This window comes from Phascolarctos cinereus, unplaced genomic scaffold (assembly GCF_003287225.1).
Source record: "Phascolarctos cinereus isolate Bilbo 61053 unplaced genomic scaffold, phaCin_HiC Scaffold_7;HRSCAF=346, whole genome shotgun sequence".
NCBI lineage: Eukaryota > Metazoa > Chordata > Mammalia > Diprotodontia > Phascolarctidae > Phascolarctos > Phascolarctos cinereus.
The window spans coordinates 47,324,606-47,385,553 of NW_027556180.1; the positions used below are offsets into that span (position 1 = coordinate 47,324,606).

The following is a 60,948-nucleotide window of genomic DNA, read 5'->3' on the forward strand; positions in this document are numbered from 1 at the left end:
AACAGTGATGAAACAACCAAAACTCAATGCTGTTAAATTATAACAATCATTCTTGGTCTAAAAGAAGCGATATGAGATGATACCTCCCCTTGCTCCTTTGCCAAACTGAAAGACTATGGGTGTGAAAAAAAACAACATAGAAATGTGTTGTATATGTATACATGAATAAAATATACATTAATACATTTATGTATATAGGTATTCATAATTTATAAATATGTATATGTAGGCATATATATAAATATATATATAAATACAATAACACACACACACATATACACATAGAAAATGGGATATAACATTATTCAGGAGAGGTGTGTAATGCCAGGAAAGATGAAGTGCCAGTAACAAGTACATTGTGTTATGCCAGTAACAAATGTACTGCATTAAAACCATACCCTTCCCCGCCTGCCCCCTGTCCCATTTCAGTCCTAGGCTTGTCTCCTTAACTGTCTAGATTCAAAAGTGGTCTAATGAGTGTGTTTGGGGATATATTAAAGATTACCAAAAATGTCAACACACTCCCATTGTTTTGTCCTTCCTCTTTATCCCTCATCTCCTGGAGGAATCTATTCTGTCATGGGCTGGTTACCCCTCTTATAGGTTTAGACAAAATCATTGTCAATGGTCAAGGAATTTATACACAGTATCAGGTATGCAGATAATGCTCAAGCTGTAAATGAAAGAATGAATGTATGATACAGCATTTATAAATTCTTATTATGTGCCTGACACTATGCTAAGTTCTGAGTATGCAAACGAAAGAAAGCAAGATAGTCTTGACTTTAGTGAGCTGACATTCTAACTGAGGAAGACAATATATCCATGATTAGAATACAAGGCTGGGATAGGACTTACAGCTGGGATTGCCTCTTTCCTTCCATCTCCTTTCCCCTCCTGGCTAGTGTGAAGGATTGAAAGTAAGAATTGGGATTTAAACTCTGGGTGGAAATTTTCCCAGTGCTTGACTCTGGGAAAGAGGAAAGATGCCCACTATGGATTGGACTTCAGCTATTTCCACCCTTGACAGCCTATGGCTCAGTCAATCAGCTCTCTGACTTTCTGGCTGTTCCCAGTCCATGCCCATGCCCATACACACTCCTGGCTCTTGTGCTCTCTGCCTCCATCTGTGCTTTGCCATGAAGTTTCAGTTCTACTTGTTTTTCCTGTTTTTGTTTTCAGGGGGCGGTAACCCATCTGCTATTCCCTTCTGGGCTCAGCCAGAGGAGCACAGAGATTGTTGCAGTCCAGCACACTCCTCCATTTCATCACACGATCACTTGGTTAAAATTTCCCATCAAGGTAAAAAAATTCCAGAAACCTTAGAAAATTTGGATATTGTATGCAAGGCTATGCTTTAGTCCAAGTGTTTTTGACCTTTGGGTTTTCTAAAATTTAGAATTAGAAAATCTAGACTCTACTAGCATATGGGGAAATCCAGATAAGCTTCCTGTAGAAGGCAGCTTTTGAGCTTTGAGCAAAGTTTTGAAAGAATCTAGGGGTTTTATGAGACAGAATGGGTGAAATCAGGAAAAAGCTTGACTGTAAATTGAAGGAAATGAGAATATGTAGCTGGGAGAGGAGACTACTCAGGAGGGACATGATAGATGTCTTCAAATCTTTGAAAGGCTATGATGGTGGAAGACAGATTAAATTTGTTATTTTTGGCCCCAGAGGAAGAATTAGGAGCACGAAGTGGGGGTTGCAATAATAATAACTAGCATCTAGATAGTGCTTTAAGGTTTACGAAATGCTTTTCTAGGGCCATCTCACTTAATCCTTGCAATAGTTCTGGGAAGTAGGTACTAGTATTATTCCCATTACACAGATGAAGAAATTGGAATAGTCAGAAGTTAAGTAATTTATTCAGAGTCACATGGCTGTTAAATGTCTGGGATTGGATTTGAACTCAATTGTTACTGACTCCTGGTCCAAAGGTCTATGCACTGTGCCACTTAGCTGCCGTATAAATTTGTACAGGCAAATTCATACTTGATAATAATTAGAACTATTCAAACATGTTTGGGATGCTTTAGGAATTAACGAGTTCCTTTTCATTAAAGGTCTTCAAGCAAAGTCAGTTGTTGAGTGTGTTGGAGAGGAAATCTAAAAGTAGCACTTCCAAACGTCTGTGATGTCGAAGTGAGCACTTCCTCCATGTCATAGTTTCAGAAATCAATGTGGCCCCCAAATTGATCATTTTAAGGTGCTGAGACTTCCTGAACTTCACTAGACTAGTCCTTGGATGGCAGTACATCACCGGTCCTGAGTTTGACATCCTTACCGCTTGATGAGATCTGCCCATCCTGGACTGCCAGTGGCATGAACCTCCAGAATTCAAGGACATCTCAATATAGTGAAGAACAGAGCATGGCAAAGTGGGGTAGATGAAAGAGTTGGTTTGAATCCTGGCTCTTCTATCTACTCCTTCTGTGACAATGGGTAAGCCACTTCATCTCTGTGGGTCTCATTCTCCTCATATGTAAAGGACTAAATGATTTCTAAGGTCCCTTACAGCTCTAAATGAATGAGGAGTAGGGTTATGAGGAAACACTTCTCTAAGATGGTGCTAATTTACTAAGATTCTAAAGGACTTATAATCAAACGATACATCAGAAATACAAAATAAATACCATAGGAGATTCTTGGAATTGACTCCGGGACAGCCTCACGCCTCTTGACAATAGCACATGGCAGAAAAAGCATTGGATCGAGAATCAGGAGACTTGAGGCCATTCTCTGATCTGCCCATGACAGGCTGTGTAATTGTCAGTTAGTCATTCAACCTCTCTGGAGCTTTGTTCCCTTACCTTTAAAATGAAGGAACCAGACTAAGATGGTCTATAAGACCCAGTTAATTATATTATAATCTTGTGAGGAAATGTCTTCTCCTTCCCTCTAATCTTAGATGAAAAGGTGGCCCTTCTCCACTTTTCCATGCACCTTTGATCCCATTTCCTCCCTTCATCTCTATCAAGTTGCCCAAACTATCATCTTCACTCTTTCTCTAATCTTCAGTGTTTCGTTGTCTATTGATTCCTTCTCTGCTGGCTGCAATGTTCCTATCCATGTATATCCCCCATCCTTAAAACACCCTCATTTGATCCTACCATGCACACTAGCCATCAGCTGATATCTCCACTTCCTTTTATGCCTAAATTCCTTGAGAAAGCCAACTACTCAGGCACTGATGCACTTCTACTTCCTCTTCTTTCATTTTTTCCCCAAACCTTCTGCTAACTATTTCCAACTGAAATTGCTGTCCTAGTGACCATTGATTTCTTTAAAATTTTTTTATTGGTTAGATAGTACAGTGGATAAAACACAGGACCTGGAGTCAGGAAGATCTGAATTCAAATTCAGCCTCAGACACTTCCTAGTTGTGTAACTCTGGGCAAGATTCTTAACCTCCGTCTGCCTCGGTTTCCCTGACTATAAAATGAGTATAATAATAACATCCACTTCCCACAGTTGTATTAAATGAAGATTAAATGAAATATGTATAAAGTGTTTAGCACAGTGTCTGGCACATAGGAGGTTCTAAAGAAATGCTCGTTTCCTTCTTTCCTTCTCTTCTCCATCCTCAACTTTCTTGACTTCTCTGTAGGATTTGACACTATTGATTACTTCTCTTGGATGCTGCAATACCTTAATGGCACAAAGAAGCTGCATTGCACAGCAAGCATCTATTCCAGGCACTGGGAAACTATGCCTTTGCTATAAATGTATTAATCAGCATTTTAATTTACACGAGTTTCCTCTGAGTTTGGTTAGCATCTCCTTTAGGGAGCTGGCAATTTTTTAGAGTTTGAGTGAACAGACAAAATGAATATCGAAGCCTAAAAAGCTGAGGACCAGATCCTGGCAACCCCATTGAAGGGGACCTGTGTACCTGCTTCCACCTCTTCTCCCCCTTTCCCCAAAAAACTATGCATGTGAACTTTTGTTCACATTGTTTTGGCTAGAGACACCCTGGCAGACAGAATTCCAGGCCTGTCTTGGACTCATCTGTTGACTTCCATATGAATGTCTAAAATAGAACACACAGTCTTATGCTAGGTGTGGAGGAGAAGGGCACAGGTGAGTTGGGCTTACAAAGTCTAAGACATAGGCTCTACCCTCTAGGAACTTATGAGGTACCTTAGGGGGAGGGGACAATACTATAATCAAACAGTTGAGAAAGAACGTAAGGTACTATGTGAATATTACTATTATTATTATTAATAATAAAAGTTCACATTTCTATGGTGCTTTGAAGTCTGTAAAGTGCTTTACAAATATTATCTCATTCGATCCTCACAACAGGCCTTGGAGGTAAGTCTTATTGTTATCTCTATTATTATCCCTATTTTACAGATGAGGAATTTGAGGCCGATAGAGGTTAAATGACTTGCCCAGGTTAATGCTCCTGGTCAGCGTCCGAGGTTGGATTTAAACTCAGGTCCACTGCTCTAGCCATTGCACCTCCTCACCGCCTCATTAAACAAGGAGCACAAGGTGGGAAGGAGCAGTTCTGAGAATGGGAAAGCCCAGGTAGGCTGTAGGGGAAGATTTTTCGAAGAAAGTGGGATTTGAACCGAGCCTTGAGGAAAAAGGATTTGGTTGGCAGAGTTGGCAATTGGACAATTCTATCTGAGGGAGTTATATCATCAAAGGTGTAGAGTTCAGATTGGGTGGGTTGTCTTCAGAGGATAGTGGGGAGACCAGTTCTCTCATTTTATAAAAGTCATATCAAATTTTGTCCTTTATACCACTCTTATTTTCTGTCATGTGCCGTCTCCTCAATATCTCCCTTGTGACAAAGACAGGAGCAAGGCAAAACCAATGGACAGTAAGACCACGCACGACTGTGTGTAGAACTGTCACCCGCCTTGCCTCTCTATAGAGAAGAAGAAAGTACATCTCATCATTTCTTCTCCATGATTAAGGCTTGAAACCGGTTCTCCTGCAGGTCCCATTTCACTATATTCCCTGGAAGACTTTGGAAAGTCTTTCAAGACTTCCAACTCTTTGGAAAAATGTGCTGAGAACCTTTGCTGAGACTAGTAGTCAAGGATATGTGCCTTTCAAATTGCAACACCTGCAGTTATACTGTTTCTTTCCAATTCATACTAAGTGAGACCTTCTTTGTATGCATTGTGTTGAAAAGGAAGATTAAGGGTAGAATGTTGAGATTTGAACTGGCGGAATTTGAAGACAGAATCGACATCTTGTTTTCTGAATATCGTGTTTTCAGTCAATAATCTGATCATTTTCTGAAGAATAGATGTAAAAAAATGCCACATTGAGCACTTCCCCAAGTATAAAGGCATCTGATGAAAGGCATCTAATTAAACACATAATTTGGTACAGCTTGTGTATTCAACATATTTTGGCACATAAAATATTTACTCTGATAGACTGAAGCTGTTACTCTGTGCTGAGTATGAGTTGTTATTGAGACTAAGTGTTTTTAATCTAGAAGATGATAATGACTTCATCACTTCTAACTTCGTATTTCTAGTTCCAGCCTGGAATAAGTTTTTATTGCTGTATTTTCAGCATTCGCTGAGTGCTTTTGATAAGCTATCGGTGCTGAGATGCCGCTGTTGAGCACTACACTTTAATGCCTGTTGAATTACATTTAAAATACAAAATTCATGCTAACCACAAGGAAACCTCATCAAACCGTCTTTTTCTTGTTTATTTTTATTTCGTTTTTTACCCCCAGTTTAATGCCCAACCCAGGGACTAGAACCAGATGAAAATGAATTAGTCCAGTTTAGATTTAGTTTAGAAAATATTTTTGGTTTATCATTTGGTACTTATTTCAAGGATTTGTGATTTCATTAGTGTGAGGCCTGCCTCCTTGGATACATGCCTAAACAACTTTAAGCCTCAGGAGCGAAAGAAGGAAGGAAATAAGAATTCATTAGGCACCTACTGTGTGCCGGGAACTATTCTAAGCATTTTACAAATATTATCTCTTTTGATCCTTGCAACAATCCTAGGACGTTGATGTTATTTTACAGTTGAGGAAATGGCAACACACAGAAGTTTAAGTGACTTGCCCGGAGTCACACAGCTAGTAAGTGTCTGAAGACTCAGGTCTTTCTGACTCTAAGCCCAGTACTCCATCCAGCTGTCTTTGGTGGACCCACTGCATTTCTTGCTGAGGCTAAAAAGTCCATTTCTCTGTGTCTAACTTTCCATTTATGGAGGTTCTTTGAATTTGTCTAGGCTGTTTCTCAGATGACAAGGATATAGCCAATGACTAATGGATCTGTACTCAAAGTGTTTTCTATTTGGTCATGTGGTTGGCAAGTAGAAGGAGATTAGACATGTTTTGGTTTGGCTTCAGATGGTGGAGCTGAGAGTAATGGTTAGAAGATGCAGAAGCAAATTTATAACTGATGTCTGGAAAAACCTTCCTCAAAATCAGAGTTGTACAAAAGAGTAATGGTGGAGGCAGATGGATCTCTTTCATTGTAGTCTCTGCAGATGCTAAATGGCTATATCACAACCATCTTGTAGTTGGGATCATTTGCCCAGTATGTGTTGGGCTAGATGGCTGCTGAGTTTCTTTTAGTTCTAAAATGCTGGGATTCTATAATTCTGATGGGACCTGTGAAAGTCTGTGTTCTGTTGGCAGATCCATTAAGAGCCCAGAGTCACCCTCTTTGACAAGGCATCAAAGGACTTTGCTAGGCACATAGTAGGTGCTTATTAAATGCTTGTTGGCTGGTTGACTTTCAGTAGTAATAATAAGGGCTACCATTTATACATTGCTTTAAGGTTTACAAAGTGAATATAAAAAAGCATTTTCCATCATTAGTGTTTTGGAATTGTCTTAAATCATTGTATTGCTGAGAAGAGCTAAGTCTATTAAAGTTGATCATTGCACAATGTTGCTATTACTGTGTACAATGTTCTCCTGGTTCTGCTCATTTCATTCAGCATCAGTTCATGTAAGTCTTTCCAAGTTTTTCTGAAATCTGCCTGCTCACTATTTCTTAGAGCACAATAGCATTCCATTACATTTATATACCATAACTTTTTCAGCCATTCCACAACTAACTGGCATCCCCTCAAATTCCAATTCTTTGCCACCACAAAAAGAACTGCTATATATATATTTTTGGTTATGCAAACACTCTTTTTCCATAGAATATGAAGGTGATGAATAGATTTAAGAGATTAGATATGATAAACAGAGTGTCTGATGAACTATGGACAGAGGTTCACAATATTGTACAGGGTTCAACAACAAAAACATTCCAAAGAAAAGAAGAGCAAGAAAGAAAAATGGCTGTCTGATAAGGCTTTATAAATAACTGAGGAAAGAAGTAAAGTAAAAGGGAAAGGGTACCTAACTGAATTCAGAATTCCAAAGAACAGCAAGGAGAGATACAGTTTTCTTAAATGGACAATACAAAGAAATAGAAGAAAACAACAGAATGGAAAAGACAAGAGATCTCTTTAAGAAAATTAGAGATATCAAAGGAACATTTAATGCAAAAATGGGCATGACAAAAGACAAAAATTGTAGAGGCTTAGCAGAAGTAGAAGAGATTTAGAAGAGACAGCAAGAATATACATAAAGATTATGCAAGAAAGATCTTACTGTCGCTGATAACCATAATGGTGTGGTTACTGATCTAGAGCCAGACATTCTGGAGAATGCAGTCAAGTGGGCCTTAGTAAACATTGCTAACAATAAGGCTGGTGGAGGTGATGGAATTCCATTTGAGTTATTTAAAACTCAAAAAGTTGGTGCTGTTAAAGTGCTTTACTCAATCTGACAGCAAATTTGGAAAACTCAACAGTGGCCACTGGATTGGAAAAGATCAGTTTATGTCCCCATCCTAAAGAATGGCAATGCCAAGGAATGTTCACATTACTGAATAATTGCACTCATTTCACACACCAATAAGGTTATGCTGAAGATCCTGCAAGTTAAGCTTCAGTGATATGTGAACTGAGTATTAGCAGAAGTGCAGGCTGGTTTTTGAAGAGGCAGAGGAACTAGAGACCAAATTGCCAACATTCACTGAACTATAGAGAAAGCCAGAGAGTTCCATAAAAGCATTTACTTCTGCTTCATTGACTACACTAAAGCCTTTGACTATGTGGATCACAATAACACATGGCAAGTTCTCAAAGAGATGGGAGTACCAGATCATCTTGTCTCCTGAGCAACCTGTATGAAGGTCAAGAAACAACAGTTAGAACCCCAAATGGAAAAACTGATTGGTTTAAGATTAGGAAAAGAGTACAAGTCTGTAAATTGTCACCTCATTTATTTAACTTATATGCAGAGCACACCATGTGATACACAGGCTGGAGAAATCAAAGGCTGAAATTAAGGTGACTAGGAGAAATATCAACAATCTCAGATGTGCAGATGATACCACTTTGATGGTAGAAAGTGAAGAGGAATTAAGAAGCCTCTTGATAAGGGTAGAAGAGGAGAGAGTTAAAAACTGACTTGAAGCTTATCGTTATGAAAACTAAGATCATGGCAAGTGGTTCCATCACTTCCTGGCAAATAGACAAAGAAGAAATGGAAACAGTGTCCACTATTCTTGGGTTCAAAGATCAGTGCAGATGGTGACTGTAGCCATGAAATTAAAAGACACTTGCTCCTTGGAAGGAAAGCTATGGCAAATCTGGACAGCATACTAAAATGCGGAGACAGAGACATAAGCTTACCAAGAAAGGCCTGTATAGTCAAAGTTATGGTTTTTCAAGTAGAAATATATGGTTGTAGGAGTTGGACTATAAGGAAAGCTGAGCGCTGCAGAATCAATGCTTTAGAACTGTGGTTCTAAAGAGGACTTTTGAGAGTCCCTTATACAACAAAGAGATCAAATCAGTCAATACTTAAAGAAATTAATTCAGGCTATTCATTGGAAAGTCAAATACTGAAGCTGAAGCTGAAACTTAAATACTTTGGCCACATGATGAGAAAACAGGACTCATTGGGAAAGACCCTGATGTTGGGAAAGATTGAAGGCAAAAGGAGAAGGGAAGGGCAGGGGATGAGATGGATAGATAGATAGTGTCACAGAAGCAATGAACATGAGCTTGGACAGATTTTGGAAGATAGTGGAGGAGAGAAGAGCCTGGCATCTGTGAGGTCATGGATTTGGGCATGACTAAGTGGCTGAACAACCACAGCAACACCGAAAATTTATAAATTTGATCTTGGTTCAAGTAGATTTCTGGATTGTCTTTTTGATCTAACATCCTTTTCTGCTCAGGCAGTTTGGGCAGTTCCACAAAGCACTGTCTTGTGACCTGAGTACTAAATATGTAGAGGGAGACATGACTCCTAATTGACTGAGAGGCATATTTGGAAAGAGTTTTAGAAAGATACGTAGAGAGAGGCAAGCTAGGACTTTTTTTTTTTAACGTTTTCATTTTTCAATTCCAATTCTCTTCCTCCCTCCTACTCCTCCCCTAACCATTAAGAAGGCAAGCAATGGAAAGAGACCTTTTTCTAGTGGTTGTCTTCAGAGGAGGATTTTTCCAGGTGGAGGCAGTGGGCTGAGGAGTCCACAGGGACTTTTGAGAAAGTCTGTAGCTGTGCCTGTACTAGAAGAGAAGACAGTGGCCCAGGATGGTGACTTGGACCAAACAAGCTGTGGTTGAAAGCCTACTCTGAAAAATTTTCATCCTGTTGTAGCGGATAGAGAGCTGGCTTGGAGTCAGGTGGACTTGAGTTTGGGTCCTGCCTATAAGGAATAAGGATTCACTGCATGTAGCACAAAAAACCATTCCATTCTGATGTCCAAATCTTGTTCACACCTGGTTCACATCTCTGATTGAATAATCAATCAAGATATGTTATCACTTGATAAAAGGTATGTGGGGCAAATGGAAGTGGGGTGATTGATTGATTGACTCAATCAACCTCTACCCTTGAAATTGGACATAGATCTTAGGTCAAAGGGACCTCAGACATCATCTATTATATTGCAGTCAAACTCCCTCATTTTATAGATGAGGGAACTGAGGCCTGAGAGGTGTGCCCAAAGTCACAGACAGAATAAGGACAAAGCTGAGATTTGAACTTGGATTCTGAGTTCAATGGGAAATTGCAGTGTTTTCCCCACAACACTGCTATGTTAAATTCCTCTTGAAAAATTCTGCCTCCCATGTGTAAGCTAAGGAAAAACCAAGCTCTTTCACACCAGACAAAGAGGGTCGGGGTGAGCAGAGTGTCTCTAGAGTCTATTCAAGGGTGATCAGGGCTGCTAACTCAATAAAGGGGGAACAAGACACAGTGAGATTTCAGATCTCTTCCTGTCTGGGTCATTCTCCAGGCAGTCAAGAAAAAAAATCGTTCTGAATAATCAATAGCAATCTTTCAGCCACAGACCGTACTTTTAAAAAATTATAGAGTGACCTCTATTCCTAGATAAGACAACAGAAAGGGCTCACTTGTTGCATTTCTTTTATTTAATTTTTTCCCTCTCTGGTCAATATGGTGTTAAACAGAGACAGTTTCAGGAATCAATATCAGAAATGGTCTTGAAACCCACAAATGTGATAGACAATCCATTCCTGTGAACCATAGAATGTATGATTACAGTAATTGTAGTTCTCGAGCCTCAGTACTTTTCCTGTATTTTCCTCTTTTCCCTGTTCCCAGCCACCTCAAAATCCAGTTTTACCCAATATTTTTTCTATTGTTTTCATTTGCCTTCATTGAAATCCTCAGCTCACAAAATCATAGATTTTTAGAAGCTGAAAGGAGCTCAGCATTCCTCTAGTCCCACCTCTGTCCATGCAGGAATCTCTACTGTAACATACCTGATGAGCCATGGGTCATCCAGGCTCTAGCTAACAACTCAAGCTCTGTGAGGCAGGCTTCTGGGGGGTGGGGTGGGGGACATAGGAAATGGGAGGTAAAGCTTTCTAATAATAAGTTGCATTAGGGCTTGTTGTTTGCTGTGAATACTTTGCGAATCTTTTTTTTTTATAATTTGTCTCTTTGGTTTGATGAATAAAGCATTTGCAAAGCTTATTACTTCAATGGGAGAGGTATCCTTGGTGCACTCTAAAGATCCAGCGCCAATTCATTTGGAACATGTTAAGGTGTCAGATTTTCTAAGCGTATTTCAGAAATTGTTTTACATTTTTTTCTGGCTGAACCTCTCTTGACACCAGTGAACTTAGAGCTTATGATTGAATGATAAGTGCGCAAAAAAGCAACTTGAATGATAATGTCTCCATTTTGATGCCTACTTTCTGGACGGAGACCTTTTATGCTAAGTTCATGTGAGAGCACATTTTTATGACAAAATTATCACCTTCAGAAAGCTCACTGGCTCAGGCAGGGCTGAGATTTGTCCTGTTGTAATGGATTCTGTGACAGGCAAATGCACAGTAGTTTCCAAAAAACTCCATTGAAGGATATTCTGACAGTCACCTATACGCTGCTGAAATTTCCAAGACGTTATTATGATTCATTATAGAAAAATGGTTAGACATCCTAATCATGAGATATAATAATATTAAAGAGAAGAAGAAAGACCAAAAATGTACTATTCTCTTTGACACACGTTACCTAGGTTGTCTCGGTCACATTATGGAAAAAGTTCATTTGTATTTTTATCTCATGGTTTTTACACATTAAATAAAATGAGGAAATTGTAAAAAAATAAAAAGCACATAGCACACTGCCTGGTACATAGTAGGCTCTATATAAATTTTTATTCCCTTCCTCTCTCCTTCTATGTGAAACCTTCTTCTTTGGGAAACGCACGTGTCTGTCTGCCTAGGATCTGGGGTAAGGGACCTCAGGGTCCTTAAATGGGACTCAAAATTTTCAGTGTTTTTATTTGCTGAAGGGGAAACCACTGTCCTCGGATCAGACCCTAAAGGCATCACAGATCACAGCAGTTCCTCATGCTTCCTTCTACTTCTTCCAGGCTTTGTGGGTCACTTAGGGTCTTTCATGGCAAATGTCTCAATGACATCACCCCTTTTTCTTGTGGGCAGTAATTTAGCTCCAACTGACCAATTTATGCTAAAGAAATTCCTAGGAAAAAAAAAGATGTACTGATAAGAATGCCAATATGTAGTGGAAGCCGCATGTGCTCTGTCATCAGCTGGCTGCACTAATGTTGATTTAGAGGAGTCATTTTACTTAATGGACAATGAATCTTAGGAAAAGGGAAGCTAGGTGGCTCAGTGGATAGAGTTCTATGCCTGGAGGCAGGAAAATTCAACTTCCTGAGTTCAAATCTGGCCTCAGACTAGCTGTGGGACCTTTGGCAAATCACTTACTCTATTTACCTCAGTTTCCTCATCTGTAAAATGAGCTGGAGAAAGAAATGGCAAACTACTCCAATATCTTTGCCAAGAAAACCCCAAACTGGGTCACAAAGAATTGGACACAACTGAATTGAAACAAAGAATTGAAACACAAAGAATTGAAACAACTGAACAATAACAACAACAAAAAACCTTGGGAGAAATGTTTGGGAGGGTTTCAGGACACCATGATAAAATGTGATAGAGGCTTCTAATCTAACTACTGGGTGTAAAATGGCATACAAACCATGGGTGGAGCCCTCCTCAAATTGAAAATTGCATAAGGAGGCATGAGCTTTTGTCTTACTATCATTCTTATATTTTAGTTCTGTTCTGGTTCTGAGAAATGAAACTGCACAGGTAGCCACAACCCAGGAGATTGGATATGCCCACAAAAGCAGACTGATTTGGAGTAGCCAAGTTAGGAAAGATTAGTATTGTTTTTGGGTACTCAAGAGGACAAGGGACGGTAGAGCTATCCCTATACATTCGGAAGCTGTCCTTGTCTGGATATAGCTTCTATTTCATGGAGAAATAGGAGGTCTATTAGAAGGCATTGCACTTTCACTTGGTTTCCTTTCCTGTCTGTGTGCTATATCTGGGAGACTGAAAAGAGAGGAGACAGATTTCAAGCAAAAAGAGGTTTCTGTTTTGCTAAGGACTGTACTGTACCTGGGAATTGAATGGAATGGTGCTTTATGCCACATGCAGTGAATCCCATTCCTCAGAGGCAGGATGTAAACTCAAGTCTTCCTGGCTTCCAGGACAGCTCTCTATCCACTACAACAGGATGAAAAATTTCCAGAGTAGGCTCTCAACCACAGCTCATGTGGCCTGAGACTCTGTGTTCTTTTCTAGTATAGGCACAGCTACAGACTTTCTCCAAAGTCCCTGCTGAGGTACAGAGAAAATGCTGAGGAGTGGGATTTCAGCCCATTGCCTCAACCTGGAAAAATCCTCCTCTGAAGATACCTGCTAGAAAAGGTTCTTTTTCACATTCTCTTAGCTATGCAGCTAAGGAAGAATATAAGCTCTTAGAGGGCTTTTCTTCTTTGTATCCATGGCTGGCATATAATTTTTTCACTTAATGAATGATTACTGAATTGAATCTAATCAACATAAATATTGGTACTTACTGAATGAGAGAGATTCTTGTCCACAAGCATCAAATTCACACATCTACCCATTTCTTCGAGTGTTCTTTGGAGGCCAATAAATTTATATTGCCCATGAGGAATCCAGATTTAAGAATGTTTGTGATACTGTTGCTCTGATGTCACATTTCTAAGGTAGTTTGTTATCCAGAGGCCCTCTGGGAGGAACTATTGATTCAGAAAAGCAAGAAATGTAGTGATGGTGATGGTGGTGTTGGGAGGAGTGAGAGGGAAGGGTAGTGCTGATGGAGAGGAGAGCTCTGAACACTCTGGCTTAAAAAGCCACAAGAATCCCCAGTGAACTCCCATACTCTATAGAAACCCACAGGGATTCCCAGCCAAGCATTATAATAAAAGCTAGCATTTATATACCATCTACTATGTGCCAGAGCATTGTGCTAAGGACTTTACATATGTTATCTTCTTTGATATAACAGCCCTGAGAGGTAGGCGCTATTATGATCTTTGTTTTACAGTTGAGGAAACTGGAGCAAACAGATGCTAAGGGACTTGACCAAGATCACATAGGTAACAAATGTCTGAGGCTGGATTTGAACTCAGGTCTTCTTGACTCCAGGGCCAGTACATTGCCCAGCTCACTAAGCATGTGAAACTTTTTTTTCTCAAGCTCATGGCTTAATCAGAGTGTTTGGCATCAAACTTGTGTTGACCTTCCCTTGGTTTTAGGCGAAAAAAAGGCTAAGAACTGGAAACCAAACGGATGTCCAACAATTGGGGAATGGCTAAACAAGCTGTGGTGTATGATTGTGATGGAATATTTTTGTGACATTGTGACATATGACAAGCAGGATTACTTCCGAAAAAACCGGAAAGACTTACGTGAACTGATGCATAGTGAAGTGAACAGAACCAGGACAGCGTTGTACACAGTACCAGTAATATTGTTCAGTGAAGAACTGTGAATGACTTCGCTATTCTTAGCAATACAATGAGCCAAGACAATACCAAAGGACTCATGATGAAGCATAGAGAAAGAACTGATATTGATTGAATATAGACTGAAATACGCTATTTTCACTTTCTTTCATTTTTTCTTTTGTTCGAGTCTTCTTGTACAAAATGACTAATGTGGAAATGTTTTACATGATTGCACATGTATAGCCTGTATCTGATTATTTATCATCTCAGGGAAGAGGGAGGGACAGAATTTGGAACTCAAAACTTTAAATAAAAATGTTTTTAAAATCGGAAAAAATATACACCAATTAAGACATAACTTGAGAGTAGGAATAGATGGATGCTGTTGATGCCACATATTCTCTGAAATCTTCCTACCTTATCATCTTTGACAACTTCCTTCTAGTATGTGGATGCCTCTCTTGCTACTAGCCCCCTGCCTCTTTCTAAGCTTACAGTTGGCCCCTGCCTACTTTCTCACCCTCACTTATGACTCCTCATAGACTGTGTATTTTTCATGACCCATCTGTCCCATCCCATCTTAATTTTCTCAACACCAGGCCCCTATACAATCAATCAATCAATAAACATTTAGTAAGTGCCTGCTATGAGCCAGGCAATGTGCTAACCACTAGAGATACAAAAAGAGGCAAAAGACAGTCCCTGCCCTAAAAAGGAGCTTATAATCTAATGTGGGAGAAAACATACAAACAGGTATATGCAAAGCAAGCTATCTACAGGATATACAAGAAATAATTAACAGGGGGAAAACACAGGAATTAAGAGGGTTGGAGAAGGCTTCCTGTAGAAGGTGGGATTTTAGTTGGGACTCAAAGGAAGCCAGGGAAATCAGAAGTAAACCTTCAAGTCAATCTCAGCTGAGGCCATGGAACATTCCTGGTGCCTCCATGACTCCTGTCTCATAGGGCCAAAGGGAAAAAGAAATCTGCTTTATATTTATATTAGTGGCCTAGAGTCAGATGACTTAGGTCAAATCCTGCTTGTGACATTTATTACTTGTGTCACTTGGGCTCAAATTCCTTGTCTGTCCAATGAGAGGTTTGGACTAAAGAAGCACTGTAAAATTCTTTACAGTTTTAAATCTATGATCTTATGAAATTATCGGTTAAAAAGAGTCATTTTCCTGTCGACTGGCAATTCATGTCATTTGGTAAATAGGCTACTGTCCTCACATCATGAATTTTCAAAACTTGGGACAATGTCTTTACTGGATATTTAATAGTGGGAAAATGTGAATGTGAACGATGTTTTTAAGGAAATATTTACTATAGAATATATCATTATGATCATGATTAGTGCTGGTATAGCCCTTTAACTCTAGAAAGTTCTTACATCCACAAACAGATATGGTAACAATAAGATTCTTAGTACTGAAGATAATGCAGACTTTTTCATAAATGAAATGAAACCTTTTGACATTGTGATACTGTATTTTAGATAATTACATTTAATAAAGAGAGACCAAGAAAACAGAACATTTTAGAATGCCTTTTAGGAACAGAAGCCAATTAGGATAAGGAATATTATATTTAAGCTTTTTTTTTTAAAATCTTTCTAGTGCCCCAAAATGTATCCATCTGGAAATTACATTGAGGGCTAAGGAACTATTTAATAATCTAAATAAAATTAGGTGGCGACCTTCTGCTTCCTCCAGTGAATGTAGAAACAAGTGACAATATTCAATAAATAGGATGCAAAATGAATCGGGTTCTCCAAACCCAAACAGAAACTGAAAGGAGAGATTTGCAGAGATGATGCTTTTTTTTTTTTTTTGGTGGCAGGATATTTTGGTCTTGTTTCCTTAGGAAATACCTTTGAAATTTCAATTTGGGTTGTTTAAGGGAAATCAAGTTGCATTTCAGAGTCTGGAGCATGTGTGGTTAAATGTGTAGTGAAAGTGCATTTTGTAGAAGGAATACATTAGCCTGATCATCTCTCTGTTTCTCGTTCTCTTCCTTCTATGTCTCTCCTCCCTCTCTGTCTGTCTCTGTCTCCCTCCCTCCTCTCGCTCTTTCTCCCTTTCAGTCCCTGTCTCTCTTTCTATCCATCTCTGTTTATCTCTCTATCCCTTTCCCCCTCTGTTTCTCTATTTCTCTCTCCCTCTCTCTATCTCTGTCTCTTCCTCCCTTTGTCTCTGTCCCTTCTCCTTTTTCTTTCTTTCCCCTTCATCTCTCACCCTGCTCTTTCTCTCTGTCTCTATCCACTCTTTCTCCTTATCTGTCTCGCTCCCTTGCTTTTTCTATGTTTCTTTCTCTATCTCTGTGTCAGTGCCTTCCTCTCTCCTCCCCCTCCCTCTCTATTTTTTCCCCTTTCTCTTTTCCTCTGTCATTTCTTCTCTGTCATTTTTCTCTATTTCTCCCTCCCTCTCTCTGTCTGTCTCTCCTTCCCCTCTCTCCCCATCTTTCTCTTGGTCTCTCCTTCACTCTCTATCTCTCTCTCCCTTCTCTCTCTCTCCACCTCTCTCTCTGTCTGCCTCTTCACTGTCTCTATCTTTTTATCTATTTTCTCTCTCTTTCCTTTTTCATCTTCCCTCCTTCCCTTCTCTTTTCCTCCTCCTCCTCTCTCTCTCCTGCCTCTGTCTCTATCTCTCTTTCCCTCTTTCTCTGCCTGTCTTTGTCTCTCTAACTTCTCTCTCTTTCCCTCTCTCTGTCTTGGTCTCTCTCTCTCTCTCTCTCTCTCTCTCTCTCTCTCTCTCTCTCTCTCCTTCTCTCTTTGTCTCTGTCACTATCTTTGCCTCTTCCTCTCTTTCTCTATCTCTCTTCCTCTTCTCTCTGTCTCACTCTCTTTTCCCCCATCACTCCCCCATTTCTGTCTCTCACTCTCTTTTCCCTTTTTCTCCCTCTCATTCTCCTTTCACTCTGTCTCTTTCTCCCCCCCTTCTCCTCCCTTCTCTTCTCTCTCTATGTCTTTCTTTCTCTCTGTCTCTCTTCCTCCCTCTTTGTCCATCTCTTTCCCTTTCTCTTTCTTTTCCTCCCTTCCTCCCTCCTCCCCTCTCTCCCTCTCTTTATCACCTTCATTTTCTCTATGACTCTCTCTCTTCCTCTCTCCTCCTCTCTGTCTCTCTCTCTCTCTTTTTTCTGTCTCTCTCTGTCTCTTTCTTTCTCCTCTCTCCCTCCCTCTTTCTCTCTCTTTCTGTCTTTCCTTCCATCTGTCTTTCTCTGCCTCTCTCTCTTTTCTCTTTCTCTGTCTCTTTTTCTTGTAATTTTGATTTTATCCCTCTACTTTCCCAGTAAAATCTTGCATAGATGATTTCTTTTAGCTTCCCATGATCAGAAAACACTGTGATCTTAGACAATAACCCCACCTGCCTGTTCTTTTATGAGTTTCTAAATCTCGCAAGAACTACATGTCCAGCAGATACATACACACCAAGCCAATGTATCTAATAATTCAAACCCAATCTTCCTGCTCCATCTCCCTCCTTTCCTCTCTTCCCATTCACATGTGCCATGTCCTTGAATGAATCCATCTTACCTAGCCAGACTAGGATACTTTAGCTCTGAAAAGTGACGGATACCAAATGGCCAAACACTGATGGAACTAATTAAGTTTCTTGCATCATCTCTCTGAAATAAAGTCGAATCTTCACTTTCCTACTTGAATAGCTATGTGTTTTCATTTTAATCCATTATAAACACTTCGGGGTGATGACCATTTCTCTAGCTCAATTTGTATAGTGCTGATATAGCGTTTTGCAAAGACAGAGTGAAAGAAATGCTTTGGGCTAATGACACTCGAAGCATGATGTGAAAAAATTATCAGGAAAACAAATAGACTAAGTAAGTGATTGTTTTTGTCACATTAAAAAATAGGCAAAGAATTTGCATTTGTTCGCATTTAAGCATGGATATCCTATACATCAAGCTTTATGGATTTGTCGTAGCCTGAACTACCTTCATACATAATGATGCTTGGGGTCAATGGCTCCATCTCCAGAAGGGAAGAAAATTTTTTTTCCAATTAAATGTTGTTATTTGAGTCATTTTTTGGGGGGGTGATGTTGCATGATATTCTATGCCAGGTCATCAAATGACCAGAAGTCTTGTTCTGAGATGTTCTCTCAATTTCTCCACTGGCCAGATAGTCAGCCTGGAGAGGGGGTGAGGAAAATGCAAATTCTCAGAACACACTGCAGGTAGTCCAGGTAGATCTGCTCCCCTTTGGCAGGTTAGTGGGAGCTGCCACCAGATTTAATGTGACTTTGTATTTCAGGATCATTTATAATGCACAAAAATGGCTCCCAGAGTACTCAGAAAAGTAAACTCTGCAAAGCATTAAGGGACATCACCTCCACCCAACCTCTTCATTTCTCTCATCTTGATCAATCTTGGAGTGGAACTTGGGTGGCTGGGAAGTGCATCTCACACTGCTGTTGTAGATTGGAGGGAAATCTACCTGAAAATCCTAGGTTAGACCCAAAAAAAGCTTAGAGGATTACTCTTAAAACAACCTTTTCTAGCCAGCTCTCTTCTGAACCAGGGAAGGACTCACATCATAGCCCAGAACTTGGCACATGGTAGCTCAGAGCTTTGGCAGGAAATCTTGGCAATATATGACAGACTGTAAATTCCACAAATTAATGAAAAATGTGTTGGGGAGAATTGGCTTGAAGGTAAGAAACAGACTTTCCATCTTTCCATTACAGAAGATTTTATTTTCTACCATAACATACTTTTGTTGCTATATAGAAATGTAAGCCATATTTACTTTGGCTAATTCAACAAATATATATCGAGAAATTAAACTTGTGAATATTTCAGGTAATTATTTTATTACTTAATGAATCATTTTAGTTTTCAACATTCACTTTTATAAGAGTTTGAGTTCCACAGGTAATTATTAACAGCATGATACAATATGTAGTCAATTTTGAATTATGAATGAAAACACAGCTTAATAAGAATCTTAAATGGTAGATGTATTTTTAAAAGTTTAAGCACTATTTTTTGGTAGGGAGGAAGAAGTGGATATGCAGGAATATTTGATGTGCTGAAAAATTGCAATGTGATAATGAAACTATGATGGAAAACGTGATTCAGGAGGAGTGGAAAGGCACACTTCAACGAGGTATTAAGAGCTCTGAGAAAGAACGTGAGATTTGCCACTAATTAGCTACATGACTTGGCAATTGGTTTCACTTTTTTGGGCTTCCATTTCCTCATTGGTAAAACAAAAAGATTAGGCTAAATGATCTCTAATGTCATGGAAAACTCAAACAATTTCTGAATCTAAATTTTTTTGGAACCCAGTCCATACAGGGAAGTGAGTGCAGGCTCTCCTAGACTAGTATAAAGAAGTAATATATAAACATGATCAGAGCAATCAACTTTACAGAATGCTAGAGGATGGCTCTTTCTTTTTTGACTACAGCTTTATCTTTATCAGGGAAGGGGATCGAAGGATCTTTGTTTTTCTTGATTCAACTCCCTTTATTAGATTGCATACTATGGCAAGCAAAAGCTAACTGGGTTAGTGAGAGAATGAATAAAGGAATTAGTTGAATGGAGTTATTAACAATTGAGGATGAGAATTTTCCAAGGGAGGAAGATAATTCATCAAGGGCTAACTGAGAGTATTATGGAAGTTACATATATTCATTACAATGAAAAGGGAATTAATTGGCTTATTATAGAATGGGAAAATGTCTATAAAGGATGCTTGAGGATATATTTGGCGATAGATTTGACAGCCAACATGGTTTCTTTGCAGGTTGCCTTTATCTGAGATTCTGGGAGGAGAAAACCATATTTGCCTTTATCTCGGAGTTCGAAAGCAAATGAACGCTTGATGCCCATGTCATATGCCCAGTCTACAGACGAGCCTGAGGTTGGGTCTGTAAAATACAAGCATTACATTAGAGGGAACTGTTAACATTTTTTTTCCCTAAGAGGAAATTTACTGGAGCGAAGTTAAATATTGTATCTATCTATCTATCTATCTATCTATCTATCTATCTATCTATCTATGTTTTATACTGCACTAATGGTAGAGAATGCTGGTATACTCAACATAATATTATTTCTATCTATCTATGTATCTATCTATGTATCTATGTATCTATTTATGTATCTATATATCTATGTATCTATGTATCTATATATCTATGTATCTATCTATCTATCTATCTATCTATCTATCTATCTATCTATTTATCTATCTATGTTTTATACTGCACTAATGGTAGAGAATGCTGGTATACTCAATGTAATATTATCTAACTAGTGTTGTCAATGTATGATAACCAAATTCCATCTTACCATTTCCAAATCCTGGGTGATAATAATGTTGACCAGGCAACCGAAGCATTGAGGTATAATTAGAGAAACAACTCTCTCTGTAAGGTTATTTTGCCCAGTGCCTTGTTTAGTTAGAACTAATTGATGACAGTAGGCAAGATATGTTTATAGTGACTCAAATAATACAAATAAGACAATATTTTAAACATTCTTGATGTGTGGCTTTGAATCCATTCTACACTGTCACATGTATACACAGTCACACACACGTGTTGACTGACATTGGAGAAACCATAATTTTAAAATATTTCATCTATATCAGTATTAAAATAAATATATATTCCTTGAGCATACATTAGCTGGACAGGAAAGGGAAGTAGTTTATGAGTGTACAAATGAGCAGGGATTGACATAAACTGGGCTACCAGGGGTTAAAAGCTGGTCAGCTTATGGGCCGCTAGGTGGCTCCATAGTGCATGGAATATTGGGCCTGAAGTCAGAAAGACTCATCTTCCTGAGTTCAAATCCAACCTCAGACACTTAGTAGCTGTGTGACCCTGGGCAAGTCAACTAACCTTGCATGCCTCAGTTTCCTCATCTGTAAAATGAGCTGGAGAAGGAAATGGCAAACCACTCCAGTATCTTTGCCAAGAAAATCCCAAAAGAGCTCATGAGGAGTTGGATACAACTGAACAATAACAGCAAAAGCTGATCAGAATTGCTTCCCAGCCTAAGGAGGTTAAGAGATAATATAAAAGGAGAAGTCACCAAGCATTTATTGCGTGCCTCATATGTGCCAGGCACCGTGCTAAGTACTTTGTTGTTGCTGTTGTTGTTGCTGGTGTGTGTGTGTGTGTGTGTGTGTGTGTGTGTGTGTGTGTGTATGTGTGTGTGTTTGAGGTAATCAGGGTTAAGTGACTTGCCCAGAGTCACACAGCTAATAAGTATCTGAGGCTGGATTTGAACTCAAGGCCTTCTGACTCTAGGGCTGGTGCTCTATCCAGTGCTAAGTACTTTTACAAATAGTACCTTGTTTGATCCCCACAACAACCCTAGGAAGAATTATTATTATTCCCATTCTACAGTTGAGGAAACTGAGGCAGACAGAGGTTAAGTGACTTGCCCAAGGTCACGCAGCTAGTAAGTATCTGAGGTTGAATTTGAACTAAAGTTTTTTTTTAAAAAAATGTTGGTCAGAGATAGTTGGCAGAGTGGACCAGTTACCTAGATCATTGAGATTTGATAGGATCACAGATTTTTGTGCTTGATGGAACTTTAGAGGCCAATTTTATAGTTAGTAAAACTGAGAGGCCCTTAGAACTGAAGTGATTTGTCTGGAGTCTTCCAACCACTAATTCTCCAGGTGGAATTTAGACTCAGGTTTTTTTTTGTCTCTCAGTTCACCACTGTTTGCACTGGAGCATGTTACCTCCATTGGAATCATTAAAACACACACCCCCACCCACACCCACCCGCACACATGCGAATGTATAAACCTAGGCATACCTGGGTCATATTATATGAACCCACTGAACACACCAGCTGCTTGAACAAGAGTTGTGGAGGCTTGGGGCAGGTAGGTGCAGTGGATAGAACTCTGGCCCTGGAGTCAGGAGGACTTGAGTTCAAATCCAGATTCAGACACTTGACACTAGCTGTGTGACCCTGGACAAGTCACTCAACCCCAATTGCCTCAACAACAACAAAAAGAATTGTAGAGGCTGAGAGGGTTGACTCTAGGTGGAGTACAACCTGCAGCATCAGAAGGTTGTTGAGAAAGGATAGCCAGAGGGAGCAAATGAAGCATTTTAATTCATTCATTTATTTTTCTGGCAATTAGGGTTAAGACACTTGCCCAGGGTCACACAGTTAGTAAGTGTCAGGTGTTTGGTCTGAGGCCAGATTTGAACTCAGGTCCTCCTGACTTCAGGACCGGTGCTGTATCCACTGCGCCAACTAGCTGCCCTTCAGATGAAACATTTTTAAAGGACACAGGGAAATATTTATTCAAGAATTATGAGATATATAACAATGAAATCATATATACCATTCATTAATGACTCTGACCAAGTCACTTAACCTCATTTTCCTCAAATGTGCATGCACATACACACACACACACACACACACACACACACACACAACCACAGAGAAAGAGAGAGAGAGAGAGAGAGAGAGAGAGAGAGAGAGAGAGAGAGAGAGAGAGAGAGAGAGAGAGAGGGAGAGAGGAGAGAGGGGGAGAGAGCATTTTACTATTAAGATTAATTTCAGATTAAGATGTGAGGGAAATATCTCTATGAGTAAAAGATCAAATGTATAAAATCAGTTAAACCAAGGAAGCATATAACCTCTCATCTCCCTTAAGATCAATCTAATGATCTATTTATTTAACTGTGTTCCTTAGGAACTTGGCTTCCAAAACACAATCCATCAAACTCCACAAATACCCTTTGAAGATAGCAAGGTCCCTCAAAGAAAATCTTTAAATAAACATGCCCTTAGGCAAGGAAAAGAACCGATAGGACTGAACTCCCAGTAACTGTTTGGTGTTGAGGAGGATGAAGAAATAAAGTGTCAACACATACAAAGTCTGCTGATTTGTTACTCCTTGATGGATATTATCAGATTAATAATAAGAACACTACTACTACTTATCTAGAGTGTCCAAAAAGTCTTAATGCTGCTTGACTCATAAACAGATTAAAAATCCATTAAGAATTTTAGGGCACTGTGCACTTTTACTCTTTCAGGGAAATTGATTTCATTGATGTACATTGCATAATTCTTGCATGTCTATTTCCCTGTGTACTTTGAAACTGCTTCATTTGCTCCCTCTGGCTATCCTTTCTCATCCACCTTCTCACTTTGCAGATTGTACTCCACTTAGACCCTCTCAGCTTCTTTGAGTCTTGTTCAGACAGCTGGTGGGTGCAGTGGGTAAAGCCCTGGACCTGGAGTCAAGAATACCTGAGTTCAAATCCAGTCTCAGATCCTAACTAGCTTTGTGACCCTGGGCAAGTCACTTAATCTTATTTTCCTCAATTGGAAAATGGGGATGATGATGACACCTATGTCAGAGGGCCGTGGTGAAGATCAAATGAGATAATATTTGTAAAAAACACTTAGCTTAGTGCCTGGCATATAGTAGGCTCTATACAACTGATAAATCTTTTCCCTCTTCCCTTCATATTCTACAAGTTTGACATAGATTGGTAGTAGAGTAACTGACATCTACATAGAACTTTAGGGTCAACAAAGTGCCTTGCATGTTTTGTTTCACTTATTTAATTTAATTTAATTTAATTTAACTTAATTTCATCACCACAGCCCTGTAAGGTAGGGACTACTGATAAAATGGATGGTCAGAAAGGCTAAGTGATATACATACATTTGAATGGCTATGGCTTCTATCTTACACCATCACTCCTCTAGGTAATGGATATTAGGATGACTTGAGTAGTGGTGTGTAGGCGGATATCTTTTTGGAAACCTTTGGCCAGTTTCTTTCATGGTGGTCCCAGTTGGCCTTAACCACTAACTTCTAGAAATTGTTGGGATTACAGAAAGCATCTTCATTCCACGTGGAATAGCTTCCTTTCTGTGAAATTTCCCATTTGGATTAATAATACTAGATGGAAAAGATATGCATTAATGGTAGGCAGTCATTTGTGGCAATTTTCCCCTAATAATGCAGTGGGGCTGAGAGTAATCGCTTATCTTTTATGATACACAATGGCAATTGTTACATTTCCCAAACCTTAATTTGCAAAGAAAAGCCATGGAAGGTAAAAAGCAAGGGCAGAAGAGAGAGGCAGTTGCAGAAAATGTACATCGTTCTAGATGAGATGGGTGGAATGTAACTTGTAGTGTGTCTGCATTTTCCTCAACAAGGCCACACTTTCTGGTGCTACTAAAGTCCATCAGTGGATTGGCTTTTGATGGACAACAGCATCACAGGAAAGATAGTAGAGGGGTCCTATCTGATCCAACACCTCATTTCCAGAAGAGGAAAAATGATTGGTCAATCAATAAACATTTATTAAGCACCTGGTATATGTCAGACATTGCTCTAAAAGCCAGGGATACAAGAGGAGGAAAAGATAGTCCTTGTCCTCAAGGAACTCACAGTCTAATGGGGAAGACAACATGGATCACTGAACTCATCAATGATCACCAAAGTATCAGTGAAGTTGTGACTTGTTCAGGGTCAAAAGGACAAACAGTGGCTCTGGAATGTGAACCTAGGTCTTCTGATTTCCAAATCTGGCATTCTTTCTATTACATTTGTAAGTTTGTAAGAAGAGAGTACCTGCTGATTCTCAAACATTTATAGAGGGTAGAGCATTATTGATTGGGTGTTTTTTAAACTCAACAATGCACTTATTTAAGGATCTTTTTTATTAGGAGCTATTAGCATATCAAAAAAGTATTTGCCCAGTGATAAATTATTCCTATGTTTATGCTTATTTGATTAGAAATTGACTTACTGATTTTTAGAAACCCCCTTTTTTGAGAAGCTGAATCATCAAGGAGGAAAGTTAAATAATCAGATAAATATGGGAACATATTGAGAAAAATCCAGTCTAAATCTAGTCTATCAATCTGATGATTTTTAATGGACTTTTAGTGAGTTCTAATACAGATGAGGAACATAAGTGATGATAAGATGAGTTCAATAAGAGACAACATGGTGGCGCATAAATGACACTGGACTTTGGAATCAGATAACCTGGGTTCAAACCCTAGTTCTGTCATTAAATAACTGTGTCACCTTGGGAAAAATCACTTTATTCTCTGGCTCTTAGTGATTGAATTAGTTTAACTGTTAAGTGTTCTTAACCTTTTTTTCTTGGGGAGGGCATCATTCTCCCCACCCCAACCCCCACCATGGCAGTCTGGTGAAGCCTATGAACTCCTCAGAATGTTTTTAAATGCATAAAGTAAAATACATAAGATTACAAAGGAAATTAATTATGTCAAGATAATCTTAAAATAATTTTAAAATAAAAATACTAAAATAATTTAAAAATAAATGTTTAAAAAATTAAAATATTAAAATAATTTTAAAAGTAGTTTTTTCCATTCAAATTTATGGGCCCCCCTGAAATCTGTGGATTCCAGGTTAAGAACCTTTGGAATGGATACACTTCAAGGTTCTTTATACTTCTAAATTTGATGATACCTCAAGTGACAATAAGACTATCAGTGATATACCTTTCCTCAGTGAGGCATAAAACCTAGAAGATGGTATGTTCTCTTGGGCCTTTCATAGCTGGCATGGTAGCAGGTGCCAGTATGCCAGGGTAGTGCATTGAGTAATGTCAACTTCATGAGCAAGATTTTTCTCTATCTGTGACCTTCCTTTGGTCCACTTTACCTCTATATGTAGGTTTAGTTTCACCTTAGGTCTTGGGTCAGTTTGGGAAGGGAAATATAAAGACTCTTGAATCTCTAACTCATAGGGTGCAGTGCTTGGCACAATTTCTGGCAAAATGCTACTTGTCGGGCTTATCGGGATGTTAGAATAGGTAGACTACTGCATTAGAGTTGGGAAGATCTAGGTTAAAATACTACTTCTGTTGTTGTTTGTCCTTCACTCTGAAAGAGGACCATGACACCAGGAAGGTGATGCCATAACATGCAAGTGAATTGGGTTTAAGTGAGGCAGGGCTGTTCAAAGCCAACAGCCTCACTATCTCCTCTGGAGCCATCTAGATCCAGTGGCCAAATATAGATCAGGATGACTGGAAATGGCCCTGGGTGTTGAGACCTGTTAAAAATCTTGACTATTTCAGTTACTAACTAGCTGAATAGCCCTGAGCATGTTATATAACACTGTGGTGTGTATTATTTTATCTAAGGTTCCTTCTCAAAATCCAGGACCCTATGACATGAACCAATGTATCTCCCAGGAGGGTCCCTAGGTCGTTACTCTGGCAGGTGCCCTGGTTCCTCTAAGACTAGGCTTCCTTTTCATTCTCACTTATCTTTTCCTTCCACCCCACATATATCTTTATGTTTTTAAAAATTGATTTATGTAGCATTTTAAGGTTTGCAGAGTGATTTACTTATGTTATCTCATTCAGTCTTCACAAAATCCCTGTGAGGTGGGTGTTATCATTATTTCCATTTTACAGATGAGGAGACTGAAGCTGTGACAGGAAAGAAAATGACTTATTTAGGCTCACACAGCAGTAAGTGTTTGAGTAGGATTTGAATTCAGGTCTTTCTGTCTTCCACTATGATTTCCACTTCTGGGCATCCACTATACCACCCAGCTGCCAAGACTTTGCATTTCAAGGCAGCAGTGTTCATAATGGAATCATGTTCTCTATGTTGACTCCCCTATAGAATGTAGGTTCCTTGAGGGCAGTGACTGTTTAATTTTTGTTTTTGTATCCCCAGAACCTAACAGTGCCTGGCATATAATAGGTACTTAATGAGTGCTTTGTTAGAAGATAGACATATAAAGCTTTGAACCTGGAGTCAGAAAAATCTGGCTTTAATTCCCTCTTTAAACACTCACTACAGTGTGACCCTGGGCAAGTCACTTTAACACTTTGTGGCTCAGTTTCCTCATCTGTAAAATGAGGGAATTGGACCAGGTGGCCTCTAAGGTCGACTTCTGGTTCTAAGATCTATATTCTTGTAGTTTCTGTTCTTCTTGGAGTTAATCCTGGATTATCAACTAGAGATAGAATTTCCTGTTTATGTAGTTATTGTAACACAAATGTATTGAAATACAACTTATGTCCACATATGGATAGGGACAGAACCTGTGATTTCATTGTTTTGGAAACTCCAACATGAGGAAACTATCTTTACCAATTTAGATTGGCACCTTCTAGGAAACGCCCAAGGCACAGAGAAGATAAGTGACATGTCTAGGGTCATACGGTGTGACAGAACTTGAATTCAGGTATTTCTATGCCATACTGCCTCTCAGATGCCCACATATTTACAAAACAAAATGAAGACTCACAAATTGTTGTTGCAATGGGTCCATAGACATATTGTGTTTCATATAGAGTTGCTAAAGCTTCTGTGGCAATTCTGGAAATTTTATACTGGAGAAAAAAGAAAAGAGAAAATGGAAGATTAAGCCTATGTTTACTTTGCATCCAAACAAGTCAGTGAAAAAAAGATCTTAACAAGTGATCTGGCACAGTGGAGACCCACCTAGAATATTTTCTAGTAGCATGTGTCTGCACAATGTTAACTCAACCTAAGCATCAAATGATTTCTATTTGTTAATTTCACTCAAATTAATCAATAAACAAACATTTATTAACCACTTAGTATGTGTCAGGAAGTGGACTAATTCCTGACATAGAAAGAAAAAAATGAATCAGCCTCTGCCTTCAAGGAGCTTATATTCTAATGGAGGAGATGATATGCACATGTAGTCCAGAATGTGGCTGTTCAGTCGAGTCCAACTTTTTATGACCCCATGGACCCTACTGTCCATGGGATTTTTTTGGCAGAGATATTGGAGTGGTTTGCCACTTCCTTCTTCAGTGGATTAGAGCAAACGAAGGTGAAGTGACTTGCTCAGGGTCTCACAGCTAGTGAGTGTCTGAGGTCAGATTTGAACTTAGGTCTTCCTGACTCCAGGCCCAGTGGTCTAGCCACTGAGCTACCTTACTACCTTCAGTAGTGTAGTGACAACCACTGACTCTTTCCATGGGCTGGGTCAGGCTCATTCACCTCACCTGTACACTTTGTCAATTTGGTTGGCTCCCCATGGTGAAGGTCCTGTACCTACTGCTTTAATTCTCAGAGTCTGGGGAATAATACTTACTAACATTATAGCCCATAAGCCCCTACTGGTGTATTTCCCATTAACAAATTGGCTACTAATTCTCAATGAACCTTAACCAAAACATCTACTGAAAATGCAAAACAAGGATATGATATTTATATATCATTCCACCCATAAATCTCGATCAAAGTCTCCCACCAATGCACATAGTATATGTTGGGAGAGTAGACCACATTTAAAGTTCTAGTGTATTGAGACACATGTGTAAGGAATATGTATGTCCAGTGAAACTCACATTTCTAGAACTCTACACTTTGTTGTCCTCTTTCTATCTCTGAAACTGTCCATAAGACTTTGAGCAAATCTTTTGTGTAGAACAGATGCCTCTTGCTAACCTGAACTGATCCACATCATGCTTGACAAAATCCTCACTGAACATGAGGTCTTAGCCAGACCCGTTGATCCTCTGGGCTGCCTGTCTGCTTCTAAGCTGTTCCTCTGCTCAGCTGGATTTTCTATAACTTTATCAACAGCTATAGCATGCATCATTTCTGGATTGATGTGCACCTGATACCTTTAGCTGCAATAGTGATATGCTGTATTTCCTAAGTTAAGAAAAAGCAATGAACTATATTGCAAAGTTGGCCAAAAGTTCTCCAATTCTCATTTGAAGGCTTCGATCTGACTTCTCAATGATGACAACGACAAAGCAGAGAAATAGCTTCTGTCTTCTCTCTTGTTCTCTACCTCTCAGTAATGTCAGGTGGCAACGCAGAGAAGTTTCTTTTTCCGTCTCTTCTTTTCAATAGTAAATTATAACAAGGAGTAGAGCATTTTATATGCTACTTTTTCTTCTCTTCAGCAAGTCATAATAGAGAGTAGAACATATTCTCTTCCTTCTTAGCAGTGGTTGGCAGTAAAGAACACTCCAGCTTCTCATTGACCAACAAATTTTCATAGTAACAAATGACAGTGGAGAGAGAGAGAGAGAGAGAGAGAGAGAGAGAGAGAGAGAGAGAGAGAGAGAGAGAGAGAGAGAGAGAGAAAGAGAGAGAGAGAGAGAGAGAGAGAGAGAGAGAGAGAGAGAGAGAGAGAGAGTTGGGGTCTTCAACATGACTCTAAAACCTGTCGTTTCCCTTCTAACTAACACTTTACCTTAGTTTATGGTTATTAATCAAATTCTTATCTTTTGTCCATAATCAGGTAAATTACATTTGTTCTGTAATCATAGAACAGAATCACAGAACAGTTCTAGTGTTCATTTTTCCTAAATTATTAACCCCAAAGTCATATGATTATTAAATTTTTCATATGCAAATCACTGAAACAAACTGTGTTCTCCAATATTCTATAGTTTGTCCTATGCAAATAGCAAATACTATTTCAGAATGCTGAGTTGGACTTAGTAACTTAGAAGCCCTGAGCAGAACTATGCCCTACACAAGCTAATTGTCAAGTCAGACTTAACAACTGCTTTTCTCAGAAGCAGACATGCCCTAGCTAAGGGAATAGTTGAGGGTCACCCCCTTACATTCAAATGGGGAGGATGAACACAAGGTAGTTTTAGGAGAGAGGGCACTAGCAGTCGCCCTTTAACCTCGTCCCTCCCTCATCATTGAACCTCTCCTTGAACAAAGAACATTTAAGCTAAGCCAGCTGACACAGCTTGACAATGTTTAACAATGTATGCCATATTCCACATCTGTTGTTCCTTACCTCTCTACTGAGCACTCACAGTTCTTCAGACTGCGATTATTCACTACAGTTCATCAGAGTTCAACTCCCTTTTGTGTTGTTATCAATTATATTATTGTGACATTGTGAATGCTGTTCTCCTGACCCCAATACCCTTTCTATTGTGCCACATTGCCTTAATCACATATGTTGGAGTTCCCGAATAGGGAAGATCAAGAAAAGATTCATGAAGAAGGTGACTCGAGCTGAGTTTTGAAGGAAGCCAAGTATGCCAAGAGGCAGAGGTGGGAAGGGAGTGCAATCCAAGGTACACCCAATGGAAAGGTGCTCCTTTATTCCTACCCAGTTCAGTCTTCCTTGCTTAATCTTTCTTTACAGCCTCATAGCCTTCTCAGCCCCAGAGATGCTCCCTTCCTCTAACTATGGGGCATAAGTAGATGGGATGGAGGGATTCTTTCTTCCTACCTTTTTTGTCCCTCCCGTTTTCTTGCCAATCCTTCAACATCTAATACTTTTTGCTGTCTATCAAAGTGCCCTGTAATTATGGAACTGATGTCATCGATACCTCTCTCACATTACTATTATGAACTAACATTACCACTGCTTCTCCCTCAGAGGGATGATTTTCCTCCTATTTGTAAATGCCTCAAGAGAGCAGTGTCTGTGAGAAGTGAATCATTATTGGAAAGGAACAGTGCGGAATAGTGTTACTATTACTTTCATGAGTTTTCTTTTTTTTTTATGTATGGCAATATGTGTGTGTACATAGTCAATGGGACAAGTTATCGAATTTCCCCCTGATCAATTACTATACAAAGATCTCTGTAAGTGCTTTTATTTTACCAAGAGTGTTTTGGGTATGTGTGTTTGTGCATCTTTTTTTTTTTTCCCTGTAGCCTCCTTTTGAAATGAAGTACCAGCTCTATTGGCTGGATGAATCTTTTTCATAGAATCACATAACCATGGATCTAGAGCTGGGAGGGGTTTCAATGGCCATCTAGGACGACCCCTTTATTTTGCAGATGTGGAAGCTGAGGCCCAGAAACATTAGTCGATTTTCCTAAGGTCATACAGGTAATACGTATCAGAGGTGAGATTTAGATACAGGTCCTCTGACAGAGATAGCGGTCTTTTCGCCAAGAGTTAACATTGACAATTTCTTTGGCCAGAAGTTGTCTGGTGCATATAATGATGATAGTAATAATTATAGGCTGTAAAACCTCTTGAATACCTAGTAAGTTGTGAGCTCTTAGAATTGGTGGCTGAGGCTAGAATTATAAATCAGTATTTTTACGACCTAACAGAAGACAAATTGCCATTTGTCTCTTTGTGACCCCATTTGGGGTTTTCTTGGCAAAGATACTGGAGTGATTTGCCATTTCCTTCTCCAGCTTGTTTTACAAATGAGGAACTGAGGCAAATAGGGTTAAGTGAATTGCCCATGGTCACATAGTTAGTAAGTGTTTAAGGCCAGATTTGCACCAGGCCCAGTACTCTAACTACCATGCCTCCTGGCTGCCCAATACTACACATATAGACCTCAACATATCCCAAAGAGCTCAACTAATAAACTGGAATCAGGGGATTTTCACAGATTGAGTTGTTGCCCACAATTGCCTGGACATAACAATGATTTGTACTTAAGAACAACGTCTTTAAAAACAAAAAAAACAATCAGACCTGTGATTTTATCTATGCAGGGAGCTGCCAATGTAGAACTCCCTCTGCCCACACAAGTCAGCACCTTCTTTGAAACTTATATTCTTAGAGATGCCTAGGGCCCTGGGAGGGGAAAGGACAGGGTTACATAGCTAGTACAGGTGGGAGGTAATATTTAAATTCAGGACCTCCTGATTTTGAGGCTGGCTGTTTATGATGCTCTGCTGCCTTTTTTAAAGAGTAACGCTTTTAATAGATGCTCATAACAAATACTGATCATCTCCAATGTGTGAGGAGCCAGAAGGTTTTTAAAATACAAACACCTTGCAGAAGAGGTCAGAGTCAGGCGGGAAGAGAATAAGGTGATAGCATCCCAGTTGTCCTCTCTGCTCCAAGGATTGCTTTGAGTATGGATGGAGCCTTCAAAGGATGAGCTTATGCTCTAATACTTTCATTTAATTACAAAAAAGGCAGCAATTTTCTCCACTTATTTGCTATAGTCCTTGGAACATTAAATATAAAAGAATAATAGCAGGATAGTGACTTATCCCAGGGATATTTTTAATGTCATTGAAAAAATACGAGCAGAACAAGATAATAATGAAAGAGAAGAATGAGGGAACAACAGTGAGAGGCTGTGTGATGTTGTGCAGAGGTATTAGACTCAAGGCCAGCAACACTCCCAATGCTGCCTGAGTCTGAGTAAGAGGTAACTGAAAAATAGCTAACAAAATAAATAAACATATGATGAGACATAGATGCCGTTACATTCGAAGACTAAATCAATATATGGCTGGCAGGGATCCTTACATATGGATTCCACGGGTTGGTCTTAAAGTCGGACAGACCTAGGTTCTACTCTCAGGGATTCCATTACCATATTTTTTGCTGATGATTCTCAAATCTACTTATCCAGCCCCAACCTTTCTGCTGACCTAATCTTTCATCTCTAGCTGCCTATTGGACATCTTGAACTGGATGTCTTATAGACATCTTAAGTTTACCTTGCCAAAAACAGAATTCATTATCTTTTCCCTCAAAACATTCCTCCTTCCAAACTTCCCTCTTACTGTTGAGGGTACCATCATCTTCCCAGTCACCCAGGCTTGCAACCTAGGTATCATCCCTGACTCCTCAATCTCTCTTACTTCCCCCGTTGAGCCTTTCCTTGAACAAAGGACAACAATTCAGCAAAACCAATCGACATACCTTGACAATATCTACCACATTCCACATCTGTTGTCCCCTAATTCAGAGATAGGGGATTCATTTTCAGTTCTCCAGACTCTGATTGTTCACTAAGATTCTTTGGAGTTCAACTTCATTTTATGTTATTATTTACATTATTATGTTGTCATTTGCGTCATTCTTTTGACCCAATAGCCTTTCTCTTCTTACCACATTGCCTTCATTACGTGTGCTTGAGTTCTCAACCAGGTTAGTTTTCAGAATGATAGTTGCGTTCACTTGTTTGTCTCTTCTTGTTGTATATAGATAGGTGGTTTAAAGTACTCTTTGAAATCTTCCTGTCCACTAAGACTGGTATGCCAAGGAGCCGCTAACATCCCCCTGGAGACTGCGTGATTGGTTTGACCTCTCCTTTTTACATGTGGGCAGAGTTTGACCCCAGTCTTGATAGGGTAGGACATATTTAGTGTTCACAAGGAGATTTGATATATAGAACACTGTGGACTTTATTTCTTATCCTGTGAAGAGCATATATGTTATATATGTATGCATGTTCATGTATATTATATGCATATGATTGTATGTGTGGTTTTCTCTAGCACCTATGATTCTTGTATATGGGAGTATTTGCATTTATTAAGTGACTTATTTTTCAAAAGTTTACTTTAATGGTATACATATTTACATGTGATATATACACACATTTAAATATATGTTTATGCGCATATGCACACGTGCAAACATGTGCATCAACAGTACATTTATATAGGTATGAGAACATACATTTATATATTGCACACACAGATACACATGTTGATCCATACACAATGCACACAGTGCAATACTATATATATATGTGTGTATGAACATGTGCTTGAATGCACACTCATATATCATTAAACTTAAAAAATCTTATTTAATAAATTCTTGAACTTCCATGGAGAAGAATCATAGGTATTGCAGAAACACATAATACTAATATGATATGATATGACATGATATATACAAATACACACGTACATATGTATATATATCATACAGATATGTGTATATTTCTCATATATATGAGAGAATTTATGTATGCAAATTCTCACATTCATGTATATAAGAATGAGGTTCTCAACATATACACGTGTATGCGCATGTATATATACATATAGACATACATACACACACACACACATATATATTTCTCTAGGACCTGTTATTCTTACGTATGTGAACATCGGAATGATCAAATCAGTTTTTTTTTAAAGATGCCTACTATCATGTTATCTGTTTAAGCAGAAAGGAAAACCACCACTAATACTTTTTAGCTCAGGGAAGACAGTCCAGCTTTAGCTAGGGATCTGAATAAAGATTTTCAGTGCTTTTTCTTTGGGGAGAGGGTACGTATCATTTCAGGTTGATGCAATATTTATATTTGTGTATCACTTTGAAGTTCACAAAGCCCTTTTCTCAGAACAACCCTTTGAGGATTATAGTGTAGGGAATTTTACTTCTAGTTTCCAGATGGGGAAAGTGAGGCTCCTTACTTTCAGATCTGGGTTTGAACTCATTAACTGAGTGACCCTAGGTAAGCATGGGGCAGCTAGGTAGCACAGTGCATAGAGTGCTGGGCCTGGAGTCAGGTGAGGAAGACCCTAGTTCAAATTTGGCCTCAGACACTTACTAGCTATCTGGCCCTGGACAAGTCATTTAAGCCTGTTTGCCTCAGTTTCCTCATCTGTAAAATGGGCTGGAGAAGGAAATAGCAACCCACTCCAGTATCTTTGCCGAGAAAACACCAAATAAGGTCATGAAGAGTCAGGCAGGATTTAAAAATGACTGAACAACGATTACAACAACAGGTAATTCACTCCTCAGAGTCTCATTTGTTCATCTGTGGAACAAGCGTGATATCACTCACAATACCTACCTCAGTATTGTTGTGAATGTATGTGAAATGCTTTGTAAACTGTAAAGTTGTCCATCAGGGTTCATTATATTAAATCTAATTAAGTGTCAGCTTGGTTGTAATGACTTCTACTCCATCCCACCTCAGAGATTGCTTGTGTCTTTCTATGTTATTTTATAGTAAGAACCTCTCTAGGCCACTTCACATTTATATAAACCTTTGTCAGGTGGAAAATTAATCCAAAGTTCCTTCTTTTCTCACAAACATTAACTTCGCTGTTGCTTTGCTTGTGAAGCTGTGTTAACAAAGATTGGGTCAGAGGCCATTGGTGGTAGAAGTATGCAAATCAGAGACATCATTTTTTAAAAAAACCTACCAGTTCCTCATCATTCGGTACTGGGTCTTTACTGTAGCCATAGGGAAACATGAGCATCTGGGAAAAGGCATGGACCGACACATAGGCTTCGATTGAAGAAATGTGACTTCGAATGAAGTTAACCACGGCTTTGGTCTCTTTCTCAGACTCTGGTGCCTTTCCCTTATAGACTTGACTGCAAGGGTTGTTTGTCACAAGCTCAGCTGTAAAAAAAAAAAGGGAAAAAAGGACGTAAAGGATGGAGTCATCCATAGTCTGTCCTCCATCAAGACAACTTATGCCTCATCTGATTTAAATGTCCTGATTACCTCCAGAATCGAATTTAAAATGCCTTGTGTGTCTTTGAAAGCCCTTTATAACCTAGGTCCTTTGTGTCTTTCTGGTAGACTTAGGGCTTATTATCCCCCATTTACTCCGTGATCCAGTGACCCTGGACGTCTTGCTATTCCTCACACTCAACACGCCATCTCCTGACTCTGAGTATTTTCACTGGTCATCCTCCCATTGACTGGAATGCTCTTCCTTCTAATCTTGCTTCCCTGTTTCCCTGGTTTCCTTTGAGTCTCATCCGAAGTCCTGTATGATGTCTTTCCCAGTCCTCCTTAATTTTTGTGTGTTCCCTCTGAGACTTCCCTATTTATCCTGTCTATATCTGGTTTGTACACAGTTACTTTTATGCTGTCTCTCCAGTAGACTTTGAGCTTCTAGAGAGCAGGGATGTTTTATTTATTTATTTATTTATTTTTGGTTTATTTTCTTTGGTTTTTGGCTGTTCTTTGTATCCTCAGTACTTAGCACAGTGACTGGAACATAGCAGATGTCTAATGAATGCTATTTGACTGTCTACTAACTCTTTTCAACATTCTGTCTATCTAGGTCCTATCTTGTACTCTCAATTATCATTGGAGTCTAATTTTGTATAAATAAGAAATTGTCCAAATACATTAGATTGCAATCACTTTTCTTAGTGCAAAAAAAATCTTTCCCACATTTCCAATATCCTGGTGCCCAGAAAAGCTGCAAACTTCAGATCCTATAGACTTTTCTAATTAAAATGAAATTAAATCTAATTAAATTAAAACTCATTTTTAACTTTTCAACATGTCACTTATTTCCTTGTTTCCTTCAGAACTTAACTCAAGGGCCACTTTATGAATGAAACCCTTCCGAATAACTTAAACTTCTCTCCTCTCAATTTATCTTGTATATATTTTGTATGCTTCACATATGCTTTTATTTGAATATGCTGCTTCTTCTGATAGAATGTAAGCTTTTAGAAGATAAGAATGATGTATGTTTTTGTATACCCAGTGTCTGGCACACAGTAGGGGCTTAATAAATGCCTCTTGACTGATGGTCGAGTTCTAGGTGTGCTAACTTTAATGCTTCTCTGATAAGCTGAACTTAAAAAAAAGATTTGTCAGTTATTTAAGTGACTGGCTTAGCAACATGGAGAATAGGTGAGGTCAATTTCAGATGAGAAGCATTTAGCCAGGCTGATCAAGAAAACAAAAGTGCTTGGAAATATTTACTTGAAATATGCCATTTATGACTGGAAATGAATAAGAATGGAATGGAATGAATAAGAAGCACACCGGATCTAAGGTTTGCAAAACACTTATAAACATTGCCTAATTTGATCCTCATGACAAGCCTTTTAAGGAAGTACTATTTTCCTCATTTTGCAGATGAGGAAACTGAGTCTCAGTGAGGTTACCTGACTTGCTCATGGTTATACAGCTACTAACTGCCAGAAGATGAAGTAGAAACAAGGTCCCGCCTGACCCTAAGCCCAGTGTCATCCAAAGCACTGCGGTGCCAGTCCTAAATCAACCAAGCAATTAACCTTCACAATACCTCTCTAGAATAGTGCTGATTTTCCTTTGTTTTATATACAAGAAAACCATACTGTAGTCAAACTGCTTTATCCTTTGTATCCTCCTATATTTTCTCCATTTCTGTGCCTCTGTTCTCCATATACGGAATATCCTTCCCTAGCTGAGTCTGTTGATTTCCTTACCATTTCTTAAAGCCCAATTCACTGCCACTTCCTCTTTGGATCTTTAATGTCCAACTGCCTGCTTGCCCTACCCCCAATATTGGTGATAAGCTTCCCTCTTGGGTTTGTCTTGGATAAGCCTAATATACTTATTATGTATCTGTTTAATACAATGATTTGTATCCTGTCTTATACTGTAGCATTCACAAGGGAAAAAAACCCCATATTTCTAGACTGGGTATCACTTCTTCCTCCTTCTCTCTTTACCTTTTTTGCCTTTCTTACTCCCACTCTCACCCAATACTTAGCACAGTGCTCTTTAGTCAGGAAACACCTAATACATATTGATTTGAAAATAAAATCAGTGGCAGAGCTAATTTTACTCTCTGACCGTACAGTTTATCTTGAAATTGTTTTCTACTTACAGTCCCATGAGGCATTAAAATTCCTGTTGAGGTCAATGCCTATGCACTCGGGGTTGGAAGTCTTTGCTCTGTTTTTCCTCCACATTCGGTCCTGTGGAACGAAACAATGGTCGGGCTTAAGTGATCAACTTGCCACAGTGATTGGACGGTTCTGTGTTCTCTATGGAGAAGCCAACAGAATGAGCTGAAATCTACCTGGTAACCAGGTGTTAAGGGGTTATCATAAAGGAAAAAAACCAACATGACATGGCATTGGAGGCAATCTATTGCATATGGGAGTATCTTACTAACTTTCGTACTTAACTTTGAGTTTCTTTACAGTTATTTCTCATTGCTTCAAATGATATTTATCCTCCAGTTAATTTTTTAAATACTCTCTCCACTGTTGCTTTTTGTAGGAATGGATACAAATAATTCAGCTAGTTTGGAACTAATAAATATAATACATGACACTTTTTTTGAACTTTGCACATCAGCTTATAGCAGGCCTGCGTGACATACTGCCCACGGGCTGCTTTGGTGGGCCACAAGTGTCCGGTGGACCGTATGTACATACCCTCTATATTTTTCGAGGGCCACCTGAAATCCTTTGTCGGGCTGAATGTTGTGCAGGCTTGGCTTACGGTCATAATTTCATGGAATCATAGGTTTATATCTGGCAGGGGCCTTTAGAGACCATTTAGTCTTAACCTCCTCATTTTACAGATAAAGAAATGGAAATCCAGAGAAATTCAGTAGTTTACTCAAGATCATACAGATTAAGATTTAGGATTTGAACCCAAACCCTCGGATTCCATGTCTAACACTTTCCATTCTATTCTGCTCCTTTGTTTTTTTTTTCTTGCTCTGCCCTTGCAACATACCTAAAACCCCCAAATTTCTTATAAATTTTCCTACCTTTTATTACTTGATGCCCTAGTCCCTATCTAGGAAATGTGAATGTTTTCTACCTGGGCTGTTTTATCTGATTTGAAATCCTCTGTCCCATGTTCTGTTGACTTCTTTACATGGAGAATTTCTTGAGCCAAATAATAATAAAAGATACTTTAGTTGTTGTCCAGAGTCAGACCAAAAAGCACCCTCCAGTGGTGGCCTGTCTCTCCCTCTGTGATCAAGTGGCTGTCTTACTGTTCTTCAAATAAGAAACTCCATCTCCAGACTCTGGGAATTTCCCCTGACTGTCCCCCATGCCTCAGACTCTCTCCCTCCTCATCTCCACTTCCTGGGTTGCTTCAAGTTCCAGCTAAAATCTCTCCTTCCACAAGAAGTCTTTTCTAGCCTCCTTTAATTCTAATGCGTTCCCTTCATTGCTTATTTACAATTTATCCCGTGGGTAGTTTGTTTGGACATAGTTGTTTGCATGTTGCCTTCCCCATTAGGCTGTGAGCACCTTAAAATCAGGGACTGTATTTTAACTTTTTTTTGTATCCCCAGCACAGTGCTTGAACATACATAGTAGGTGCCTAATAAATGCTTATTGACTATTTGTCTTATCTTTGCATTTGTATCCCTCCAGTGCCTAGCACACTTTGGCATATAGTAGGCACTTAATAAAGGCTTACTGGTTGGTTGAAAAAATACCATTATTTGTAGTATTTCATCGTTAATAATAACAAAACTGCCCTCCAATTGTGAATAATAATATGTAGTCTAGCCATGGAATGGTACCTCTCTTTGTAGTATTTCATATGTATTTCTTTCCTCTTAAAAGATACAACTTGTTTCTAACAAAGAAATTGGCTGTTTGACTATACAGCAACCGTGGCACCCCACTTTCCTTTCTACCTACTTTTCCCCTAAATTGTTTCTCATGAATCTATTATAATTATGATAGCTGATATTTATAATACACATAGACTTGCAAAGTCCTTGGCCACCACAATAACCCTTTCAGGTAGGTGATGTAGTCATTCCCATTTTACAGGTAAAGAAATTGAGTCTCAAAAAGGTTTTTTTTGACTTGCCTAGGGTTTCCCAGTTAGTAAATGTCTCAGGTGGGATTTGAACCCAGGTGTTTCTTATTCAGGGTCAAGATTTGATGCTCTATCCACTACCCCATCCTGCCTCTGAGTCTCACTAAAATCTGAAGAATATTTAAAAAAGTGGATTCTGTAAACCTTATCCAATTAACTTTAAAAATCACAAACAATAATGACCATAGTAGCCTAGTGTTTGATAAACCCAAAGATCCCAGCCTCTTGGATAAGAACTCACTGTTTGACAAAAACTTCTGGGAAAACTGGAAAACACTAAGGTACAAACTAGGAGTAGACCAACGTCTCACACTGTATACCAAGATATGGTCAAAATGGGCATGTGATTTAGACAAAGGGGTGACACCATAAGCAAATTAGAAGAGCAAGGAATAGTTCACCCATTAGATCTATGGAGAAGGGAAGAATTCATGACCATAGAAGAAATAGAGAACATTATGAAATGTAAAATAGATAATTTTGATTATATTAGATTAAAAAATATAAAATAGATAATTTTGATTATATTAGATTAAAAAGCTTTTGCACAAACAAAACCAACCAGCCAAGGTTAGAAGAAAAGCAGAATGCTGGGAAACAATCTTTACAAGCAAGTGTCTCTGATAAAGGCCTCATTTCTCAAATGTATAGAGAACTGAGTCAAATTTATAAGAATACAAGCCGTTCCCCAACTGATAAATGGTCAAAGGATATGAACAGGCAGTTTTCAGACAAAGAAATAAAAGCTCTCTATAGTCATATGAATAAGTGCTCTAAATCACTTTTGATTAGAGAAATGCAAATTAAAACAACTCTGAGGTACCACCTTACCTTATCAGATTGGCTAATATAACAAAAAAGGAAAATGATAGATGTTGGAGAGAATGTTGAAAAATTGAGACACCAATGCGCTGTTGGTAGAGTTGTAAACTGATCCAACCATTCTGGAGAGTAATTTGGAACTATGCTCAAAGGGCAACCAAACTTTGCATAATAAATACCCTTTGATCCAGCAATACCACCGCTAGGTCTATATCCCAAAAAGATCATAAAAAAAGGGAAAAAGACATATATGTGCAGCAATATTTATAGCAGCCCTTTTGGTGGCAAAAAATTGGAAATTAAGGGGATGCCCATCAATTGGGAATGGCTGAACAAGCTGTGGTATATGAATGAAATGGAATACAATTGTGCAATAAGAAATGATGAACAGACAGATTTCAGAAAAACCTGGAAAGACTTGTACAAGCTGATGCAAAGTAAACTGAGCAGAACCAGAAAAACATTGTACACAGTATCAGCAACATAGTATGATGATCAGCTATGAATGACTCAGCTCTTCTCAGCAACACAATGATCCAAGACAAGTGTAAAGGATGGAAAATACTATCCACATTCAGAGAAATAACTGATGCAGATCAAAGCATATTTTTTCACTTCAATTTTTTTTCCTTTTGAGCTGTTTCTTCTTTCACAACTGTGACTAATATGGAAATACGTTTTACATAATTGCACGTATGTAACCTATATCAAAATTGCCTACAATTTTAGGAAGAGGGGAGGGGAGAGAGAGAGGGAGAAGAATCTGGAACTCAAAATCTTATAAAAATGAATGTTAAAAATTGTCTTAACATACAACTGGGAAAAATAAACTACTATTAAAAATTCCAAACATTTTTTAACTCTTAACATAACAAAATGACTTATCCCTCTTTGTACATTTTCTATCGATAGTAGTCTGTGTAGTTTTCTCTAGGTAGGCTACCATTATATTTTATCATTACATTACATTATATTATATTAATCATTATAACAGAGCTCATGATTACAAATTCTGATCCATAGATCCCAGCTCAAATTAGGGCCCCTGAAATGTAATAATTTCATTCAGAAAAATAAGCATAATTGTTGTTAGTCTTGTTCCCCAATAACAATGCTAGAAAGGTGTCCCATTACACAGCAAAACACAGGCCTATTTAAAAATAATCACTAATATTTTCAATTCTCTTCCTTGGGTGCATCAATGAACAATACCTCCAGGGTTCCTACCTTGCATTTTCTGTCAAGGGGATGTAATACATGGGATACATTGGCTGTGATATTTTTTTCTGTGTCTCTCTGAAGTTTGATGTTTTTAAATTGAGGGTTTAATTTTTTTTAAGCTCACTCTTTGATCACTTACTCCCATGTTTCTTTTAGAATAGCTTTGCTGTTGTTCCACATTACTAGAATCAGGCAGCATGCATCTAACCAGGAACATGTTTGCCCCTCAGCCTGAAAGTTACATTCCTTGTGTGCCATTCTGATTCCAAAGAGAGCTAGGTTAACATAAAACCTAAATGAACTTAACAATTTGCTTGAATCAATATATTCTTGCTTATACTTAGCAGATTCACATTGGATTAGAAACAGCCAAATAGATAGCTATAATACCTTTGTCCAACTCCAGATGTAGCCATCAACATTGAACACAGGAAGGACGTAAAAATTCAACTTGTCCAGGAGCTTTGTCATAATTTTGTTTTTCCCATAGGATTTGGCTGCCTGTAGAGGAGGGAGAAAAAAAAAAGCAATGTAGTAAATCCTGACTCTAACCAAATTTTTAGCAATTTCAAAGGTAGAATGTAAGCTCTTTGAGGGCAAGTATAGTTTTTTATTTGTTGTATTCCCTAGCACCTAATGCAGTGCCTGATACATAATAGGGATTCAATAAATTCTCAGTGAAAGAATGAACTTCATTGAAGCCAAAATTTGGATTATTTTCATATAAAATTCCACATTGGACACAAACAAACATGCTACAAAGATTTCATAACATTCAGAACATTTTTTAAAAGGGTTGTTACATTGTCTTTTCTTGTAAAATCTCATCATCAACAATATGAGACATTATGAAATATCTGATGGCCCAGGAAGAATGGAGGTTAGGTAGGAGATTAACATCAGTATTACTAAAGCTAAGATGGATTCCTATTTTATAAATTAAAAAAAAAACAACAAAAAATACCGATCCATATTTGCGAATGTAACGATGGGGAGAAGATGGATAGGGTCCCTAGCAGAACAACATAGAATCACCCAAGGGACAGAAAATGGGGACCATCTGGAAAGGTCCAAGGATTTGGAGAGGGGTCAAGAAATTCTTACATCCAACTGAAATCTTTCCAGCTCTCTGGAGTCAACTCCAGCCCTCTGCTTCTATGTAGAACGGGAAATTTGTTCTCCCTCCTCTGACTCCCCACCCGGGGACACACGCAAACATGTCCATGGGCTTTGGTGCTCAATGATTTATGCTCTGTTATGGGGCTAAAGCAGTCCATTTGGCGCTGGAGATAACTCCTCTTGAGCTCATGTTACCTCAGGGACAAATGTCTGTCCTGCAACCAGTGAGTTTGCCCCTAAGCGCCATGGCGTATGGACAAGTATATGGGATCAATGTGTTGTCAGAGTAACAGCTGGTAGAAATAGATGATGAAGAGAGGATAATAGTCAGTGATACAATGGAAGCAGCAGTGGGTGGAATAATAGGGAGTTCTATTAGTGATTTGGATTTGCTGTGAAAAGATTCTTTAGAATTAGAATGAAAACTCAAGTGAGTATGGAAATTTCCGGGTCGAGGTATGTGAAATGTCTAAAAAGATCGGTGCTTTGTGCTCTCAGCCCTTTAGGAGGAAAGTGACTTTTTTTTAATGCACAATAGTTTGCAAATCGGCAGTGCTTTCTATAGGACCCTATGTTATTACGGCACGAAGTTCCCTACGGTTTTGCAAACTTTTAGTGCAAGAGAGAGAGAAGTTTAAAGGACCGTATCAGCTTTCTCAAAAGGAAAAAGTTGAGTGAGATTCTGATTATGCATTTCCTGGTAGTATCAAACTGAAACCGATCTGCTCAGGTGGAATTGCACTTATTTAAAAGGGGCAGATGGACTCTAAAAAAAATGCTAGCAGAATGATGGTCATAAGGGAGCTTTCAAGATGTGCAGTTTCACCAACCTGATACACAAACCACTGGCAGAAGGCAGGAGAAATCCACTCTCGTGCGTGAATTCCGCAGTCCATGAAAATGACCCTTCTCTGTCCACTGCTTTTCCCAACCTGTTTTCAGATAAACTTGAGGCCTCACTTTGCATAAAGTTATGTATTTAAACATATTGTCCACTTCTTAATTAAAGGATCTCTAACCTGCCCACTGCAGACCTGTCTTTGGGCTAGGTACAGTCTTCTGCACTGTACTTTTTTTCTTTTTTTGCTTAGATAGGTAATTAGAGAAACAAGCCTTTGCAAAGAAAGGTAAAAATTGATGAGTGATATAAGCTTTAAACAAAACATTGACCTCATTGAGACCCACTTAATAGTAGGGTCAAAGATTTAATAGGTTTAAGGGATAATTGTGGGGATATACTGCTATGCCTTTCTGGAGAATCATAACAATCCAGGTGAATGACCATTAGTGCATATACAGAACCCATCATTTACTCTCTGTGTAAGGAAGCCAGCTGGTGCAGTGAATAGAACACAGGATTAGAAATCAAGAAGAACTGAGTTTGAATCTTTCCTTAAGCAAATCACTTGAGCTTTAATTCCCCCATCTGCAAAATGGGAAAAAAATAGCACAATAAAAATGAGAATAATAATAATAGAGGCATTGTGAGCATCAGAATTCATATTTGTAAAGTGCATTCAAATCGCTGAATGCTTATACATGCCTACTATTATTATTAATTTGCATTTTTTCATTTGCTATTCACTTTAGCTTTCAAAATCTTTTTTTCTACTATGTGAATTGCTGATGAGATCTCTGATTACTTCCTATAGTATTTCTTATTTTAGAATTTTGGTCAAAGAGATGACCACTGACTCTGATATTTGCTTCTCATTGTCCTCCCACCTACTTACTATCTTTTCTCTTTCCTGTCTATTTGTTAGTGTCCCAGTATTCCTCCTTCCTCTATCCACATAATTTTGTCTAGAAAAGCTGTAAGAATAAACAGTTCAAGATCTTGTTTTGGTTTGTAGAGTATCAGACCTTCAACATATGGTTTAATCAGACTCTGCCTCAATTTCCATATTTGGAATGCAGGATTAAGTGACAATCACCATTTCATATCTCAAGATACATTAGCGGGTTGAAAATGCAAATGTGAAGAAATTAGTATGAACTGTTTAAAAAAAGCATTTTATTTTGTTATCTTCAAGTTAGCACGTACTTTGCCATAAAACTGACAGATTTATTTATCTGGAACCATAATTTCCTCCATGTGGAAAACTTAAGGTCAGGAAGCTATCATTGATACATGTCAACTATTCCTCTGTAATTTATAGTCTTAGAGAGTTAATAGAGAGGTTAAGTGGGTTGGCCAGTCATGTACCTTGTATGCATCAGAGCATACCATGTCTTCCTGATTCAAAGGCTAGTTCTCTATTCACTCCACCAGTGGTTCTCAAATTTTGTGGTCTCAGGACCTTTGTACACTCCTCAGAATTATTGAGGTAGGTCTCCAAAGACCTTTTATTTATATGGGTTATCTCTACTGATATATACTGTATTAGAAATTAAAACTGGTAATATTAAAATTTTTATTCACTAATTCATCTTAAAATACTAACAATAAATCTGTTACAAATTAACATGTGACATATTTTTAAAGAAAAACAAATATTTTCCAAAATAAAAAAATAGTGAGAAGAACAGCATTGGTTTACATATTTTTGCAGATCTCTTTAACTTGCTTAATTTATCTAGCTTAATAGAAGACAGCTGGATTCTTCTAACTGCTTCTGCATTCAGTCTGTTGTGATGTGGTGTTTTGGATGAAAATCTACCCTTACACAGATATGTCATTGGAAAAGGGAAGAGTTTCAATAGGCAAATAATGTCTTAGTATTATTAGGAAAATAGACTTGACCTCATACTCTTCCTGAAAGGGTCTTGGGCACCCACAGGGGTCCACAGACAACACTTTGAGAACCTTTACTCTAACATGACAGTGCCTCTCTTAATTGTTGCTTCTTCCATCACCTCCATCACTATTACCGCCACCATCACCTTCATTATCATCATCATCATCATCACCACCACCACCATCACCATTGCCAACATCACCTTCTCAGTGTTACTACCACTACCACCATTATCACCTCCATTATCACCTCCATCATTACCACCATCATCACCACCACCCATCACCACCTTAAGAACTATTTATTTTTTACCTTGAGAACATACATGGGATTGTTTTCTCCAGTTTTTCCAATTTCAATGCGAGAGATCAGCTCTGGACTCTTTTCTGTCATTAGCTGAGTCCAAGCAGCAATCTAGAGAGCAGAACCTGTTTGAGATTATTGAAGCACTTTGAGGAAATTCAAAACTATGTAATGAAACAATGTGTGTGTGTAACGGTGGATTGAAGAGTTTGGTGCTCCTCTTTACATATAGGAACTGTTTCCCGTACCTTGCTCCAATCATTGTATTTTGAATAGCTGTGTCTGCCAGGACAATCATCTTTCACATCAAACTGTTTTTCAATCTCTTCTTGCAGATCATAAATCAGGACTCTATTTGACAGAGGGATGACAAAATACATACTTACTAGAGAAAGGAAAACAGTTATCTTTTATTTGCAGCAATTCTCCCTTCTTTTCCTTCTTACATCAGATTCTGCTCACTTTTGCTCCCTCAATAGTATCTTCCCATTCAGTTCTTGAACCCCTGTTAACTCTTCTACCCTCCCTGCCTACATAGATAATCATGGTTCCCCTCATGGGTCAGAGCCTACAGCTATTATCTGAAAAGTACTTCCAGGTCCTCAGTGGAGAAGTCTGAAGCCAGGTCAGAGTCATCTGAATCAACCGGAGATGCTGCTTCTGAGTTAACAAATGTAACCTTGGACACTACATTGGGGAATCCAGCTGTTATCACAGTGAGAGATAATAAGCTCACTGCTAACTTTCCAAAACTTGCTCAAGATATTCAGGCTTAATGTTGACCTTTATCAACACCTGCTCGTATCCTGTGGTATAGGTTCTATGAGTGCCCCACTAAAGGACAGTTACTTCATGGTCATATTTAAATCCCTTTAGTCTCATTATCCCCAACCACTTTGGATTTTGTGGTCCCACCAAATCTCAGCTCTTTTCTTATCTTTAATGCTAATCTTTAATTTCCTATCTTTAAAGATTTCCCATCTTTAATTCCATCAACATCCTCTTTCACCAATCTCAACTGAAAACCTTTCCTTGACTAACCTGTTGCCAGATCTCTTGGAAGTGCCAATGTATTTTTGTATTTGGATTCTACTGCAGAGGCACTGTGTTACAGTGAGAAAGAGGCTGGATTTCACACTGAAAGGTCTGGGTTTAAATTCTAGCTCTGCCATTTCTGCGTGCCCTTGGCGGAGCACCAGTTTCTCTGTGTCTCAGTTTTCTCATCTGTTCAATGAGGAAGTTGCATTGGATGACCTCTAAGACCCTCCCTATCAACTCTAGAGTCCATGATCCTCTGCTTACAAACTTTCCCTGGCTCCCTATTACTTCTAGCACTGAATAGCAAATCTTTGTGATCTTTGTGGCCCACTATAATCCAGCTCTAAAGTATTTTTCCAAGCTTTTATCTTCCAGTCAAACTGAATTATTATTTGTTCCCCAAACTAGATATTCAGTATCCTGATTCTGTGTATTTGTCTAAGTCATAGTGTGTAAGGCATTGTACCAGGAAAAAAGTCTTTCCTCCCAAAGTGCTTACATCCTATGCAGGGGTTCTTCATCTGGACTCCTTAAGGGTTCTTTGGTTTTTTGTTGATATGTAATTTTTTGTTTTTTTAGGTGATCTGTAAATTTGGATGGGAAAATGACATCTTTATTTCACTAGCCTCCAGTTGAAATGTAGGCAAAAAGGCATTATTGTGAGAAAATGTGCATAGGCTGCCTAGGAGGCCACAATGCAAAAAGATTAAGAGCCTCTGGACCTGGGAGTGGAGCCAAGATGGCACAGTAGAGGCAACCTAGCTTAACTCTCTCACCATTTCCCTCCAAAGAACTTTCAAATAACACTCAAATCAAATTTTGGAGTGACAGAGCCAAGAAAAGGGCAGAATGAAATATTTTTTCAGCCTAAGAAAACTTAGGAGATCAGCAGGAGAAGTTCATGACAAAGGGTTGAAGCCTGTCTAACTGGACAGGGGCAGCAGCAGGTCTCATCCAAGAGATTGTAAGGGGGTCAGACAACTGGCCAGAAAGAGATTCCAGGGGACCATTTGCTGGCACTGGTTGCAGCTGATACTTATTGGTAACTCCATTGCCCATGTGAAGTTTTGGGTTGCAGTTCCATGGCAGAAAGGAGCACTGAGGGTCTGTCACAAGGAAGCAGAGGCCCTGGTAACAGTTCTAAGGCAAAGAAGGCCTCTGGCTAAAGGGGACCAGGGACCCTTTCTGGTTGAAGACCAGAGTACAGACCAGGAAAGTAGCGACCACACTTCTCTCTGCATCTTATCACATCAGAAGCACTGAAAACTCACAGACCCCAGAACTCACTCTGAAAATAATAGCGTGAAAAGCCTGAAGCTTGGAATAGTGCCTCTTCACCCCCCAGGTGAGCAGAGCCCAACTTTATTTATTTATTTATTTTGGCTAGGCAAAGGGGTTAAGTGACTTGCCCAGGGTCACACAGCTAGTAGGTGTTATGTGTCTGAAGCCGGATTTGAACTCAGGTCCTCCTGAATCCAGGACCAGTGCTCTATCCACTGTGCCACCTAGCTGCCCCTCAGAGCCCAACTTTAACATAAAATTCAGAAGCAAGAAATAAGATGGGAAAATTAGCAAACAAACAAGCAAGCAAAGAACAACAACAACAAAAGAACTTGACCATAAAAAGCCATTATAGTGGCCGGGAAAAAACGGCTACAAACAAAGCCTCAAAGAAAAATGCTAATCGGACCCAAACCCAACAAGAATTCCTGGAAGAAAGGGGCAGCTAGGTGGCGCAGTGGATAGAGCACCAGCCCTGAAGTCAGGAAGACCTGAGTTCAAATCTGGCCTCAGACCAAACACTTGACGCTTACTAGCTGTGTGATCCTGGGCAAGTCACTTAACCCCAATTGCCAAAATGAAAAAAAAAAAATTCCTGGAAGAGTTAAAGAAAGACATAAGAGTGGTAGAGGAAAAAATTGGGAAAAGAAATGAGAGTGGATAGTAATGGGGGGACAGAGCTGAGATGACAGAGTAAGATAGGGACTCACCTGAACTCTCTCAAATTCCCCTCCAAACAATTTAAAAATAATGCCTCAAAACAAGTTTTGGAGTGGCAGAATCAGCAAAAGGATGGGGTGAAACCATTTTGAAGTACAAGAAAACTTAGAAGGTCAGCAAGAAAGATTTGTCTCACTGGGGTGAGAATGAACTGCAGTCCAGAGCAGTTCGCTCCCTGGTAAGCCAGAAGCAGGCCTTGGGGATGACTGAATCAGCAGTGGTAGCTTCTGGAGCTTTCAGTCCACAGACAGTAAGAGAGTCAACAACTGTGCAGAAGGAGATTACAGGAGACCTTTCACTGGCAGTAGGTGCAGGACTCTGTTGCATTGGTCCTATGTGGTTCTGGGTCAGAGTCTCAGGGCTAGGAGAAGCACTAGCAGGAGCAGTGACCCTGGTCACTGTTCCAGGGTGGAGAAGAGTCCTTGTGGTCATTCACAGACCAGCACACAGGCCAGAACAGAAGTGACCACATGTGGAAGAACTGAAAATGAACAGACCCCTGGAACTAGCTCTGAAAACAGCAGCATGAAAAAACCTGAAGCTTAGGACAGTGCCCCCTCTGCACTGGGAGAAGAGCCAACTTTAACATAAAGTTCAAAGTAAAAAAATGTGGTGAAAAAATGAACAAATGTAAAAACAAAATAACCTGACCATAGAAAGTTACCATGGTGACAGGGAAGGTCAAAACACAAACTCAGAAGAAGACAACAATGTCCAAACAGCTACAACTAAAGCCTTAAAGAACAAGGTGAATTAGTCTCAGGCCCCAAAATATTCCTGGAAGAGCTCAAAAAAGAGTTTAAAAATCAGTTATGAGAGGTAGAGGGAAAATTAGAAAAATAAATTTATAAAAATAAGAGCCATTCCTCAACTGATAAATTGTCAAAGGATATAAGCAAGTAGTTTTCAGAAGAAGAAATCAAAGCTATCTATAGTCGTGAAAATATCTTCTAAATCACTATTGATTAGAGAAAGGGAAATTAAAACAGCTCTGAGGTACCACCCCAGAAATGGGAAATGGGAAATGCTACAGCAATGTACCAAAAGGTACACCAATGAACTACTCGTGGAGTCGTGCATTGGTCCAACCGTTCTGGGGAACAATTTGGAATTAGACCCAAAAGGCTATCAACTGGGAATACCCTTTGACTCAGCAACACTGTGACTAGGTCTAGAAAATCAGAGGAAAAGGGAAAGGACCTATATGTTGAAATATATATAGATATATATATCTATATATATATAGATATATATCTATACATATATATGTATATACATATCTATATCTATCTATCTATCTATCTATCTATCTATCTATCTATCTATCCATCTATCTATCTATCTATATCAGTTCTTTTTGTGGTGACAAAGAATTGGAAATTGAGGGGATACCCATTAATTGGGGACCAATGGACAAGTTATGACATATGATTGTGATGGAATGCTATTCGTGCTATAAGAAATGATGAAGGGCGTGGCTCCAGAAAAGTCTGCAGACTTACATGAATCGCTGTAAAGTGAAGTGAACAGAACCAGGAGAAGACTGTATACATCAACAGCAATCTTGTACAATGATCAACCGTGAACAAATCGGCTATTCTGATCAAGTCAGGTCAGTGATCCAAGTCAATTCCAAAGGATTCATGGTGAAAAAAAAACGAAACAAAACTATTCATAGGGCAGCGAGGTGGCGCAGTGGATAGAGCACTAGCCCTGGAGTCAAGATGACCTCAGTTCAAATCCGGCCTCAGACACTTAACACTTACTAGCTGTGTGACCTTGGGCAAGTCAGTTAACCCCCATTGCCTAGCCAAAAAACCAAAACAAGGGGCAGCTAGGTGGTGCAGTAGATACAGTACCAGCCCTGAATTCAAGAGGACCTGAGTTCAAATCTGACCTCAGGCCAAACACTTGACACTTACTAGCTGTGTGACCCTGGGCAAGTCACTTAATCCCAATTGCCTTAAGAAAAAGAAAAAAAGTTTCCAAAACAAACAAACAAAAACAAAAACAAAATACTATTCACCTCCTGAGAGAGAGAGCTGATGAACTCTAAGTGAAAATGAAATATAGTTTTCTCATTTTATTTTCCTCTTTTTTTTGAAATGTGGCTAATGCAGAAATAAGTTTTGCATGATTTCACGTGCATGATTTATCTCATATTGCTTGCCTTTTTGGTGGGTAGGGGAGGGAGATAATTTGGAACTCAAAATTCAAAAAGAAAAGTGTTAAAAATAAATAATAAAAATTTAAAAATATATTAAAAAACGAGTCTTTGGACCCCTTTGGCATTCTCTCTCTCTCTCTCTCTCTCTCTCTCTCTCTCTCTCTCTCTCTCTCTCTCTCTCTCTCTCTCTCTCCTCCCTCTGTATCTTTTTCTCTGAGAGGCACCTTGATAGAGTGGTTAGAGAGCATTGTACATGGTTCCAAGAAGACCTGGATCAAAATGTGCCTCTGACACTTACTGGTGGGACCTCTCTGATCATCAGGCTACTCCCTAAGACATCACAGAAGGGTTGTGATCTGCACATGTGAAGAGGAACTCCCACACCGAGGAAAAACCATCTCTTGAGATATGTACCCATCCTCCTGCATGTGGGAAGGGAATAAGCATTTATTAAGCACTGACTATATACCAAGCATTGTGCTGAGTGCTTTACAGATATTGTCTCCTTTGGTTCTCTCAGCAGCCCTCTGAGGCAGGTGCTAGGTATTTGTGACAGGATAGATAAAACCTCTAGAAATTGAAATACAATTATAAAAGTGATTTTTCATTGAATTCAAGGTATCTAATCTAGTTAATTTAAGTTAAAATAATGTGCTATTTTTTTTGGGAGAGTGTCGGCATATGAATTTTCCAGATTGTCTCTTCTGTTCCATACTTCTTTCTGCCCATTTAGGCAGGGGAGAAATGTGCATATGCGACTCGTTCTTTAAAAAAGGGTCTGCATTCTTAGCTGAGTGAGACATCACAAGATCATTAATCTGGAAAGACATCCAGGCTACGTAGGTAAGCTCTTTCACATTACAGACTAGGAAACAGAGGCCCATGGGTTAAGTGACTTGCCCAAGGTGGCACAGGGAGTAAATTGCAAAGCTGGGATTCAAACTCAGGTCCCCGACTCAAAGCTCCATACTCTTGGCACTGCACCAGGCTGAGGACCAGATGATAACTAGAATAACATCTCAGGATGATGGCATCCTGATGACAATGGCATTCTCCCTGCTACCTCTCCTTCTGGAGCTCTGAGGAGATTCTGAGCAAGATTGTGGCACTGTAAGTCTGTGTGTAGCTGGGAGGGACCTCAAAGGCTGTGAGTGAATTCCAACCCCTTCATTTTGCAGATAAGAAACTGGAGGCCCCCCCCCCCCCAATTGAAACTTGACCAAATTCACAGAAATTAGTGAGCTTCACTGTGTGATTCCAGATCCAGTGTTTAGGAATCATCATCATGGCTAACATTTATATAGCACTTACTATGTGCCAGTCATTTGCTAAGGCTGTAAACATTATCTCATTTTATCCTTACAACATCCGCGGGAGGTAGGTGCTATTATTATCCCCATTTTACAGATAAGGAAACTGAGGCAGACAGAGGTTAAGGGACATGCTCAGGGCCACACAGTTAGTAAGTGTTTGAGGCTAGATTTGAACTCAGATCTTCTGGACTCCAGATCTGGAATTCTATTCATAGTGCTACCTTGTTGACCATGAATCATGCATATGGTTGGAAAAAAATTGAATTTGTCTCTCTGTCATAAGGTCATTCGGTATCAATATTTTTATGCTATTTTGGTTCTTACTGTGATAGGTAAGTGTACATAGGAAGTTAGGTGGTGTCGTGGATGGAGTCGAAAAAGCCCGAGTTCAATCCTGCCACAGATACTTACTAGTTTGTGACCCTGGGCAAGTCACTTAGCCTCAGTTTCCCTACCTGTAAAATAAGGATAATAAATACCTACTCTACAAGCTGCTGTGAGGATCAGTTGAGATACCTTAATATTATCTATTATTTACCTTTCCTACATAGGCTCATCATTCAATTCAACAGACATTTATTAAGCACCTACTGAGTACAAGGCCCCATGTAAGGAGATGGATCTCCTTAAAGCTCTTAATAAGGTTTCACTGAATTGTCCTCTTTTTGTTTTATTGCTATTTAGGATAGCTATTTTCTCATTACCTTTCATTAATGAATCCCTAATCTATTTACTCATTTTAACCAATGCTCCAAAGGAGGAAAGGTGAAGTGGATATTTGGAAGCCCAAGGAAAGCAAGAAAAGGAAGTAAAGAGAAGTATTAAGCTCCTACCTCTCAACTCAGTTTTCCAGTCCTTTCTCATATGGGTAAATGCACACTTCCTGTCTCAGGTTTTTAATGAAGAAGGGGCTGAAATTTGTGTGTGCCCACTTATTCGTGTTTTCTGGTCCTTGTTTTTAACTTTGTAAATATGTCATTATGGAAAGAAGAACACATTCAATTTTAAAAAGAGAAAGCTCTCTTTCTTTGTAATTTAATTTTCAGGAAATGGAAAAATAGAACAGGATAAGCAGATGCTTTGTAACTAAATCGTGCGTTTGCCCTAATGAGTGATGTCCAATTAAATAATTGTGTTGAATATGTCCCTTAATATGTTTCTAGAGAGCCAGGTGCCCAGGTCCACCCAGATGTTTCTGTTCTCATTTAGGCACAGAATCCTAAGTGACATCTACTTACAGGAGAGTTTAATATGCAAATACAATTATGTATACAGTAAGGCACGTAGGGACAAGATTTCAGGATCATCCTTCAAAGCAAATGCTATCATTTTGCACATTTAAATTTCAGAAGGAAGAAAAAAAACCAGGATCATAAAATCAGAGCTGTAAGAGGACCTCAGAGACCATCTAATCCAGCTCTCTCATTTTTCAGACAAAGAAATTGAGATCCAGGGGAGTTGTCTCTTATTTAAGATTGAAGATGCAGTGAGGTAGGATTTGAATCCAGTTCCTCTGCCTTCAAAGCCAACATTCTTTACACATTATCAGACTGTCTCATCTCAAAAAAAAAGCAGCACCCAATTTTGGCCATTTTAAGAAAACTTGCTCCAAGGTATCTCACTAAGTCAGTTGTTATTTTTCATAAGGCCTGGAGCTTGCTGGATGGACATCCTATGTCTAGATTTGCAGGAAAGCATGGACAAAAGATATCAACATGGGCAGGCATGGATAGGCTGAGCAATTAGCTGATGAAGTGAATAATGCACTGGCCCTGTATTCTGGAAAAACTGAGTACAAATCCAGTCTTAGATATTTACTAGCTGTGTGACTCTGGGCAAATCACTTAGTTTCTGGCTGCCTCAGTTTCCTTATCTGTAAAATGGGGAAGATAATAATAGTATCTACCTCCCAGAGTTGTTATGAGGAAAAATTGATAATATCTTTAAGTATATATCACAGAGTGATACATAAATATTATTAATCTGTATCATTGAGTACCACTATTAATGAAATTGAAGATCCATTGGTCTAATGGAATATTTAATACTTAGATTCAGGGTGGAGATAGCAAAGAAAGATAGTTCGATAAGAATGAAAATACAAAAGGTTTCCTGCTTGAACATTTGAATACCTATTGTTTAAAAGAAACAAAGGGAAGCCCTGAGATGAATTTCCTGGTGAAATTGCCAATATAGAGGCCTGACTAATCAAGACTCCGAGGTCTATCATGTCTTCCATCATTGGTAGTTAAGGACAGAAGCCCTTTCCCTTGACCAATCTAACCCATCTAAGTAACTTCAATTCCCTTGAATTCAATTAATTTTTAATAGGCAACCTACTGCACTGAATTGCTTCAGGTAGTGATAAGACAATGGCAAAGCAAAACTGAACCAGAGAGGTCAAGTTTACCCCAATGTCACAGAGGTAATAAGTCAATGAGCAAAAGCTTTGAACCAGGTTCTCTGATGCCAAATCTAGCATTCTTTCCACCGTACCAACTTCCCCAGTATATACTTGCTTCTTTTTGCCAACTAGTGGTCATCGGTACGTGTATTAGAGATCTTGGGTCATTCTTGCATCAAGAACCAACTCATAATTTATATCATATAAAGGTAAATTGTTATTGATAAGATTATTATCAACACAGCTAATTTGACTGGTTTATTAGAAGATGAGAGTTGTTATTTATGAACTAAGAGAACATAGTATGATATCAATTTGGCAGTTATCATTAAGTTTTGGCCTAAGAAAAAAGATTTCTGCTAGAATGACTAAGTAGCCAATGATTGCTCTCGTGCAATTTTGGACTATCTGATCAATCCAAGAAGTTAAGTAAAACTTACTTGTATTGCATATCATTTTTCTCCAGAACAGCCTGGATGTGTTGGAACTGATCTTCACCAATATGGAAGTCCACGTCCATTTTAGGGATGACATCGTGAGCAGAACTAGGATACCAGAAGTCGAGCTGCAGAGAAAAACCCATTTGGTCATAATTCATTATTAAGGATGGGAGTTTTAACACTCAGGGAACACTTCATTATGACCACTTGAGTCAGGGAGTGGAAGACGAGGGAATGTGTTGGTTTTAGCTATCTTCAGGATCAGTATGGATGGATTGCTGTGCCATTAGGTTGGCAATTGATATGAATTAGAAAAATAGATGAAACTTGTGACTTGGTCTTTTCTGTTTTGGGAAGCTTCCAGGGGACGGGCCATTTGAAATTCCAAGTTGGTTGGCAATACCTACCGCTTAGGGTTTCTGTGAGGTTCCAGTGAGACAATGTACATAGGGAGTTTTGAGAGTTTCAAAGTACACTATAAATTTGGGGTAGACCTCTCATTTTACTGATGTGGAAGCTTTTTCCATCTCTTGGAGATGAGCAGTGATTCTGTAATTTATAACCTTAAGGATATGTGTGAGGCACTGAGAGGGTGACTGAGTTGTCTATTGTCACACAGCTAGTATGTGTCAGAGGCAGGATTTGCGTCTAGATCTTTGTGACTCCAAAGCTGATCCCCCAACTACCCTATGCTGTTATTCTGTTGCATGAATGTCACTTATGATGGTGATGATGATGACATTGTTTCATTATCATCATTACTGTTTTTCTATAGGAAGATAAGGGGACTGGAGGCCATGCCACATGAAGTTTGGTCAAAGGAATTGATGAGGATGAAATAAAAACCAAAAACATTTAATTACTGTGACCATTTTAAGGAAGACAGACAGCCATGTCTTCATTCCTCTCCAGGCAACCTTACTGACTCTCTTGGACTTTCTCTATGATGCCCTTGGCCACTGGATACCTTCATCTCCCCATATCTCCTTTCTAGCTTCCTTTAATGTATTATTTTTCCCCATTAGAATGTAAGCTCCTTGAACAATTTGGAACTATGCCCAAAGGGTTATAAAAATGTATATACCCTTCAACCCAGCAATAGCACTTCTAGGGCTATATCCCAAAGAGATCATACAAATGGGAAAAGGACCCACATGTAGAAAAATATTCATGGCAGCTCTTTTTGTGGTGGCAAAGAATTGGAAATTGAGAGGATTCCCATCAATGGGGGAATGGCTGAGCAAGTTGTGGTATATGAATGTAATGGAATACTATTGTGCTATGAGAAATGATGAACAGGCTGACTTCAGAAAAACCTGGAAAGACTTGCATGGTTTGATGCTGAGTGAAATGAGCAGAATCAAGAGAACTTTGTACACAATAACAGCCATGTTGTGCGATGACTAATATTGATAAACTGAACCCTTCTCAGCAATACAAGGATGTAAGACGTCCCCAAGGCCTCGTGGTGGAAAATGCTGTCCACATCCGAAGAAAGAACTATGGAAGTTGAATTGCTATCATTTTTTTCCCTCTTCTGTTGAGTTTTGGTTCCTCTTTCTAATGGTTCCTCCTATTGGTTTTAATTTTTACTTACAACTTCACTAATGTGAACATATGTTTAATAGGAATGTAAATGTATAGCCTATATAAGATTGTGCGCCGTCTTGGGGAGGGGGATGGGAAGGAAGGGGCAGAAAATTTTTTAAACTCAAAAGCATATGGAAGTGATTGTTGATAAATCAAAATAAATTAATAGAATTGAAAAAAAGAATGTAAGCTCCTTGAGGGCAGGAACTGTCTTTCTGCTGACTGGAACATAATAAGCACTTGACAAATGCTTTCTTGACTCGATTTGGCTCAATCCTGGGCAAGGCACAATAGTTGTTTGCCTCAGTTTCCCTATCTGTAAAATATGGGTAATAATAGAACCTACATCTCTGGTTTGTTTGAGGATAAAGAGAAATAATATTTTAATTAATTTATTTTTAGTTTTCCGCAATCACTTCCATAAGCTTTTAGTTTAAAAATTTCTCTCCCTCCCTTTCTACCTCTCTCCCCAAAATGGCATGCAACCTGATATAGGCTATACATATACATTCCTATTAAACATTTTCACATTAGTCATTTTGTAAAGAAGAATTAAAACCAATAGGAGGAACCTCAAGAAAGAAGAAACAAAACAAAACAGAAGGAAAAAAAGAGCAAATACCATGCTTCCATCTGCGTTCAAACTCCATGGTTCTTTTTCTGGATATGGATAGCATACATTTTCTGTCATGAGTCTTTTGGAGATGTCTTGGATCCTTGCATTGCTGAAAAGGGCTAAATCTATCAAAGTTAGTCATTGCACAACATGGCTGTTAGCTGTGTACAACGTTCTCCTGGTTCTACTTATTGCACTCAACATCAGTCCATACAAGTCTTTCCAGGTTTTCCTGAAGTCTGCTTGCTCATGATTTCTTATAGCGCAATAGTATTCCATTACATTCATATACCACAACTTGTGTAGCCATTCCTCAATTGATGGGCCTCCCCTCAATTTACAATTCTTTGCCACCATAGAAACAGCTGCTAACAAATATTTTGTACATGTGGGTCTTTTTCTCTTTTTTAATCATCTCTTTGGGATACAGACCTAGAAATGGAATTGCTGGGTCAAAAGGTATGCACATTTTTGTAGCCCTTTGGGCATAGTTCCAAACTGCTCTCCAAAATGGTTAGATCAGTTCACAACTCCACCAACAATGCATTAGTGTTCCAATTTCCCACATCTTCTCCACCATTTATCATTTTCCTGTTTTGTCATGTTGGCCAGTCTGAGAGTTGTGATGTGATATCTCAGAGTTGTTTTGATTCACATCAAATAATATTTTTAAAAGTGCTTTGCAAACCTTAAAGTGCTATATAAATGTTGTTATTGTTAGACAAGCCTTGGATGGAGGGAGGAGTGGGAGCAGGTGATGCTAGCTTGGGCAGTGTGAGTTCAGGAAGTCCCTGAAAAGCAGTCCTGTTGTAATTGTCATTCCAGAACTGATGCTCATAAAATAGAGATTTTACCATGTCACCCTCAGAGCAAAAATTCTTTAATGGACCTTATTTTCTTTCACAATACAGAATCCTCAGTACTCCATAATCTAGCATCCACCTACCTTTCCAGTTTTATTAAGCCCTTTCACACATTTTTCAGTCCAGCCAAACTGGTTGATTAGCCATTCACTGTACAGGCGACTCTATCTTCTTCCTCCCTGAATCTGCCCAGGTGGTCCTCCCTGAGTGGAATGCATTCTTTTCTAACTCCACTCTGATATTTTCTACACCTGCCTTCAGAGCATGACTCGGGTGCTACCTCTTCCTGCAAAGACTTTTCCTGATCTCCCCCAGGTACTAACCTTTTTTTTTTCTCATTTGAAATCTGATTTACTCGTATCCATGAAGACAACATTGTGCAATGGTGAGAGAACTGAGTCATGGGATCTGAGTTAAAAATCTCAGCTCTGCTGCTTACAGCTTGTGTGACCCTGGACGAGTCATTTCCTTTCTCTTGACCTCAATTTCCTCACCAGGGTAGTGAAATGATTGCATGTAGAAGACCACTAAGGTCCCTTTCAGTTCTATAGCTATAATTCTAGATTGTATTCCTTCCAGGAGACTGTCAGCTTCCTTAGGGCCAGGACTGGACTAGCTCTTTTGGTTTGTGTCTTTATGACCCTGCTGTCTGCCACAATTGCCCTGTAGACTGAAAGGCTTAATGAATGTTGAATTGCTTTTTTTCCCCTAATGCCTGAATTCCTCTGGGTCCTAAAAGTCTGACTGTTTCAGAATCTCCTTTTAAAATGCAGATGTCTTTTGGGGAGAGGTTTATCTCTTAAATTCATAGCAGCCCCGTATTGACTTAATTGTTAGTTACCTCTTTGTCTGGGATTGACAGCTAGGCTGGAGAAAGAATGGGCCAGAAGAATGGAACAATGGAATGGCCAGGGAGGATCTAGAAGGGAGGAAAGGATGCTGACAAAGGAAGAGAGAAGAGGTGGAAAAAGACTTTTGCCTACTCCATAATTCTACCTCCTACCTCACTGAGGTAATAAGTGTTTAGATAAATGAATGACCATGATAATATCTGACAAAGGGCTAGGACCTGATTTCATTAGCACAGGGAATTAATTCTCTATATCAATGCCTTCTTGGAGACTTAACCTGGAATACTCCAAGAGGTTAATTGACTTGTTCAGGGTCATACAGCCAGTATGTGTCAGAGGCTGGACTTGAATTGAGATGTTATATGCTTAAAGACCAGCTGTTTAAGACCACCAAGAAGAAGACCATGCTGCCTCTGACTTGACAGGGAGCTTTAACATTGGCTCTAATTCAATCCCCACCACATCCCTGGGAGGGAAGGCAGTACTGCAGGTATTATTATCCTCATTTTACACATGAGTAAACTGAGGCTCAGATATGTTAAATGACTCCTCAGATGGTCACACAGTTAATAAAATAGATGTATTTGCCTGAACCATCCTGTCTACTCCTTTCCTTTGACTATGCGAAGCCATCTATACTAAAACAGACAGTTTAACTCCTGGAAAAAGACAACATTTAGAGCGAAGAAATTAAAGTTAAAAAAAAAGTCTCCATAAAAAAGCTTACCAGATTTGTATCAGCCAAGTCCTTTAGGATGCTCACTTGTTTTTCATCCTGGGGCCTCACCCTCAACACTTTCTCCCTTTAAGAACATAAAGGTAAGTGATGAGCCCCCATCGGGTCACTGCTTGTCATATGAGCAGGGGATGAGCCCAGCACCCAGAAGACTTACCCGTCAAAGCGACGCATGGTTGGGATGGCAAGAGTGGAGGCAATCAGCGCCAGAGGTAGCATAAACTTCATGGTTCTTCTTTGCCCTTTGGAAACACTGTCTGGGGCTTTTATGCCTCTCTTCTAATCTCAGAGTAGCAACTGACTTCCTCTTTTCTGAATTCTATGGGCCGCTGACATTTTGTACCTTGCTAATCATTTATTTAATCTTATTGAGAACCATGAGGGTCACAAAAGATGGGAACTGACAAGGAGAATTGAACTCTCTTATGGCATGTTTGTTCAATAATAATTCTAAGGCGCTCAGGTTTGAGCAGCAGGAAGTGGCATGGACGGAGGAACTGTGTAATTTAGGGCCTGACATGGGTCAGACTGTTGGGTATGAGAGCCTTCTTAGAGAGTGCTCATTAATCTCCTTCAGATGTTTCAGGACAGGGATATGCTGGTAAACATTTAACAACTGGCTCCCTGGGAACCAATAACAAACCAAGCCTGACCTTCTTTTAAGTTTAATCTGCATTACTAACATTTTCTCCATCACTTTCTTAAGCACAGAAATCAACAACAACAACAAAAGAAATCAGGTCCTGATTTGTAGCATTTGTGATTTCTGTGGTGTAAGTGCTCACATTGAGAGTTTAACCACTGGCTTTTTGTCAAAACTGGCTTCATCACACCACTGCCAGGCTCTCGCTTTGTAACTAGATTGCAAATTCTTCTTATTCATTATTACCAATGGTATCCCCAATATGATAATAATGACAGTCAGCATTGATATAGTGCACTTTGAGGTTTGCAAAGTACTTCACATACATTATCTCATTTGATCCTTACAACAACCTTGTATGATAGACGCTATTATTATCTCCTTTGTGCAGGAGAGGAAACTGAGGCAGAGAAAAGTCTTTCTCTTTCTCTACATACACATATGCACTCACATATATAGGGTGTGTATGTATGCATA

The 60,948-nt window shown here is 39.0% G+C and overlaps 1 protein-coding gene across 1 annotated transcript; it reads right to left on the reverse strand.

Annotated features, from left to right (window-relative positions):
• Nucleotides 1-19,152: 19,152 nt before the first annotated feature.
• Nucleotides 19,153-60,065, reverse strand: CPA3 (carboxypeptidase A3). The gene is made up of 11 exons (XM_020979811.2): nucleotides 59,986-60,065; nucleotides 59,820-59,895; nucleotides 55,173-55,297; nucleotides 46,058-46,160; nucleotides 45,819-45,920; nucleotides 43,599-43,700; nucleotides 42,040-42,150; nucleotides 37,634-37,724; nucleotides 35,210-35,412; nucleotides 27,615-27,699; nucleotides 19,153-20,229 (listed from the first exon to the last, which is right to left on the reverse strand). The coding sequence occupies exons 1-11, from the start codon at nucleotides 60,054-60,056 to the stop codon at nucleotides 20,042-20,044; spliced, it is 1,257 nt and encodes a 418-aa protein (XP_020835470.1). The 5' UTR covers nucleotides 60,057-60,065; the 3' UTR covers nucleotides 19,153-20,041.
• Nucleotides 60,066-60,948: the final 883 nt, after the last annotated feature.

Coding starts and splice junctions, on each gene's coding strand:
- CPA3 (XM_020979811.2), bottom strand. CDS start 60,056: ATGAAGTTTATGCTACCTCTGGCGCTGATTGCCTCCACTCTTGCCATC. Junction 35,413..37,633: donor TTTTAATGCCTCATGGGACT/GTAAGTAGAAAA, acceptor TTTTTTTTACAG/CTGAGCTTGTGACAAACAAC. Junction 20,230..27,614: donor ACCCATTGCAACAACAATTT/GTGAGTCTTCAT, acceptor TGTATTTTACAG/ACCCAACCTCAGGCTCGTCT.